We start from the raw sequence: 72,089 nt of genomic DNA, 5'->3' as shown, positions 1-72,089 counted from the left end.
ATGAAAATATTTGACAACATGCAGCCACATGATGCTCAGACGTCAAACCCTTTCTCACCCATTAAATACAGAGTTTTAACAGCTAACATCTTGCATTAATTGATATAAACAGCTCAGAGGTTCCCAGGTTACAAAACATTGTGATTTTCTTGGGGAAAATAAACGAAACACTTTCAATTAGGACCCAGCTGATGTTGGAAGTGAGAGTAGTGTCTCACCCCATGGAGCCCGGAGCAGTGGGGTTCTCTGTGTAAGCAGAGGTCTCATCTCACCAGTCTGAGAAGTGACTTGCCCAGCTCAAGGCAGGAGTTTCTGTTTCAGCAACTGCCCCAAATGGACTGAACTTCCCACTCTGCTGGTGCAGCTCACCTCCAGATTACCTTGGACTTCTTCTGTTCTTGTTGGAACATTAAGTGACTAGGTTACTGTGGGAACCCCAGCCTTGTTTTGGGGCCACATGTGGTGGTGAAATTCCTCCTCCAACCCGTGCTTCCAAAGAAAAACTCCGCAGGCTTAGCTGTTCGGTCTCAAGGCAGTTTATTGCTAGTTATCTAACAGATTATGTTCTTGGACTGCAGCTATTTGATCAGTGGCCTGGGTAGAGGCACACACACACAGACATCCTCTCTGTCTGCTGTCTTCTTCGTCTCCCCCTCCGCCCAGGGTTGCTGCTATCTTTTATAAGATATATTACGTATAACATGTTTACAATTATTCCCCAATACCTACTACCTACGTTGCCAAGTGTTTTTCTACTCTAAACCAATCTGTGAGTGCCAACATCACCAAGAACATGGAGGTAAGGAAGAAGAAGGAAGAAGGATGGGTTCAGCCCACTTTCCTCCATCTTAGAACTTCTGACCCCCATGTACAAAGTAAAAACCCCCCTGTACATGCACTAAAACCCCCCTGTACAATACTAAAAAAATTTCCCCTCTACTTCGTAACTACTTATACTATACTATCTAACCTTTTGTGATTGCTTGTTCCACCTCCAAAGTTGGTAATTCATTCCATGGCTCAAACTCAAAATCACAGTTGTTTTTCAGCTGTCTGCCAGGGTCTAGAATGCTTCTGACCAAGGCCTGGAACCTCTAAAAATGTCTGAGAGACATTTTGAGTTCCCACAGTTACCTCACAGTGTGTTTTCCTCCTAAAGACTAAACCATAGAATTATTTGCAACCAGGTCTTCCATTCCAGTCCAGACTGTGCTCAAACAATGGGGCCATTTTGTGTCTGCTGCCTGATGGATGCAACGTATCAGGGGATTACAGTGTTATTTCCCAGGATAAGAAGAAAATAATTCTCTTCCCTGCTGAACAACCAAAAATTATGTTGGGGGAACCCTAATGTTGGAAGGGTCTTGCTGATTGAAGATGACATTTATAGTTATCTTAAACCTGGGTTGGCATCCCTGGTCTGGCAGCAAACAGCACATGGGTGAAGTTCTCATTTCTCACAGCCCAACGCCCTGATGTGCTGCTCTGTCCTTTTAAGACAACCTTGTGATGAAGGTATTACTGCTGCAGCCATTAGAACCTTGACTTAGAAATATGGGGTCTTGATAAGAGGTTAAAAGAGATCTCCTTATCCTCATTTTGGTTTGTTGCTTTATTTTCAGGATGAATTGCTGTAGTTTTTGGTTGTAAGAAAGTGAATTTTAATGTCACCTTTTTTATGGTAGGGGATGAAAACCAAATAATTAATGCACATTCCTGTTTTCTTGAAAGCATAATTTCTTATCCAATCTTGGGAAAATTATAATAAGAATAAACCCCACAATTATAGAAAAATCATTTTGAATCAAGAATATAACTTGTTCTAGTCCCACTAGAACTAGTCCCAAGCATAATGACTTTTTTTTACTCCTGTACAAATCTGGACTACATATCTGTGCTGTGTAGTCAGTATTTCAGACCTTCCCCAGCATGCTAAAGACAGGAGGCAGTATATATTCACTGCTAGAAAAATTCTTAAAGGAACCTCTGTAATTATTTTAAGCATCTGTAGTTCAGAATTTGTGTCTCTCTAACAAAATTACAAAGGGAAAAGATGCACAGGAAATTAAAAATAACTTACTCCTGTTTCACTGAAGTATATTGGGCTAGATACCATACATTTTTATAGCAAAGGCTTCTTAGATCCAATGAGCAAGAAAGAAGAAATGACATTCTTAATTGCATTTTATGCATATATATTTAGAAAAATTTATACAATTTGTCTACTTTACCATATGGGAATTGGAGATCACTCTGAGGTGCTACTTAATAAAGGATGAAGCTAGGTGTTAAAGTTTCAGCTAGAGGAAAAACACAGTTTGATGCCCCACGGAATATTTGGAGAAAAATGTGGCTCACAGTAAGCACCCTTGAGAGTTGACTGTTTGGTCCTTTGGAGAGTTAAGGGATGCACAGCACAGTCAGTGGTTGTCTTAAATGTGAAATATTCACTCCAGCCTGCTCCAAAGAGCTTTGTCCCCTTGGCCTCAAGCTGGGATTTCTCCTGAACACAGACAAGTGTGCCCACTGTGCCAGAAACCGAGAGGGGATTAAAACCCCCAGATGGCTGAAGGCCTTCACCTGGCCAGCCTTTAGGGTGTTGTCTTGACTCTTTCCTCAGGAAAAGAGAGTCTCAGGTATGTTTTTTTTCCTGTCAAAGACTGGAGTACTGAAATGGCCACTGTCCTGGACACCACTCTCCAGCGTGCCAGGCTGCAGGCACCCAGCTCAGGATCAAGTGCCGAGAGCAGCTGGGTGCCCGCAGAGCGAGGCTGTGCTCGGGAAAGGGTCTCAGGTTTACAGCCCTCTTTATCCTCTAAGTGCTAAGGATGTAGACCTGTCAACTCCCACGAAGAAACCCAAAGCAGCCTCAGTGATGATCTCCAAGGCACTCAGCAAGTCCATAGCAAAATTTGCAGTTAAATGTGAGCGCCTCAGCTCTGCTCTCAGAGTCCCACCCTGCCTTCTCTTACCAGGGACTTACTGCTAATGGAGCACCACAGTCCAGCTTTGAGTCTTGAAATTCAGATAGGACATTCAGAATCGATGGACTTAGAAGTATTTATAAGGGTACAAGGTGAGCAGAAAGATGATAGCTCTCTGTTCAATAGATTAAGCAACACCATCCTCAGCTGGCCTACACTGGCATAACCATTTACACCAGTGGAGGGCTAGCAAGATTTGATTTCTTCTAAGAAAGAAACTGCAGTTAAAGTAAAAATCCAGTTTAAAAAAAGCAAACTTGATAGTGTTTCTGCTTTTAAAGTGGCTTTGGATTTTGGTTGTGAATTTGATGCAACACAGCAGGAAAAATAACAATTATGTCTAACACACACATGCACAGGTTACATACACACAATATACACATATATTAACATAGCTCAATTTTCTTCATTCCTCACAAATTAAAGTGACAAGCTAGATGTTAGTCCTTTCTGAATTAATCCTGTCTGAATAGCATTAGTGTCATCCTCACTATACACCACTAACCGCTAGGCTATAAAATTTATGATATAACATTCAGAATTAATCTGCAAATATATACTAATTCACACTGACCTTTTTTCAAGCTGAGGCCTTTTTAGCACTCACAGTAGGTTTAACATCGCCCTACTGAGTGTTATTGCGAAGCAGTCAATGGTTCTCCATAATTACATCATGCAAATGACATTTGCTTTTTTGTTTGAGCTTATTCCCTCCGATGTTTCCTTCTTTTATCACACTCTTCACACATCTGTGTCCCTGAAATGGCACTGTAAACTCCTCCTCTTTTGGTCCCCAAGTTCCTTTTTCTGTCTTCCCTGACTGTCACGCAGACACCGCCAGCAGTTTGGGCTGGTGCGGCGGTGACACATCCCTGTGACATGGGTTGTGTCGCCAGCTGGCTGGAACAGGTGTACACTGATTTTACCATCAAATGGCAACATGCACTTGGCTTCCTACCAGCGCACAGGCATGAAAAACCTGTTCCCTTAAAATTTCTCCCAAGATTGATGGGCTGTATTTTGACACAGCATCCAGCAGCAATTTCAATTCCCAGATTGTTTCTCACCGTTTGGGCTCGTTCGACAATGGCAGCAATGGAAAGTTGTGGAGAAGTTCTTGTTAGTGGAGACAAAGTACTCAGTCTTTTCCTCTCTTTCTTCAGAAAAAAAAAAAGTACAACTTTGGCTGAAGCAGCCTGAGTACCCAATTGCTTGTGGAATAACACCTAATTGTGCCTTTTAGAAAATAATTGATGCAAAATATGAAGTAGTATTTTGTAAAATTCCCATCAAAAAGGCAAGGGAGGTAACAATAACTCTGAAAATCTAACTGCTTAATCCAACTAAGCTCAATCAAGGCCAGGATATGCATCAATAGCTGGAGCTGGTCCCAGCTGTGTCCTGAGAACCATGTTAGGGAAACCACAGCTCAGCTGAGGATCCGAGGCAGAGACCAAATACAGCAGCTGATCTTCATCTCTCCAGTATCACCTACTGTGACAGTGCACTTAGGATAGTGCAGGACTCAACACAGCTCTAAAGTACATTTTTGAGTCTGAGATCACCTTCTTATTCTGTTCCCAGAGTAATATGTGATGCTCTGATTAATTCTGTGATAGAAAATAATCTAATACTAAAAATATCTCAACTTCCATTAAGTCAGTTCTGCAGTCTTTAAAAATCCAAGGCAATTATACAAGGTTATACCTGACAGTATGTCTTGATTTGTGGATACTTTGGGAAACCCTTGTTCTTCACAGCCGAGAAATTACACTTTCCATTAAAAGCCACTGCTTATATTATCTTGTTAGGGCGTCCCACAGTAAACACTGGATGCCAAAGCAGACTTTTTAATGACAAGTAATCAGAAGGTCAATGGCTGCAAGTCACAACTAAAGTAATCAAGTTAATAAGACAATATTATTTTAGCCTAAAACCAGCTGAAAAGCAGAGGTGCAGGAGGGGAGTAGTGCACAGCTCTGCTGTCTCGGCTCTTCATATTTCTTTTCCTATCAGCATGATTTTCAAATCCCTTTTCTAGAGTGCCTTTTTTAAGTCAAAAATTTTCCTAGGGAAATTCCACACATCATATTCCTAGCAAACTGCTTATCAAATAAAATTACTTCACATTGTATTCATTAAAACTATAAAGGGACTTCCTTAAAAAAGGTTTTCTATTAAAAAAAAAAAAGGTGTTTGTTTGTCTTAAGTATTTAAGCCTCTGTTCTGATACACAGCATTATAGGGCTGGTGCCATGGTAACTACTGTGTGGCTTTTTAATTGAACAGCTGACTTCCAGGAGTGAGAATTTCTACCTGCTTCCCTGCTTTCCACAATTTACCAAGGCTCTATCCCAAAGAAAAACAATGAATTAGGGGCTGTTAGCTCGTGTGGACTTGACAGCTGTTTTCTCCATGCAGGAGCTGTAGTTCATACAGAAAAGGTCTGCAAAAGCTGCCAGAGTGCACACACATCCAGTGACAATAATTTTATTTTAAATCAACTTACAATTGCCTTTTTTAAAATGCTTGGTCTGATATTAAGGACAGGAGGGGTCTGAAAGAACTCATTAAGTCCATATACAGCCTAGTATAGGAAAAGGTCTACGTATTATTACATGTTATGTAAAATTGTACTATAATTGTACTTTTTCCTCCAAGTAGCTAATTGGGATGCTATACTGGTTATTTTAAGCTTTACAAAAGAGTTCTTTGCATAATAGAGTGGCTGTTTCGTGCAGCTCCTATGATAAAATTCTCACCAGTCTTAAAATGACAGATGTAATATTACCTTTAATAAGTGTCTACCGATGCATGCAAATTGAATTAAATAGTGGGAGTACAAATTTGTCCGATAATTAAGATAAAAATTCATGTCAGCTTAAGCCCTGATGTATATTAGTAACCCTGTATACTTCTTTCTCTGCATTCTCTACCGATTACTTTTTGTGTCTAACTCTTGATTACTGTAATATGCAGTCCTTAAAAAATTTATAAATTATCTGTACAAACCATTAAACAAACAAAAGGCTTCTTTTTAAAGCACCTTCAATAAAAAGATATTATAACTTCAGAAGTACAGACTACTAGAAGTTCAATATACCTCACATAGAAATAATTCCTTTTAGAGTGTAACAGAAATGGGAAATAATAGGTATAGATACAGTAAAAAATAGCGTGAGCAGCAAGCAATGTTTCCAACTTGTGAAAATGGTCACTGTTTCAGGAAAGGTCTCTGTAGCATGTCAGGGCAAAATTCTACCACCAGCTCAATTTTTCCACAAGTCAGTTATGAAATTTATCTATTTGGCTTTTGTGTTAGTCTCTCTTTGAAAATATACCTGGAACTGGTATTTCAACATTTTTATAGTTAAGAAATTCACCTAGGACATGAAACAGGCAGCTCAGGTGCTTGAACTTGGGTTTAAACAATTCTTGTAAATGTCCCAAGTCATGAGTTCCTCTTGGATAATACTTTACATGCTTTCATTTTTGACCTTAGATGGTTTCTTTGATGCAATGCACCTTATAAAAATGTTATTTAAATGGATACAACCCCTCATAAGTTGTAATTACTATAACACGTTTTTCAACCAAACCCTATAAAATCTCTAATAAAAAAAAATTCCATATCAGTTGTTGGCATAAATGGATGTACTAAAATTGCCTGGAATATGAATTTACATTTTCTACATTTTGAATCAGGACTTTCTTAACTAAAATATTTCTGTAGCAGAAATGACACATCCTTAAAGAAAACCAGAGTCTGGGGTCATTTGAGGCTTATCATTGCACTGTAGAAGGAAACTTGTGCTTGACATGAACAGTGATCTTCATGATAAAGAATTCAAATTCACTACACTAAAAGCCTGATAAATATTTTGGAAATGAGAAAAATTTGGATTTTTTTCCTGAAACATCTCAATTTTATTTTTTTTTTTGAGGAGCCAAAGCCAAGGTTCTCATATCCCAGTGTTGCTGATGTTCAGGGCTAAACTCTGGAGAAAAAGTCCATAGTTGCTTTGCTGATGCAGTGAGGTGTCCTGCAAGGAGAACCCACCAGTGGTTCCAGACTGTTGTGAAGTCTCCTGAAATTAGCTAGTCTTCCAAGTATTGCAACTTTTGAAGCAAAATATAATAACAAGACTAAATTTGGATCTTGGATTCAAAATGTGTCCACAATTTATGTTAGCACTCCTTGAGCACCAAGGAGTATCATAAAATGTGGCTTTGGATAAACTCCTCACGGGTATAGTCTCTTTTTGTGTAAGACTCAACCTGTGTGTATTCTCCAGTGATGGTTAAACACCTCTAATGATCTTTGCAGACAGGTAATGAAGTTAAATATCTGTCAAAAAAGAAATATCAGCTGGCCTGAAAATTCTGTCTCTTAACTGCTTTGTTATCACTGAGAAAAAAGAAGCCAGCAGTCACGTAGACTTACAGGCTACACAGGTAGAAGAAGCACTTTTAAAAGTGAAAAACCAAACCAGACCAGAAACACTGGAGAGACAGCTCAGAATGACTTAGACCTACCCTCTGAGTGGGAGCTGAAGCCCACCCTTCTGCTCCAGGCCTGCAGCAGAGCTCAAAATAATTTCAGACAGGTGTGCACAGCACTGGAGCACGGAGCAGCAACCTCTGGCCACCATGTCTCACTGAAGACACTTATTTTTCTTACAGGAGCCCGACCTGCTGAAATCTCTGACTGTGCTCCTAGACACATCCTTGTTATTTCTCTGTCCATCTGTAAAATGGAAATAATAGTGCTAGGGATGTAATGAGGATAAATACATTAAAGATAATGAGGTGCTCAGATACAATGGTAATACGAGCCATGTGAGTAAGCTGTGCTTAGCTTTGTGCACCTTAATAACAGTGTTCATTCTGTCTCGGCTGTAACACCATCCTTGGCAACAATTTGAGCATTATAAAGAGTCATACTGTATAATGAGTGAGATTACAGAGCTGAATGGATTTGGAAGCCAAGACTGGCCTAATAGAGCAAATAACACAGACCTGTCATTAACCCTCATCCACCTTTCCTGCCACACCCAGAGGGGTGGGCGCTGCATCCCAGCCTGTGCCCAGCTACCTCTGCTCCCTCCTCACAAGCCTCCACCCTCAACAGCTGCAAGGAGAGAGGCAGGATCCATGCCCAGCAGAAATGGGTGAGAACACAGTTAAAATATTGGTCTGACCTTATTTAAACCAAAATAAAATGTTGTCCACGATATTTCAATATATTGACGGAGGGGTGGTGGTCAGAGGAGGTAGTATCACATCCCATGCCAACAAATCTCCCCTGAAAGAAAGCGCCCTGGAAGGGGACCTCAAAACCATTTCTGAAAATGTTAAACGACTGTATTTTTTGGTCTTTTGACATTAAAGAATATTTTCCATATTCTCACAGTCAGTAGACAGCGACAATGAGAGAAACAAGATAGGGTTTGTGACTGTTTGAAGCTTCAGGAGTGAGCTTGAGTTTTACTTGACTCTTTTCAACCCTGTGAGGAGATCCAGGCTCAGTCACTAGAGTCTATCCAAGGTTAATATGGGTATGACAATCAGTGCTTCAGGCAGGTGCTGCAGTAAGGAGACACAGAATCACTTGCCCTGTACCTGTGCCAATAGTAGTGAAGTGATTGCCTAATTTAATGCAATATCCTGTTGCCTCTTGACATGTGTGCTGATTCAGCCAGACATTTGGTGAATTTATCTGGCTTATCAATTGACTGTTCCAATGGCCTCCACAAAATGATGTGGGGGAGAGACAAAACAAGAATGGCACAAGAGCAGTGCAAGAAGCCAACAAGCCATAGACACCAGTGTGATAAGTGAACACAGCAGGTCTTGTAAATAGGTTCCTCAGCCAGAAGCAGCTCAGCCATCATCTTATCCAAGGGCTGAAGGAACAGACTTTTGGAAATATGGAGTTCTCACTACACTTTATTGGAAAAGGACAGAAAAATACCTCTTCTGGGTCAACACCACAATGCTGGTTCAGCATTTCTATAAGGAGCCATATAGGAGAATATACAAAAGATGTGCTGCCTTCTCTACAAGGCAGCAACATGAGAGGAGAGATTCTTTTAAAAGAGTTGAGTACAGACACTGAATTGCCCCCTCCCTGACTGTGTGAGGAATAAAGCCACTGGAAGGAGCAGCCCTGGGCTGCTCCTGGTGTTATTCTCCCTATTGCCCCTCGTCGACTGCAGCAGAAGCTCTACCTAATTACACCTGAGATTAATTTGTCCTCTCTGCTGTACACATAACAGAGATAAATAAACAGGGTTTATTGCAGATTGCTGTGCAATGGTCTCTTCTCTGGAATCCTCACAACTAGGGCCCATCAAATAGGAATTGATGGCAAGGATCAATCTAAGATTTAACATCCTGGTCGTTGTTGGTCTTTTTGCCTTTTTTTTTAAATGTATTGTAGTTGGTGAGATGATATACACAGCTATTCAGAACTACAAATGACAATTTATCCTGCAGCCAGCTAAAAAGGTTCAAACTATATCACAAATGAGGGCACACCAGGAAAATGGCTAACTGTGGTCTTTAATTTGTAAATAATGATTTTAGACCATGACCCTTAATAGGACACTGTCACTTGTGCTGTGATTTATGTCTAGTGTGATGACATCAGTACCAATACTGCTGATAAAAGAACACTTATATTGAAGCAAACAGGATGATGAATGGAGTACAAGTCTACTTACTCATTTCATTACTGACTCTTCTGTTCACCACAGAGCTAATGTAGCGAGTCATTGTCTGCCTTGGGAGTGTTTTGCAGGTTGAATTTAATGGCACAAGTGTGTGATATGTACTTCAGTCCTAGTGCTTGAAATGGCACAGTCATAGATTAAAAGAGAGATGTGTGTGTGTTCAATAGTTTATGTATGAAACGGAAAATAACTTTGTGTCAACTTCTTAGGTAGCAAACAGCTCGAAAGTCCTTTGCTTATTTTTCTTGCAGAGTTTCCAAGGTTTATGAGAACACTTGATTCTACAACAAGTTAGATTTCTGCATATGTTTTATAGAGTGGACAAAATTAGCAAGTAACATAACCAGCACAGTTAAGTATGACACCCATGCTTTTTAAAGGTGCACAGTATTCATTTTTTTTAATTGCCACTGCAAATGCAGAAGCATTAATGTATAGCCACCTTTAAAATGCTTTCATTAGCACACATTTGATACAGAAGCCTTTGCCTTTGAAGTAAACAATGTAAATGTTAACAATAACCTTAATCAGACCTATTTCCTAAGATATAAATACTATACTAATGAAAGAGTCTGCCAGCATAATCAGGAGGTCAAAGAATTCCCCTAGGACTCTTCAAGCATGTGTATGTCACCAATAATTCTGCTAACCCTTGAGTGCTAGTGACTTTGAATGTAGAGAAGGGGAGGTAAATGCAGTTTTATTAGTGCAGTTTTATTGCTATGGCCAGCTGCACTCTTTTCTCTATAAAAGGTAATTACTTCCAATAGTAACAAGCTAATTGATTGCTAATTAAATCAATTGGCACACTAACCGCTGTCAGAAAGTGACAGATTAGCTGGTCACATGACAGTGTGTTAGTAATGAAAAGTGGACATGGTCTGAGTGTGATTGACACGGCAGATGAAAAGTGATCTGGGATCTCCTAGGTGGTCATGAAGAGGGCATGGAAAACATGATTGATTCAATGGTGACTGTCAGGGAGGAAATGAGAATTGAATGGGATTCAGTGTTGCCCTGGAACCTCACCACATGATGCTCCGAGTTTTTTCACATGTAAATAAGCTAGACAGGGCTTTCTGGCAAATGAAAGGCAGGATGGGGGAGGAAAAACAGGGGGAACAGAAAGTGAAAGTCAAATCAACAGAACTCAGAAACTTCAGTTTGCTTTGTAGAGGGGAAATAAACCCACACATTTTTCAGCAACTAAGAATATGCCCCCATCTCTTAATTTCATTAATTGTGAAGGTTTATGAATTAATTTAGGAAGGCCTTCATAAAAAATAGGAATAATTTTTGAGCATGTTTCTTTAGCTTGCAAGAATTCTATAATACTTTATGTAACAAAGGAGAGGAAAATGGAAAGAGCTTTATGCTATTAATATTGTACCAACACAGACAAGTACACATGCAATTATCCATATCTCCCTCTCTCTGTGCCTCTTTTAGATATTTAAATATTTATATAAATATATAGCAAGTGTCCCAAAACGGAATTGATTTCCTAAAAATTAAAAGCTCATATCTAATATTTAACATGCTTTCATCTCTCAAACTTAGTATTGTAATGTAGTCAGTCTCTCAAAGCCCAACCTTTTAAAATAAAATAGGAAAATGTAAAGGTTTTTTTACTAGAAGACATTCCATGCTTGCTACATTGTTATTACCATCAAACTTGAGTAAATGTTTCTGGAACACCAAAATTTTTATATAGTCTTTGAATAAGAAATAGTTAATTATGAGCATAATAATATGCTAATAAATGAGTTAATACTCAGTGGCTCCTAACAAATGCTGCCATTTAACTGTAACTGTGAGGGTATTATGCAGATACTTATGAAGAGGAGACAATTATTATTGTTTTATTAACACCTAAGATGGTATGAGCCAGGGCTTGTGTGCTTTATTCATCTTTTCTGAAGAAAACTGGCACTGCTAAGGACTTGCTGTTTGGCAATGCACCCAAACCAACTCTCCCTGAGGGAGTTTCCTTCTAGTAGAACCCAGACCCAGTGACATTGCACAAGATGTGGACACAGTCATTAAATGCCTCCTCTTTTTTGAAAGGAAATGGGAGTCTGGCCTCATCTCTTTTCTCATACTGCCCTATTTAACTGCTTTCAGGATGGTCTGGGAAAGAGGTGCCACTAGTTATGAATGATTTTACTTTCTGCAATAAGGAAAATAATTCAAAATAAAGATGCACCTCTTTCATTTGAATGCCACAGCAGCTTGTGAAGACATTGAATGAGGCCATGACTGGGTGGGAAGAGACATTTACACCATCTAGAGCCTTCAGCTTTGGCTAACTGATGCCAAGTGGGATTGGAAGGATGCAGGTGATTTTTTGTGCCTTAGTTTTTGGACAGACCTTTCACTAGTGCACACCAACATCATCTCATTACAATCAGTGGTGGAATCCAGATCAAGAGAGTAAAAGGCAAAGTGCATGTTCATGTTCTGCCTCCCTTAATTCCTGCTGAGTCTCTTATGGCTGACACATTATCATTTTCCGCCTTTAATTTTATTTCCTTCTTTTTTCTGTTTTTGAATGGATGTGTCCTGGCATCTCTTCTGCCATGTAGGTACTACCCAAGAGGAAGGGAAGAAGGACTTTCATTCACAAGAATTACATTCATTTAATCCAAATAAGCCAAGCCCTCTCAGTTAATTTCTTTCTCTGACATGAAAATTAAAGCAAAGGGAAAAATATTGGGAAGAATCCAATCTATACAAATTATCCTATCACTTTAATGTTATGCCTGAATCCATGAGTTTTTACATAAAATTATGCTCCAAATTGTGCTGTAGCCTTAGAGGACCAATAAGCACCACCCTTGGTTAGGTAAAGCACACATTGTACGAATATAACAGTATGTGGCTGGAACATATTATGGGATCATTACTTCCTCTTAGTATTTCTCTTTTAATTCCAGTTTATAGATTATGAAGAATCTTTTCTATCAAAAAACTTTCTACTAGGTTGAGTCTAAATGGTGAAATTATTTCTTGATATTAACTTTTTCAAGGATGTCAAGTCTTGCTCTTACAAATTATCTTTGCACTTTCCTGTGTATATTCTTTAACCACTTACACAAATGAAAGCAAAGTTCATGCACACAAGTTATTAGAGACTAATTTTTCAAATATTCTTATTCATGAAGCATTTATTCATCAAGTTTCAGCCAAATCTCTTAGACCTATAAACAAGAATGGGCATTACATATATATGTTTTTTCATTTATCTCATCTCATGAATCAAAGCCCAGAAGTTATGAAATATATCCATCAAAAAATCATACAAACCTTTTGGCACTGAATTTGAAGCCAGTCTAACTTTTAAGTATGGTAGAAATCAGTAATGAATCATAAAAATCTTCTCTTCAATGGCAAGATATTACAAAAAGCTCTGGAAGTTCCACAGAGAGCATTGGAATATATTTCTCAACTTCATAATGTGCATTTTTGTCTTTTAAGGTGAACAATTAAAGTTTATTTTCTTATAGTGATGGCTTTTCCCCACCTAATCACAATGCAGTTATTGTGGATGAAATTACCAGTCCCACTCTGAATTTGACCTGCTTCATTTGAGCATGGATAAAATCCAAAATAAAAAAACTTCCCATGTTCCTACCTCAAAAAACACAGACTTGTGAGTCAAGCCATGCAGAGCTTGTGTTTTCTATTCAGTTTCCTTACTCTGGAACGTGTGTATCAAGCCCCACATGTGAGTGTGGCTCACAGGACACCCACCCCATGCTCAGGCAAGCTGATGTCCAGGGTGGCAGTGAAGGTCTGGAACCACAAGGGAAACCTCCTCCACTGCAGGTAGACCCTGGGTGTGGGTACCAGCCTTGTGCAGGATGTGCAGATGTTCCTCACTATTCCCATCTTCCCACAGGTTCCATCCAAGTGGGATTATCCAGCAATGTTTGTGGCCCAAATGCCAATCAGAAAATGTGTGCCCAGCTTGACAAACACATCCGAGCCTGTCGTTGTGTGCCTGCAATCAAATTGCATTTTTGGCAGGCTGGCCAGTGTCCTCGACCTTATTCCACCAGCTCTCTTGGAACAACCAGGACACTGATTTACACACCCAAACATGAAATCAGGCTCCCCAGAAAGCACTTGAGCACAAGAACCTTGACCCTACCTATTTACCCAAAATCCCAAATGAAAGTTTGTCCTGTGACTTGAGTGAGAAGTCATGTTTCTTAAAATTTGTTCCATTATTTAGAATCAACTTTCTTCATGGTTAGTTCGGTTGCTGTGCAGGAAGAAAGTGTGACAAGGATCCTGCCTTTCATTGTGTGTTGTAAATATATCCTTTCAATGAACTAACAAGGAGTGGGAGGGAAAAATATTATCCTAGCTTGACATGCTGCCTCACTGATAGAAATAAAATTGTGTTAAACTTGTGTAGATTCCACTAAGCTACCATTTACAAGACAAAACTAACCCACTTGTGGCTGGGTTATTTAAGGTCACAGAGCTCATTCTCTATAACAGCAACAAAAACCAAACAGCAGCAACAACAAAAAACCCATTGAAGAAATGCAAATGCAAAAGATATTTAAATAAACATCTGAAAATTTAAGGGATTTTTATCAGTATGGTACCTGCTTGTCTACTTCCACACATCTAAATATCCTCTTCTGTCATTTATAAGGAATGGCTTGTCTAGTTGAGTACTTGAGAAAGATAAAACAAATCCATTAATGGTGAGAAGTCAATACAACATAAATTAAAGCATGTCAGAACCCCATGTACACTTTCTCAGCTAAAGGGGCTGTAGATCAAATGAAGCCTTCATACCCAGATTAAGCACCTTAGCCTATGCACATTGACATCATAAGTTTTCTTTACTTGATGGATTTTTTGAGCATCCACAAACAGACAAATTGGCTTCAGCTCACGTGCAATAGGGAAAGCAAATCCTATGATTTATATCAGAGACTTCATTGAAGCCCCACAATGATACCTTTGATACTTTTAGTGGCAAAATTCCCATAGATTTCAGTGGAGGCATGTCTTTTACCTCAGCCTATGTGAGTTTATTTTAGCAGAAAGGTGTCTGAGGCACTGTCAGACTTCATTTACTATGTATTGTTCAGCATGAAAAGAAGGAAATAATCTGACCCTGTTTATCTGAGCGCCAGGATTGTCTAACACCAACAGTAGAGAACTATATTCTGAAAGGATTCCCAGCCATCATTTTGGGTCTAGTCTGACTTTTTTTAGTATGAGTTCTTAAAGACACAAGAGTTAGTGCTGCCTGGGCATCATTTAACATACCAAAAACATGTGAAATGCCTGTGTCTGCTGAGTGAAACCCAAAGGATAACATTATGTGTAGGTGGAGCTTCAATGTCTCTCTTACCCACTCTCAACCTGTTTCGAATTCTGACATTTGCTCCCTGTTGTGAAATTCAGTTGTTCTGTTTTTTTTTTTTTCCTTTGGACCTGATCCAAAACTCATTAAAGCCAGTGTGAATTTAAATGACTGGACTTTGCATCATGATTTTAATTAAAGAATTTTACAAGCCCAGCCCTCTGAATGTTTTACCCTTGCTGAAACTCTCTTATCTTTCCTTCTTCTGCCATTAATGACACCAATCCTACCCATCCCAGCACAGTCTGTTCAAAGACGACTTTTTCAATTACCATCAGCTGCCATCTCTATGCTAATAACTCACTGATCTACATCTCTCTAGACCTGTCTCTGTGTGCAAATTAAGGTCTTGGTCTGCCTCTTTAGCATCCTCTGGTATTTATCTATCACCTAAAACTAAGCAGGGTAAAAACATAATTCTAACTTTTCCTTCCAAGCTTTCTCTTTCTCTAAGAGATCCCACCATCCTATCTGCTTCAAACTTGGAGCTAACTTTGACTCATGTCAACCCCCAGGTCTTTGGATGCTGTTTTGCTGGTCCTGGCTGGTCTAACATTTCTGAAATATGGAATCACTCCAAGTTACTTGAGTTCTCAGCATCTTGCTGCTCAATTAATGCCACATTATTTTCTCAGGTCCAAAAGGGTACCAACTTATTCCACTTATATCCAGGAAGAATGCTGCCAAAAATAACATTTTTTTTCCTAACCTGTTGCTTTAGACTATGCCTTTTCCTTCTTGAATAACATATGAACTGCACTTTACTTTCCAAGCCCTTCACACACTCCTGTCAGTACATCTACATGAGCTCACATCTCAATTCCTTTATAAACCCTTCATTAAGGTTTTTTTGTTCTTTTGCTTTTGCATAATTGGAACATGCTCGTCACAGACATGCACAGAGGTGTCTCATTGTTCAAATAGGACTTATTTTTCCTGGGAGAAAAAAAAAGCAATAGAGTGGTCAGATTGCTTATAATTCCAATAAGAAGTGTTTCCTTGCTTTCTCCTCCCTGTTTGACAGTATCTTCTTGCATGGCTGTATCATATCATATCATCATACATATAAATAATATCATATCATAATATCATATCATATCAATCATATCATATCATATCATATCATATCATATCATATCATCATATCTATCATATCATATCATATCATATCATATCATATCATATATCATCATATTTTTGGACAGTCTCTGCTTTCTACTTTTCATTCTTGCAACCTCAGGTTGTTCTGTATTTTTCTGTATTCCTATTGATCTATAGGAATATATGTTAAGATTTTGAAAAGGTCCAAAAACACATGGTGTTTTGGTGGTTTAAATCATTGTCCCAGTGAGTGAATGTGACTAATATTTAAAAGTAAAACAAATAAAGGTATGTTTTTGTAGCATGCAGTTGGTGAGTACCTGGTCCTTCAGGTACCCAGGTACAGTTAAAAAACAGAATAATCTCACCACTGAAAAGCACAAGTTTTTAATGCTAGTCTTTTATGGCAAAGGACATGAGACTGAACAAAATGTTTGCTTAATGTAACTTCTGTAGGAAAATTATTTCACTTTGCAGTCTGCATTTATGTAAGACTTTGCTTGGTGCCTCACAGACCAGGCTTTAGGCTTTTTTTGTGGCACAAAATGACCAGTTTTATGTGCCAATTCACACTCTGGTCCACACTGAAGGAGGAACACATACTAATTTTAGGGATATCACTGCCATCACCTTTTCCTGCCCCACATTATTGTCTTTTTCTCCAGGCCCTGCACTTGTGGGAACCCCAGGCTTGCTCTGGGGTCCCATGTGGTGGTGAAATTTCTCCTCCAACCCGTGATCCCAAAGAAAAACTGTGCAGGCTCTTGCTGTTTGGTCTCAAGGCAGTTTATTGTTAGTTATCTAAAAGATTTTCTTCGTGGGCTGTGGCTGCGTGGTCAGCGGCCTGGGTAGAGGCACACACACACCCTGACATCCTCTCTGTCTGCTGTCTTCTTCTTCTGTCCCCCTGCCCAGGGCTGCTGCTATCTTTTATATAATATATTACGTATTACATGTTTATAGTTTTCCCCCAATACCTACTACCTATATTACAAAGTGCTTTTCTACTCTAAACCAATCTGTGAGTGCCAACATCACCAAGAACATGGAGGCAAGGAAGAAGAAGGAGGAAGAACAGGATCAGCCCACTTTCCTCCATCTTAGAACTTCTGACCCCCATGTACAAAGTAAAAACCCCCCTGTACAATACTAAAAAAAATTCCCCTCTGTTTTGTAACTACTTTTACTATGCTATCTAACCCTTTGTGACTGCTTGTTCCACCTCCAAAGTTGGTAACTCATTCCATGGCTCAAACTCAAAATCACAGCTGTTTCCATCTGCCTGTCAGGGTCTAAAATGCTTCTGACCAAGGCCTGGAACCTCTAAAAATGTCTGAGAGACATTTTGAGTTCCAACATGCACTGCTGTGGTTCTGCCTGGTCTGCAGTCACAGGCTGTACCTCCTTCCTGATCTCGGGGTGCTCCTCTAGCAAAGAGGGTAGAACTCTGTCTTAATCTGCCCTTTCTCTGTGTTGTCACTGTGGCTGCACAGAAACACAATCTGCAGCAGAGATCAGAGGTCACAGGGCAGCAGCTGTCCCTGGGCTTCCCTTCCCTCCAAGCCTTTGGAGCCAGCATAGGAGAGGTGCCAGAGCAGTAGAGTCACGTCTATGCAATGCTCTTGTCTCTTAGGGAAATAACGTGGTGAGGAGGAGTGGAATTGGCATTTCTAATGACAGAAAATGAAACCATCACCTCTGTTCAATCCTTATCAATATCTAATTTCCTTATAGTAAGTACTTGGGGTGATTTTTCAATTAGGTGCACAGTAGGGAAATGTGCTGTGGTGAGGATAGCATATTGGCTTGTAAATACATTTTACCATTAAGTACTTATACCAAAACTGCTTTGACAACTTACTTAGCAGGTGGTAAATGCGGACTAGAAGAGGATTTATTTAAAAATAATTCCACTCTACAATGAATTGGAAAGTGCAGATACAGCTTGTAAAAACATCTACATTCACTTTATATCCTCTCCAACATCCCAGCCAGAAGTTCCCTGGTCTATGTAAAATATTCCTTATCTTCTCAGTTCCTTATCTTTCTTCACTGATATGTTGCAGTTTCTTCTTTGTGGTCTCTCAGATACAGCATTCAGCCTTCAAGACATGGGAGCACAGATCTACACAAGAGTATGAAGATGTTTTTCCTTTTGTTCTCTCTTCTCTCTCTAATAACTTTTCACATTCTACTTTCTCTTTTAATGTGAGAAAACTATATTAGTGGTTCCTTTTTATGTGCTGCAGATGATACTGAGGGAAGAGAAAGAAATGGTGTGAAGGACATTGCTGCAGGCAGGTCAGTCCAGCCTTGGAATTGTTGGGATATATGAGCAGGGACTGAGAGCTCAGACATTGTAATGACAGGCACAGGGTGAAGTCCAGACTGGAACAGAACAGATATAAAAGCAAAACATAATAAAGGAAGGATTATAGTGGAAAGGGACAATTAAATTTTTGTACTTTCAAGTGAAGACAGAGAAAATAGCATGGAGTGATACAACTGATGCCTGGAGTCCATGCAGCAGCTCTGCCAGCCCTGCTCTGCTCTATTCCTCCCTCTGCCACCACTGGGCACCCCTGGGCATCCTCTGCACTAGTGCCAGATACCCTTGTGGGCTTATGACACAGACAAAAAAGCCTGCCAGGAATCTAATGCTTGAAGAGGGTCCCAGGACAGTTTTTAAAATTAGATTTCTGACAATAAAAAGATGAGGGTGTAAATCTACAGGAAGTTGTTACTGTAGACTTTTAATGAAAGTACAACACATCAAGTTCACTGGAGTTAACTAGGTTCAGTGCTTGGGCTAGAAAGCCATCATTCATCCAAGGAAGCACACTGCAGACAAATCTATTCATTCTCAGAATCGAAACATCCAGAAGACAGTTTGGTGAAAGCTGTGTTTGAAAGGGGTTTTGGACTGCTTTGGGCTGAGGGGAATTGGAGGAATTCTGTTATTTAGACTACTAATGGCAAGTTCCATTTGGGAGAGGTCATCTGTTTTTTGTTTTGAACCCAGAATTCTTTGCCCTAATAGCTGCAATACATCCTAATTGCTATAGAGCAATTTGAACAGATTGAGATAGTCTAAAAGTCAGGATGAGTCAATCTTGACTGCAAACATTTGACTTCCACGTATATGTCCTAAAGTCCTAACCTGCATAGATATGGATTTACAGATCACTGACAGAACTCCAGTGACTGGAGTCAGATGGTTGACTCTTTTTTTTAGTTTTCTTCATTTAAGCTAAGCACTTTAATTTAATTTACCTTCTATAGCTGAGTAAGTGCTGGACTTCTGAAAAGCATCAGAAATTTTTAAAGACATTAGTGCAAACAGATCCCATCTCTACAGCTGCAGGGAGGAGGGTGAGAAATTTGGAAGTAAAGTTAAGACCAGGAAGAAGGAAGGAGAGGAGGAAAAGTTTTTTAAAGTTTGGATTCCTTTTTGGTTATCCTACACTATTTGATCAGTAATAGACTGAACTGGTTTCCCCAGGCTGAGCCTGTTTTGCCCATGGTGGCCATTCTGCTGGCAATTGATGAGTGATCTCTCCCAGCCTGTATTTTGATCCAGGAACCTTTTGTTATATTCTCTACCCCTTGCCCAGCTGAGAATGGAGGTGATAGAGCAGTTTTGGTGGGCAAATTGTATCCAGCCAGAATCAACCCGTCACAATCAGCCTCCATCTACATGGGACTTCATATCAAAGAGATAAATTCTGCTTGCACAGAGAGGGATTAGCCCTAAACAATAAGGTTTGTAAAAGGAGAGAGCACAGATTTTTGGAAAGCATCCAGGGGATGCCTTTGTCTAAAAAGTGAGATATGAAAGAGGAAATTCTCTGCTCTGCTTGACAGGATTCAAACCAATATTCCTGTCCAGCCTCTACCTTTTAACTTAAACCACCAGAAAAACTTTTCAAAAACAAGAATGGGATCATTTTGACCAGGGACAGAGCATGCAGTTGTGAATAGACAGATAACTATTCTCAGTCTATTATGAGAAAGTAAATGCTCTTATTTGGAGCAAGCCACCAAGTCATTTGTCCAGTAATAGAACAAATTCTCTTCTGCAATCTTACACTAACTTTTCTTATACCTGTTTTCATTTTGCTACTCCTTATTCTTGCTATTTCTTTAATTTCCACTAAATTTTTTCTTTAAAGAAATTTGTCTTCTCTAAGTCTTTACTGCAGTTCCTTTAACATTAAGATTTAAATGTTTCTTTAACATTTAAGATTTTTACAGTTAGCCTGTATTGATGCAGATCATCCAAGGCAGAGTCATCTTTTGGTGACAGGGAAGTTGTAATGATCAAGAAGAGACTACAGCTGGCATTAGCAAAGGGGTCAAAGATTAGAAACTCATTAAGAGGTGGTTATGAAGCTTCTCTTGAATGTGACATTCAGGCCCCAAATAGTGATATTTATTATCCTTATTTGATGTTGGAGAACAATCAATAACATTTGCTTATTGGCTATCCACCAAGATTGAGAAGTTTCCATTCATAAGGGAAAATGAATCACACACTGAAGAAGTTCCTCTCTCCTGCGAGTATAATTAAATATTGCATTAGCTGATCAATAACAACTAGATTTAGAGGGGGTGTGGGATACTATGCCATTAGCCTGATGACAGGAGCAGCTCAGTTTTCTAAAATTTGTCATTGAGAAAAGATAGAAAGATGGTCAAGATTTTCCAAAATATAAATCTGCATACTTTTCTTAAAGACCTTTTTTTAAACAGGGAATTGAGTCATTCCTCAGCATCCAACTGGCTGAAATAATCACTTTTTAACAAGAACTAAATGGCAACTCTTATTTTGAAATCCTTGCTTTATTTGAACATAAATTAGGAAAAGAAAGGAAAAGCTGACATAGTCAGTAAAAACAAAAATTAAATTTAATTTTGTGCCCCCAGGAGAGTCCTCTTCAGTACAGAGGGGACTTGCACCTGCTACGAGCACTGCCAGTAGCACCACTGCTCTGTACACCCCAGAAAGGAAACCTCAGCCAGGGGCGTTTTTGTGCCCACAGGGATGCAAATGGGGGCTTACCTTCCCTGGTGGAAATTGCCCTCATGGACCCATTCTGTTCCTTGGTCTTTGGAATTATGAATAGCTTTGCTTTCCAGTGTCGACTGGGTCATTAGCTTTTCTTCATGACCAAATCAATTAGCAAGTCACCACCATTATATGAGGAAAACACCAGCCACTGCTGAAGTGGTTTTAAAAGTAAGCTTGGAAGTTTATTGATTTAACTTCCCATGTTAAGGTTTTTTCTCTTTTTTGAATTGCTGGTGTCCATTTTCACCCTCTTTGTGCCCACAGCACAGCGCTTTGTAACTTCCTTTCCCAGACAAACCCAAAAATCACTTCCTGCAAACTTCCTCAGGCTGTTGCTGAGGATATAGCTGAGAAAGATGACCCAAAAATTTTCTTAACTGAGGACTGTACATTGCTCAATGAAGTAAACAGGAGATTAATTTGGCTAGCAGGGAATAGAAAGATCCTGGAGGCAGTTATAAATCTTAATTTTTTTTTAACTCCATATTTGATTTAGAGCCTTATAAAAGTCTTTTGCTTTTAGAAATACAAGTATGCTCCTATACTGAAAACAGAAAAGCCATTTAGTGCACTGCCTTGCTCAGCTACAAATATTCATCAAAAGTATCATTCTCTCTTCTTGCTTCTCATAGTCTACTGATAGACAAATGGTTTGTCCCTCCCCTCATGTCTTATCTGCTGCTTCTGTGCACTACAGTCAAAAGATAAGATTTAGTATCACAGTTGCATAGTAATTTAATAAGCAGACCTTGGAGAACAAATTAGAAAAAAAAGAAGCAAGAGAAATTCTAAAGTATTGCTCAGAAAGAGAAACTGATGGAACTGATCACCAAAAATAATAATAATAAAAAAAACCCTAAAAAAACCCAAAAAAACAACAACAACAACAAAAAAAACCAACCCAAAAAAATCAGTCTGGGAGCCCTGACGAATGATATAGACTGAAGACAATGAGACAATGGAGCCTCTGAATGTTAACACAGCAGACTCTCCAACAGCTCAGCGTCCCCCACTTTAGGGGTCCTTAAATGTTCCCAGTTAAGAGAAGTATTTTTGCAACCTGGGGACTCCTCAGCCTCTACCACTCTCCTCAAAGTGGGCATTGCCACTGACAGCTCACCCAGTGGTGTAAAGACAATCCTTGGATAATGACTCCCTAGAATGATTTGATGTCACACCAAAGAACTCAGCATTGCCACTGGAACTCACAGGAGTTGGATTGGAAATTATATATATGGAAAGAAAGGTTTCTGTCCTCATCTCCACTGTGCATGGGTTTTTGATCAAGAACAAGTCCACTAAGATGTTAGCCTTCTAAGATATCTAAACCAGCGTCCCCTCTCCAGTCCCAGAAGCAGGTCTGTGTGCTGCTGACCTGCCTCTGCAGCGGAGCATTTGCAATGCATTTTTGTACTTACAGTACCCTGAAAAAGTGCACTTGTTGGTCTTGGTGAGGATCATTAGTGTAATTTACAGCAGGCAGAATTTATCAGACTGTTGCATCTCCAAGCTACAAACCAAAGGAAAACAAGACTTTCCAAGCACCAGACCCTCTCCTCATCTCAATCCCTTTTTTGCCTGAAATATGCTCCCCCATGACTTTCTTTGCTCATACAGCCTCCCTTCTTCCCAAGACATCCTCGGGACTGCATTGGAGCTGATTTGAGAGGAATCACATGAAAACAAGTCATAAAATGTTGATCACCTCTGCTTTGAGATACCAATGCACCACAAGAGCTGTTTTCTCTCCCCAGGATCTGGGCTGGCTGCTGGAGGACAGGACAGCACTGCTCAGTTCTTTTGCCTCTGTTTCCCTTCAGCCACGACCTCAAGCACTGCTGCCTTTTCCTGCCTTTTGTGGCTTCTTCTTGATTAAGGAGTAGAAACCCAAAACCTCATGTTCAACCCTGAACTTCATTTGTGCTTTATATTTCACACTCTCAGGGTCCAGTCTGACTTTTTCTACCTTTGGTCCCCAAATACTGCAGAAGAAAAAAAAAAAATTATGTTCAAACACAGAGTTTTACTTAATCCAATGTTGTCATCCTGAGCAATACTCTGTGAAACTCACTATAATTAATCACCAGTATTAGCCAAAGATAAGAATAAACTGCAGAATATGAGACTGAAATAAGCTGAGAACCAAGGGCTTTAGGTGTCTGATTACAATTCAGCTTTTTTTTAGAAAACTTAAAAGAACTAATAAAAATCTCATTTTGGGCATCAAAAGCACAGGGTGTGCCTGCTCACAGCTCCAGGGTTTCAGAGATGATGCTCGTGCAGATGACTGTCTTCTACATAATATGATAATATTTTTTTCACCCAGAGGTAGAAAAAAAAAGTCAATTTAAAAATAAACATAACTTCTTGTTATTTAAAAGTAAGATATATATATAAATACTCATCATAAAATGGGGCCTATAAGCAGTTGAAAACTTTAAGAATATCCTTCCCATACATAAGTAGGTGGATTTAAGTAATTAAAATCTACAAATACAACAACAAGGCATAGATTTTTTTTTTCTCTCATTCAGAGCACAGTTTATTTTGACACACAAATTCATTCCTTACAAGATGCAAGTGGTATTTTATTTAGAAAATGTTAAAGCCAGAATTAATCAGTAACCAATCCAACATAGATGGAATTAAAATTCAGTGTGTATAAATTTAATGTAATACTTTGAGAGTCCTCTTTGCATATAACCTTTAATTTTTGATTTACTGGTACTAGAGGATCAGATCATAAATTTTATATTTTCATTATGGTTTTCTTTCAAGATTATTATGGTTCCTTTTGCTATTTCCTTGCTTTCAGAACATCTTCAATACAACTGGGTGGGGAAAACAAAGGAATGAGCCTTATCAGTTATTTAAGCTGATATCTTGCACTACCACTGAAGAGATATTTTGATGATACAGCTTTCATTACTAAAATGCTATAGCATAATAAATTAATTCTATGTTGAGCACTTATCTATTAGACACATTACTACCGAAAAATAAAAATGTTAATTATTCATTATCATCTCTCTGATTATTTGTTGTGACTGATAATTACATTGAATGTATTTTATATCAGTAATAACCTTCTGTCTACATTTACAACATATCATATCTGGGGGGCTTGTCAAGCTTTTTCCCAAAGCCTTTTCTTTATTAAGACACAGACCTCATGAGTACATAACCTTTATGTTGAAGGCTGATTTTCCTCTTTCATATAAAGAACAAATATTATAGATTAATTAATCCAATGTGATTATAATTTAATCACCCTTCTTCTGCAGTCACAAGGGACTTGGTTATTATTCAGTGGCTCATTCATATTGTTATGGAGAATAAATGCAGTCATAAAAATATTTGTGTGTCACTTAATTCATACAAATAAGCAGAACTCAAAATTAATAAACAAACCCCACCATTTTTCTTTCTTCTAAAACACAGAAGCTTTGTGGTCTCACAGGCTCTTTCCACCTCTCAGCCATTTGCATCTAGAGCCTCCATTTCCAAGCAGAGCAGTACACAATGTTCCCTTTACAAACAATAATTAACTTCATTTTTTAAGAATGAAGAGCCTCCATTTCCAAGCAGAGCAATACACAATGTTCCCTTTACAAACAATAATTAACTTCATTTTTTAAGAGACTGACTCAAAGTTGAAGTGTGGATCCTGTGCACACCTGACCAAATGCTGCCTGTCCCAGCACATTTTTAAAGCTATGACTTATGCATTCCACTCATGTCTGGCCTATTCCACTTGATTTTATTGTCAGAGAAATGATTACTTATTAATCTAGCTTTTCTAACATTTGCTTTTATGCCATTTCCTTAAAGTGTAGCCTGGATCATATTCCTACCACCATGGAAATCCTCTTGGATTATTTCTATATCAAATTCTATGAGCTCTTTGAAGGCTGAATCCTCTCAACATTTATTTTAGAAGGACAGGGGAAAAAAAAGAAGAAATTTCTTTTCATGAGACCTTTGAACAAAGTGCAATTTGAAAGTGTGAATGAAATTACTGTTTAATAAAAAATTAATATTTGAGCTACTTGACCTTGGGACAATGTTGTTTCATTAAATTAATCAATTTTAAGTTTTTACTGGACTTCAAGAAGCTAAGGTAATAATTCACACATGCATTAGATGGAAGCAAATTAGCAATACAAATCTTTCTCTTCTCTTGCGCCTAAGAAATCTAGAAAGAATCAAGTGCTAAATAAATATTACCAATCAAAATGAACTGATCAATAAAATGCAGTCATATCAGAATGGAGCTTAAATGCACAAGAAGCACACAAACAACAAAATTAATTGTATGAATATGACATGGAGAAAGACTTGGATCTGTGCAACAAATAGGCAGTAGCCTTATGGCTGGGTAATGATCAGAATCAGGTATTTTTAAAGGAAATAGTAAATTTCCATTTTACTGGACATTTCAAATCTATCCTTCTGTAATTTCAAAACTCTACTTGCATGACCATGATTTTATCTTGCACTACTATGAAAATCCAGGAGACTCTTAAAATGTGAGAAATGCCTATTTTTAAAATGTGCTTATACTAATTTTTTCAGAAAAAGCTTTTGTAGGGAAGCCTTGGTATGGTTGGGGTTGTTAAGTTCAGCAACCCAGCAGGGATGAGGCTGTAGCAGCTCCATGCTCAGGCTTGTTCTTCCCCAAACTATCTTGATCCTGGATGCTGCCTCATGAACAAAACTTCATTTTTCCTTTTCTTAACAGACTGAAATTTTTTAAGACTGTGAAAATAACTTACAGGCGTAGAAACAACAGTCGAAAATTCCATATGGTGGAGTTCCCTTCGTACAAACTGATTTTTCCTCTGGTTTTCTTCTGTGCCAGTGGGATACAAATGTGAGCTCTCAAGGAGCTGGGACAAGATCTGATCATTTAACAAGTAAAGAATACTGAAATTGGAGAATCTTTGGGCTGGGACTTTCCAAACCTTTCATTGCCTCAGTATAAAAATTACATGGGTGGTCCTCCTTCTGCTGTATCCCAAGCTTTGGAATCAGCCAAGAAGCATTTCTCCTGTTGCACCTGAGGTTTCAGACATATTAACAGATTAGATGAGTAGTTTTTGCACAACCAGTTACACAGGTATCCTAAATACCAAACAATAACTTCAAATAAACTCAGCTGATCTCAGATCTTGTATGATATGCAAAAATTATGTTTACAAGAACTTTCCAGACATGATCAGAAGTGAATTATAAACCTAAACCTAGATGGGCAAGAAGCCAAGTTGGAAAGATCAGAAGACAGAATCAGTGGAAATGTAAGATTACTGTGTTTGAGTGCTGTATAGACAAGACTCTCTTTACCTGAATATATTGCTGAAGACAGTGGCTCACATCCACTCTGAGATTAAAATGCTACATTTCTTTATGGTGTTTTGCAACTGATTTTGGAACACTGTTTATAAACACAGAATGCAATTGCATGTCCTTGAGCTCTTACTTAACTGGTGCACAGAGAATTGCAGGAAGCACCATCTCTGTCCTGTCCTTTTGCACATCTTTTAGTGCCTGTTTTTAATGTGATCAGTATTCTCCATTTGCAACCTACAGATCCCAAACCTGCTCCAATTTCTCATTATGTTCACCAGCTACTTTTAAACATTGTAAAGGACAAGCCTGTGATTGTGTATGAACTCCAAAATGAACCTGAAATCTCAACAGGTTTGGGAATTCAGCAGCTCAACACAGCCTATTTTCTTTTTTCTGTTATTATTCTTAGCACATTCTGGCACACTGGACAGAAAACATGGTTATCTATGTAGCACTTACAATACAACAACAATAATTTCATATTGAACTTGTAATTGACCTACAAATCAAACAGTCCTGCAAACCAAGTAAGATTTCGCCACCTCAGAGACTTCAAGAACTAGACATGACATTCTGGTTGTAAACCGTAGTTAATTGTCTCTCAATCTCTTTTCCTTAATGTCTAATCTGTAATATGAGTACACAATTTCTATACCAAAAATCAGACAAATCCAGAGTGTCAAACTCTAGTGCATAATTCTAAGTGCCTGTGCAAGTTATTTTCATTAAATATTCCCTCTCAAACAGGAATGCATATGATGATTGCAAACTACTCTGGTCCAGGTTGCAGGAGAAAAGGATCTATCTGTGAAACTGGGAGCTGTGAACATGCAAGCTAAGCAAAGTAGCTTATGTGTGGGAAAATGAAAACCACATCTGACACAAATGCAACATAATTTTATCATCATCCTTCATACCTCTCTCCTTCCTCCTGTTGCTCAGCCACATCCAGTGACACACCCATGCTCAGGACACAGACTCTACAGTCTTTGGGGTAGATTTGTTTGCCTTCAATGAAGCTACATCAGGTGCTATGGTGGCATCTAAATCAGTAATTGTGCAAAGAATGAAGATATTGAAGATATTGTTTACAGAGAGTGAGAACAGCTTTTTGCTCTAATTCATGCCATAGCAGTGCATGAGAACAGTCCATGGGCTCCCAGTGCTCTGAGAGGGCACCACAGTGGAGGAATTTAGATTCAGATGTTTTATTTTTCTCAGTCATTAGCATCATAGCCAGCTGGCCCAACCCAGTCTCAATTTTTGTCTGCAGCCTGACAAGATCACAGCTTGGGGTGACATGGCTGTAAGGAAAGTTGTGCTGCTTGTCAAACACAGTTTCTTTTAAACCACCAGCCTGAGAAATGTTTGCTGGTGAACATGTTTACACAGCTCTTCCCCTTTCAACATAAAAGCTATTGCGATGGTACAAAAAGCAGTGGTAAACTGAGGTCCCCATGAAGTGGTGGCCATTGCAATAAGAGTGTTTTGCAGCTACAGAGCCTTTCATCTAAGGATTTCAAATTCCTTGCAAAGATTGATTAATTAAGGCTCACAGTGAGAGTTCTGTGAATCATCAAACCACAAGCATTTCACACCTCACTGACTTGCAACTCAGAGAAGCTCTTGATGAACATGAGCTAAGATCCATGAGACTTGAGGGAACCTAGATCAACTCCAGTGGGTTAGCGCTGAAGTCATTTTTCAGATGTGTAAATTTAAAGGGAAGCCAGGTGAGCAATCCAGAGCGCTTCGCTGAGAAGCGCAGTGAGTGAACCTTGGGAAAAGCCTCCTCCAAATACTGAAACTGCTGCAGTCTGCAAGCTGGGAAGGTGCTAGCAAAATCAGTAGTGATCTCCCACAGAGAATGGAGAAGAAACCTTTACTTCTATTTAAAAAGCTTGGTCTCATTTAGCTGGTACTGATTTACCACAATGCAAAGTTGAATGCCACTTCCCCTTCTTTTTGCAGCACTTGTAGCCATTGTCCTTGACCAGACCAAGGAGGACAACAGTAGTGGGGCAGTCTCTCTCCTGCATGCACAGCACCTGAGGCCTCCTGGTAGCTCTCCCATCAGCCCATTCCTTCCCACTGGCACCATTGCATCACCTCTCTGGCTGGGCACCTCTCTGGAAGCTATTCATTTCATTCTCAAGAACATTTACAGGACTGTAACTGCAGACTTTTAAAATTCTGATTAGTATTTTCTCTCTCTTAAGTGCTGTTATAAAATATTCCCTGGTCATGCACAGCTTATAAAGAATGTTTTATACACAAGAATGTAGGCGCCTATTTTTTTAGTTAAAAGTAATGATTTGGTTAGTCATATTTTACAGTTGCTAATTACTCTACAAATGCCATAACCTGTCTGAATTGTAACTGCTCAGTAAAGAGTTTTGTTTAAGAGGTGCTAAGTAATGCAATGTAATACTACATGTGTCAGGCCAATATATTATACAATTTAAATTATATATATATATCCACACACATATACACACTTCTGTCTTTCTGTTATTTTTGGCTGAGAAGATCAATTCTATTTGAAAATAAACCATTTCTTGATTATCTCCAATCTCTGAGCTTTCTCTGTTTGTTTGGATGTAAACTGAGCGTAACTGTGGAAATTGTGGTGTGAGAAGACCATTGGGGCAGTTGCTGATTTTAATGACAATACAGTGACCTCTTGGCATACCAAAAGAATGGTAACTACAGGAAATCTGTGTGACTCCTTTGATTAAGATCTTTCCTGGCATGTATCTGGCACAGTCATGTTGCATACACACACTGGGAGTATGTTTAGCTCCACATTATTCTACTGCAGTGTTGCAGGGAAATGCACTCTTATGTTTTCAGCCATTGCTTCATCTTCCTTTCATTTACAAATGGTTGATGCTGGTAGCACGGAGCAGATCACAGCTCGGGCACTCTGATTTTGTAGCAGCAGCTCCATCCCAGATGAACTCAGCCTACCTGGCCTCAAGTTAACTTTGTTAAGCCCAGGAGCAAGGCCTGATCCCTCCATCCTCAGTCCCTTCCCCATTTGCAGCCCAGATCAAGTTCAGGAGATGGCCACAGCCATGGCTGAATCTACCCCTGGGGTTCTTCCCCATTCTCTTCTGCTTTCTTTACTTTCAGTGTCCCCTTTGGAGAATCCTTGGTCCCCAGACCTTTTCTTGGTTTTCTTCTGCAGGCAACCCCAAAGAATTGTAGGGGCTTTAGCAGCAGTTCAGCAGCTGAACAGAGGAATTAGGTTCAAGTACCATGAGTGAATGGAAGCAATGTGTCTTCATGGACAGAGAACTGCACTAAGGGGTCAGTGTCTCACCCCTATCCACCAACTTCAGGCAGATCACCTCACCTCTAGTGGTTCAGCTTCCCCCCATCGAAACAGGAATTGCTTCAGCTTCTTGTACAATTTACTAAAAATGATGATGAAAAGCTCTAGATATTATTAATTATAGCAGAAACCTAAGAGGTAGGGAACTTTTACTTTCATAAAAAGCTTTAGCAAATAATTCATTACTGATACAGCTGTGAGCTCACCTATATTATTCCAGAATCCAGAAAAAAACCCTTGTTTTTAAATCATTTTTATTCAGGAGAGATGAGCAAGCAGAGATAATAATGAAACATACCAAAGTCATAAATTATTCTGTGAGTCTCATAGAAGCTGCTTTCAAGACATTAAGAAGGACAATAGAAATAGTATAAGAAAAGAAAGTTGTAGTAACATCACAATGAAGAAAAAACCACCAAACACCTCACCAGTTCAACACTCTAAATACATTCTCCTTTTCTGTTATGTATTTCCTTCACTTGAAGGCACTCCAGAATGTATGGCAGCAGCCCAAGTCAAACAAAGCTTGTGGATATCCTGAATGAAAACTTTCTGAAATCACACTAAGGACTTGGAAAGGAAGCCTCAACTCTCTCTCTAGAAGAGTAGAGAAAATTCATTTCTTTTTTTATATAGGACCAGAAGACCAAATCAGCAGTCATGCTGAAACCTATCATCAATGATTACAGAGTGGTGTGAAGTTGTTCTTTTCCTGGTAGAATGCAGACCACAGCTGAGTTACATGCTGTCAGACAATTTTAAGAAAAGGCATTAGGTGATTTTAGGGGAGGAAGGAAGTGTTCAGACTTTTGATAAAGCTGTAGTGGCTTCTGTTCCAGCTAAGTGGATCAGTACTATCTTGTCAGAATTTCCAAGGTTCTTCTCCTGGGAGGGAATTTTGATTTAAAAACAAAATGAAAATATCAAAGAGCAAAATATTCTATTCTCACCAACATGGCCACAGGCAGTGACCACCACCATAACCAGTGCTGGCTCAGACAAGCAGGGTCTGGCAGAAATGCCTTTATGGGTAGAAGAAAGGTCCCAAAACCACCCTGCCAGTGCTGCAGAGTCAGTTCAGACTGACATGAGCACAGTGAAATGTAAGCCTCTCCTCTGCCCTGTACACCGGATTTGCCAGCTCCCAGTAGCTGAGCCTGATGTCCCTGACTCCAGGAGAACCTGATGTCCCTGACTGCAGGAGAGCCTATTGTCCCTGACTGCAGGAGAACCTGATGTCCCTGACTGCAGGAGAGCCTATTGTCCCTGACTGCAGGAGAACCCGATGTCCCTGACTGCAGGAGAACCTGATGTCCCTGACTCCAGGAGAGCCTGATGTCCCTGACTACAGGAGAGCCTGATGTCCCTGACTCCAGGGGAACCTAATGTCCCTGACTGCAGGAGAACCTGATGTCCCTGACTACAGGAGAGCCTATTGTCCCTGACTGCAGGAGAACCCGATGTCCCTGACTCCAGGAGAGCCCATTTCAGCCCATTTCAGCCCATTTCAGCCCCTCTTGCTCAGTTCCATCTGATCTCTGCATGTAGGATCCCTCACTAAAGGCTGGTGGTGAAGAAAGGTGGATGAGCTCTTACAGACCAAGCGCCTCTGCCCTGTGGAAACACAAACCCCTGCTTTCAGCAGACACACCAGATTCTTTGCTGGTTCAGCACTTATGGATCTCATGGAGTTGTGCCAAGGGCTGATTTGCTCTTGCCCAGTTTCATCAAATTCTGCTTTGTGAGGAAGAATGTTGTCCACGCTGCTTGGGTCTTCAGCATCTGTGGGAGATTATTTCAAAGGGTAGGTTGTGCTCTTTTTAAGATGTTCAGCTGAAACATTGCTAGTGTCCATTCCAATCCTGTGGTGGGTGGAAAACCTGTAGAACAAAAGCATTTTCTCCTGTCCACCTTTTTTTCCCAAATTTCAACGAAAAGCAGAAAACAAATTTCCTTTGTTTATCATTTTCTCCTTTGTCCTGTTTCTTGCTTACACACAGTGACACAGTTCCTATTACCTTTAACAGGAATTTTATCTCAAAATAAACTGGAGGAAAAGGTCCAACATTATGTCTGTTGAGACAGCAGGTCATTCTGGGAACCATAAACTCTCAAAAGCAGTACAGTAAACTCAGTAATTTTCCAAGGAGGTTGCAAATAATCTTTGCCCCATGAATTCAGACAATTTTTGAATTCCAGCTATCATTCCCTTATCCCCAGCAGACACCAGAAAAGTTGGCATTTAGTTGGAATTACATCTTGACATTATTCAGAGGCTTTAAAACATCAGAATTGATTTTGACAAAAGCTCCTCTCCAGTTTAGGTAGCAGGTCCCTCAAAATTGTCAGGGAGCAGTTGCACTTGAATCCTTTGCAGCGCTGTCAGCAATATCAGCAAACATTGAGGAAACAGGATATTTTGCATTATTAAGGCAGAAGACAAAGGTATTGTTGATCATAGTACAAAAATCATGCATATATAAATTATTACTTTGTCTATATTTCCTCTCAGGCAATAGCTGATGCAGAGACAATCAGATATTTGCAAGATACAAGGCAGATATTCAATTTAATTAAAATAAATATTCCCCAAAATATATCAAAACCCAAGCAAGGTCCCTATACAGGCAGATAACTGTATTCCTTTGTTACTAAGGTCCTTTGATTTAGGGTCTCAGAAGAGGGAATTAACTTCTTATCATAGGATAATTTTTCTTTACTTACTGCTATCAACTATGAGACATAAAAACAGAAACTCTCTAAGGTGACAGAACTCTGAATTTTTGAAATAAGGTATTTTGGGTGTTTGCTGAAAACAAACCTTATTTAAAATCCTTGATGGACAGTGGTTGTAATGATTGAAAGAAAGCTTTTCCAACACTTTTTCTGGATACCATTATCCCCGGGTTTCACCCTTGGAGCTGTCATGCAGACAGGCTCCAGCTGGTCCCACCACATCCTAGGCTGGGAGCATTGCATTGAAGTTACTTATATAGGTAAGTGTATATAAATAAACAATAAGTTATTTATATAAATAAATGACACCATTTGCTGCTGTGACATGGACAGAAACATTGTGGCAGAGAGTAGTGAAAACTTTGTACCATTAAATACAGCCATGAATGAATATTTCATCAGCCTAGATACATTTTCCTAAAGAGAAAACACAGAAAAAAATAATTCTGTGGGGTCAAATCCATGGTTGGTGTAAGTCAAGATATTCCCTGGGCTGCAAATGGAGTTTACACACAATTTACACCAGATGGGAGCCTGACTTTACAAGGCAGTGGCTGGAGGCTGAATGATATTCTTGGAAGTTGCAAAGCCTTGGATTATGAAATCTCTCTCAATATATTTCCATTGCAACTCCTTCCAGTATAATTTGCTCACAGCAGTCTGAATGCAGAAGAAACATCTATTTCATTATCTCAAATAGTTTAAAAATGCTTTTTAAAAATTCCATTATTTGCACAGTGTACGGACCCCAATGCACCCTAACAACTGTTTGACCTGATTATATTAAAAATATTGTAATGTTTTGCTACATATCCCAAGGTAAAAAAAAAAAAAAAAAAAAAAAAAAAAAAAAAAATCAGGGTTCAGCTTATTAGTTTTCTCTTCACTGCTTCTTATAAAGGTTTATTTGACAGAGCATAAGATAGTGGTAAAATCCTAAGGTAAAGGTTAAACTCTGTTTTATTATGTTTACAGGATTTAAAGGGTAAATCAGGAAGTGCTTATTTAACATCAAGTGAAAGTGGTGGATTAGTAACCAGACCGAGACTTAAAAGCATCCTTAATCCTTAAAATCTCTGAGGGTGAAAGGTCACTCTTTAACACCAGGTTGTGTAAAGAATGAAGCAGACAGAAGCTTCTGTTTCATCATTGCCCAGTTAATCCACTGAGGAAATGAGCAGCATTGGTTTTTTGCTAGGTAAACTCCTCCTAAAACCAAGGAAACAGTGGAAAGCCTGAACAGGAAATAATTAAAGTAGGTTTATTTCATGAATACAGTAGAGCCACGTAGGAGATATTTTAAACTGTTTTAAAAATGACACTTCTGTGACCATTAATTGTCTACCTTGATTACATTTTAATCGCTCCTTATTTTCATTATTCTTTTAATGATTAAATTAATACTCAGGATTTTATGTGGAGAGAGAAGCAGGACAAGACAAACATTTTCAGAGGCACAATGGGTCAATTCCAATGGCCAGCAGTTTATGTTTTGTATTTTTTGGTATCTTATGGATTAGAGAGCACAAATGGGGCTCATAAACACCCTATCTTCTAAACTGAAAAAATAATTAAATGCAGGTCGTTCATTGTGTTACCACAGTGATGTGTGTCAAAGAAATAGGTGCAGGGAAATATAGTTTGTAACATTTCTCCTCTTTAATCTCTACTAAGAGGTAGGAGGCAAGTGCTCACCAGTTATTTCAGCTGAGATTAAAATGGGGTTTGAAGTTCCCAGTAGCTGGAATGGAACATAACTCAAAGCTTTTCTCTACCAATTCAATATAAAATACAGTATGTTAGGGAAACTGTTTAGAACCCACAAGTTAGTAAATATACCCACTTCTTGTATAGACAAGCCTTAACTTTTTTTTTTCTTTTTGAACAATCAATATGAAAAGACAAAGCTCTCACATATTTCAGCTACTAGGGAAAGAGTATTTTCAATACTAGCAGCCTTTCAATATTTATATTGAGCTTGCCTTTATTAAATCACTGGTGAAAAATAAGAGGATTCACCCAAGCTGTGGTTTCATCATATAAAACAGCACAGACATTTATCTTATAAAATTGCAGAAGTGTAGCTCCATGTAGACTGATGGAACTGAGCTGCATCTGGCATTAGGATCTCATTTTCTTGCCTAAGGTGTTTATGACGCATATGGTTGCTAATAGCTTATGCAGTTCATTTTTTACAGAATCTGTGGTTTAAGCAAGGTGCTTAGTACTGCTGAAATATTACTTTTCTTTTTTAAAAATTGCAGGATGTTTAATATAAATTATGAAGAGTGCTTAGTTGCAGATATTTGAGACCTGCCTCATATTTTTCACAGTGTTCATCCCTACCTTTGCAGTTCCATTTTATCAAAACATTTTTGCAACTAAGAAAAAAAATATTTTTTTTTTTTTAAATCATATTTTGTAAACCAAAACTAATGTTTGGGCTCTTTGGGGCTACTTTCCAACAGATATTCATACTCGGAACAGAAGGACAGAGCTGAAATAGCTATTCCATAATCAGAGGGAACAAATGTAGAAGAAAACACTCTTTAATACAAATAAAAGGATTGAAAACCTCATATATAATTTCTTCCTGGATATTTTTAGCTTTATTTCCCAAAGAAGTGATGTTTCTGTGACTGAATCCCCTACCTGTTTTTACTGATTCTTGTAGTTTTCAACCCAATGACCACTTCTAAATGTATTTGACAAATTCACAGCAATCCCAAACTTCCTAATCGAGTTAGTTCCTAGAATTTTGTTAGAGGATGTTATTCATAGAGGGCAGAGATCCTTGAGTTTCTTAACTCATGGAAAAACTGAATCAAGTGCTTTTGAGAGTTCATAGAGAGGAGAAACCTCTGTAATGCCTGAGCTGTGAGGAAAAATTCAAAACAGAGCTGGCAGAAAAATTCAAAACAGAGCTGAAAATTCATAGCAAAGCAGGGTTTGTTAGTTGTGGATCTCATAAAAGTGTCTGTTTTGTTTGCTGAGATTCCACGACTTCCCAGCCCAGCAACACAAAAACAGCAGCAGCAGTACCCAGCACAGAGCTCAAACCCAGCTGAAGCACCCTGAGCACAGAGATCAAGAAACATAAGTTATTTCTGGGTGAATGTTAGCTCCCAGGTGAGGCAGGACTTATGGTTTCAAAGTGGAATTAGAAGGAAACTGTTTATATACTGTGAAGTATGAAATAAAAAAAAAAAAATTGGAAGAGAGAAGGAATAAAAATATTTTTTGGGCAGGTTGTTTGGGTTTTTTTTTTGTTGGGTTTTTTTTTTTTGCTTTTTTTTTTTTTTTTTTTTTTTTACAATTAGCACCATTTAGCATGTATGTGCTACCTGACATGCTGAAAAGGCTTTGCAAATGCTTATAGTAAATTCCAGTACTCCTGAAGGCTGAAGTCTCCAAACCACTGCTATTGTAAGAGTTAGAAAAGGAGGAGCAAACTAACAAAAAGGGCTTAAAGCCCCAACTTCTATGGCCTGAATTCTCACACAGATCACAGGGCAATAATGCCTCTCCATTACAGAGTTTAAATCACAAAACCAACCTCCTGCCTGATCCTCCCTACCTCAGCACATTTACAATAAGAATGGGAAATTATTTTCAGAAATATTTAGTTTGTAGTCAGTAAGCTTTGAGGCAAAAAGCTTGAACCCTTTTGACCCAATTCATCTTTATAAAAAATAAATTCAAACTGCACAATGAACTACATCAGAGCCCAGCAGACAAGGAAGCAAGTAACTCTGCAGAACCTCTGTGCTTTAACTAGCTGAGAATCAAGAATTTCCCAGCACTACCTCCATACTAGAACCAGGCATGTAAAATATTACTTGTCTTATGTTTATAAATATTCCAAAACAAATTGTGAGAAAAAAACTTTACAAGCATTCATCAAAGGAACTGGGCTTTGGCTGTGTCTTTTTTGTTTTTCTTTAATTTACCCTAATACTAATCCAAGACTATAATGGCATTTGTTGGTAGCATAATTTAGCAAAAGCAGACAACACCACGTTTCCCAAATATCAGACTTCCAGATATGTTTAATAACAAAGTGGATTTCAGCACCAATTCATGCTTACCATTGTTCACAGTTTATATGTTTCAGAAGAAAATCAGTTTAAATTTGCAATAAAAATAATTGTATATGATTTTCTACTAACAAATACATTGTCATTCATAAGTAAGGGTTCAGAATACAATCAAAACATATATACTGTTATTTTTATGTGATTTGTTGCACTGTTTATGCAACTCAAACAATGGGTCACCAATGTGTTTTATAAGTTAATGAATCAAGTAACCAATATACTGTTTTAATTTACTTCAATTAGTAGTGGAGAAAATTCCCAAAGACCACACCCAAAGATATTTCTGCATAGAAATCCAAAACTATCACTGTCCAAAACAAACAGTTCTGAAACAAAATCAGTAGAACTTTGGGATTCTGAAAGACAACAAATATCTAAGAAAAATTACAGATGAGATAAGTGTTATTCACTTTAACAATACTTATATCAGTATATTGTCTGAGTTCTGCACTACCATTTACACAAGCAAGAGCTAATTTAGGGAACCAGGAATTGAAGGGATGAGAATATATTTCTCACACCAAATAAATTGTGAAAAAACATAAATGCAGTCCCCAGCAAAAATGTTCTTGTCACACTTCAAAGAAGCCCAAACAAAATTAAAAATAATTGGAAGCCAAATACAAATGACCAGCATCTGGGTTATCTAACTAACCAAGAAAAATGTGCTGCTCTCATCCTGTGTTTTTGAAGATGCAAAGTGAGAAACAAAACCACAGTATTACAACAGAATTAATTTATTCCCAAGTACTTTTCCCAAATGTAATGACACTGTTCAAAGCACCCTGGAACCACAGATGCAGACATGCACTCACTGCACCCAGTGGGGCATTTTCAAGCACCCAAATTCTGGTCAGAGTGAGGGTCACCCATCCATGCCAACCCCCCACTTCTGCTCTAAACCCACATGGAGCCCTAATAAAATTTATGGAGCTCCACATGGGTGTACATGTCTGCCCAGGTAAATCACTGGCAAGCTTAGGACTGTAATTATCATTATTAGGAGTGTCTAGTACATTTTATATGCTAGCAAAATCCACCAAGTCTGCTGACAGCAAAGGCAGGGCTTTGCAGTGCCATATGTGGTTTGTCTGATGGGCTCTTCAGAGTCGGCTCCTTCCTTTCTGCCCCAGTCAACACTCCCCCTGAATTTGCCAGTGTCTCTGAAGCTCAGGTAGCACTGATATAACACTAGATGCAAATAATGAAAACTGATATTTTTTCCATAATTGCTTCCAGCCAAATAGGAGTGGAAGGATAAAAAATAGTAATTTGCTCATACAGGAAAATAGAGGGGAAAATCTCACCCTGTTATTAATTTGAATAGAATTACTGGAAAAAAGAAATCTTTATGACCTTTATATAAAAAAAAAAATCTCCCTTGCTATTCAAAGTCTCTAATTTTGGTTGTCTTAATGTATTTCTCATGTAAGTCATAAAGTATGATTTTTATGTTTATTATGGTTTACACACAAAATTATATCCAAAAAGCTTTATAGGTACTAAAGTATGACATCCTTTACTCCACCACACCCTAATAGTGAGAACAATAATTCACTCATAAAGATTGATAGCTGGCATTTGTCTTCAAGTTGTCCAATGAGTGCATGAGAATTAAAATAAAATTATCTTCTCACCAAAGGAGTTAGTTATCCCTGCAGGCCAGGGCTGAGGTGGAGTTATGATGAATCACGCATTGGGAGGATCTCTAGCTTTCAATGAAATTAGTAACTTCCTTGCAAATTAATTTAATTACACCTAACAAAAATCTTTGTTCACAAAACACGCATCTTTGGAGGTCTAAAAATAGAATAGACTATTCCTGTCATTAGAAATTTCTGTGTTTTTCTCTCTTTCCCAAACATACTTGCACACTGCCTCGGATGGAGGGAAGAGGAAACAGTTGTTCTAGAAGAGCCAAAATAGAAGTTTTTCCATGGCTGCTCATCTGCAAGCTGGTTTCTTGGCATGCATGAATTCATAGAGTGCCTTCAGCTTGAGTAGAGCTGCACTGAGTCATCCTGATGTGGGGCCTGACCAAAAGTCTAGGCTTCTCCTAATAAAAAAAGTGAATTAGAAATTTTGAAACAATTTGGCTCCAAGCAATGTTTCTTACAGGTACAATTTATGAGAACAATAACAAGCACTGGAAATTTTAATTCAAAAATTCATTAGCAGTAATCATGGTCTTCTTTTTCCACAGACAACATGAAAGCCAAGTCTGCTTGAATGAAAAAAAAAAAATCTTCCCCATTTCTGAACTCTGCATCTGCAGCAAGCTTTGGCATCATCTACAGAAGAGGTCTTTGAGATAAAAAACTTCAGTGGCTGCTTCTGGTTTAATGTGAATATTGGACTTGTAGTATAATATTCCCTTTGTTCAAATCCTCCAAGACCACAGATTTTGTCCTGTTTCACTGCATCCAGGTCACAGCTGCTGTGGCAGTGCCAGCAGGTCTGGCACCTCTCACTTCGGGCAGGGAGGATGCTGCCTTGCTTCCAACAGTTATGGTGCAACCTTCATTAGCCATGCAAATGTCTTAATGGGGACATTCTCTGCTTGTCACAGGCAGGTTTGCTCTGAACTTCAGCCAAGTCTCACCTGGCCAGCACCTTTCATTATGTTATGGCAAAGGACTAAGTTCAGTGCCAAATCATGAGTTACAAAATACTCCATCTGAAGAGATAGTTCATTTATCTCCCCACATCTGATTCAGGTTAAAAGACTTAATGAATGCTGGTGAGTATTCTTGTCTGGACAGACAAACTTACAAATAGGTAAACAACAGAAATATATGCAAGAATATACACATTGCTGAGAATATTGTGCTTATAAAAATGCATATTTTCTGAAAAAAGGCACTGTTCCTGTGCTGTAATGCACTTATTATTATCTGCAAAGAATTCAGGAGTCCCTGCTCTAAAAAGTATGGTTTATCTATAATTTAAACTGCAGGAGACTTTCCTTTAGGCAACACAGACTTCGTGACACATGAATGAGCAGCTCTGGCTGTGTCTAATAGTTCACCACCACTACTGGAGCCTTTGCAGCCTTTCCACCTCCCTTAAATTAGAGAACGTTTTCATTTACAATACTCGGAGGAAAACAATATTATTTTTGCAAAGGTAGCCTGGAATTTTTGTGCTAGTCACTGGCAGATAAGCTCTGCTTCCTTCTTCCCTAGATGGGATGCCACTGTCTGCAGAGACGAGGAAGGAGAGGCTCAGCATGGAGCCACTCTGCAAGCACAGGGCTGAATCACAAGATACAGCTGCAAAACCTCAGGAAATCCTTGTCTTGCTCCAGGGACAGCCTCACCTCAGAAGTAAAACATACCCCTCACTTTTCTACAGAGCACTCAAGACACAAAGCACTGGCAGCACTCAGAGGTGGCACCGAGGTAATTTGACAACGTCATCAAACCATGAGAGTTAGAATTTGATTTATAATGATGACTAACCCAATAAAATGGTAAAGCAAGTCAATACGCAGGCTCAGAGACTTCTCCAATTTTTTTACCCCCCAGTACTTTGATGATGCAGTCATCATAAAGCATTCCAGACATGTCATGCTTGGTGAAAACTATGGAACAACAAAGCCTCACGTGTATCCTTGCAGAGATCAGGTCATTCTTCATTACAGCTGTATAAACCTATTCACAAGATGAGCTTTTTTGTGGTAACAATGAAAGGAGGGGGGTAAAACCCCCAACCTCTTGATCACAGCATGTGATTAGTCCTTAGTAAGGAGGATATTTTTACGTGGAAGTGGTAAATTTTCAGGTGGAACAAAAAAAATCCCAAAGCCCAAGAGTTCAAATCCCTGTAAATTGACATTGCTATGCTGATTTATGCCCGTTGTGAGTTGTCCCGTCATAATTTGTTCCAGGTTGGAATTTTACTATGGAGAAATAGGAACATTCTTGTAAAGTCAAGGAAAAATACACCCAACTAAATGGGTAGTTTCCACGTAGTTCTATATTTGATCACTTTAGATATTTTAGGCTATGCCTTACAATCATCCTATTTATGGGATCAAAAAGAAGTAACCCAGATATGGGAATAAAGTTAGTAAAGTCATTGGTCCAGACAGGACTCGGGCTTCTAAGTACATGATGATTGATATTGGACACATTTCTTTCTTGGCAGGGAGTTTTGGCTTTTAGCTGCACTGTGCTGACATCAAGCACATTAAAAGTGAACCCAAATATCTGCTGAAATTCATGGAGATGTTGAAACACTTTCAACTCTGAAGCCAAGGATGTGTCAGCTAAGAAATCTGAAGTCTACCTTCAACTTTTTCATTCTAATTTGGGGAAGAAATGCTCAGCAAACTTGTCAAGTCTAAGCAAGCTCTTTTACAGCCCACTTCTCTATTTACTTGTGGCAGTAGTCCACCAGCAACAATCTTCATAAAAGCAGTAGAAAGGTCAACTGTTGCACGTGTTTGACAGCCCTGGATACAGTCCCAATGCACAAAAGTGGGTTCAGAACCCTAATCTGTATTTCACTTTCTATATCAGGCAAAGAAGACAAGTTTTAGGCTCCCTTATGCTGAGGCAGGTGATTTCCAGAGAGAATCGTCTCGCTCAAGAAATGTATTATAGAATAGAAGCATACTTATTATCTTCAGACGATCTCTCCTCTCTTTCAGGGCTCTGTAACTTCCTATTCTCACATCTTTTAATGCAGTTTCTGCTTTCCCATCCCCTCTCAGTGCTGCTGGATTAAATGCTGATCAGGCCCCCTCAATCTGCCACTGCCCCATGAGCTGTATCAGAAGTTCCCATAGAGAAATCTTGGGGAATACCTGGAAGGTTGCAGATCAAAAAAACACAAATCATGATGTGTTGGTGCTGCTTAACCAAAACCTGCATTCAGGTTGTAACTGGTTGCTCAGTTTGGCATCTGCGGTAACACAGATTGCTCAGTTTAATTATTTTTCTCTTTGGTGTGCAGGTTGCATGTGGAGTTTTTTTGTCTCCCATTACTTCAAAGGCTGTCAGGATTTCAATAACTTTTTAAAATGAATCCACACGGATTTTTAAGGCACTATTTTTCAAAGACCCAACAAAGTAATTCCTCCTTAGTGGACAGTTTCATATGCACTGGAACTGTGATAAAGCCAAGTGCTTTTCCCAGAAAATGTCTCTCTGGAGTGGCCTAGCATTAGAATGGCTTTTGTGTAGGCATTTTGTGTTTTTACTATTGATTTTTCTTAACTTAATTAATCAGTTATACTTTGGTTTCACCTGAGTGTCCCACATTTTAATCTTGCAATGAATAGTTCATTCAATAATTTGTTGTTTTTCTTTTTGACCACACCATGGTTTATATTTTAAATTGTCATTAAAACAGGTTGAAAAAACAGTTACAGAACAAGTTTGAAATTATGAGCATACTGATTCAATTACATTTTCACATTAAAAAAAATATTTTGGAGGAGAACCACATTAACAGTTTTTTCCCCCTCGGTATGGATGGGATTTCAGACATTCTTTCAAAGCTGACAGTCAGACACAGACACTAATAGGACATTGCAGCCAGGTCTGTGGTAAATCCCACTGAATATCCATTGAGCTGCCTCAGGGACGAGAGCCAGGCCTGCAGCAAGAGCTCACCAATGTGCTCTCACCACTTGTTTTCTGGGGTGCTTGAGGTTGCACTGAGCCTCCAATTCCAAGCTGACAGGTCCATGCAGGATTGTCTCCTTTGGAAACACAGTTCCAGATAACATTTCTATTTTAGATGCATAAATATAATATTTATATTATAAATAAAATAAATATATTCTTAAATATATATATTTATAAATATATATATTTAGATACATAAATATAATTTCAAAAATAATACTTGCTTTTAACTATTTAAACATTTGACTGTTTGTACTTCCATTAGGATTTGAAATGAAAGAGTATTGAAGCAATAGTAGTTTTGGGGGATTTTTTTAACCATGTCTATCAGAGAGGAAATAAAATGAATTGCCTATGTGAAGAAAATTAACAAATAAATTTTGAGACTAGAGTATGATTTAAAGGCATTTTATGTTAACCTTTCACACAAAATATTTTATGCTGTAAAAAGAGCAGAAATAGCCTAAGCACACTAAGGAGGGATGCTAGCCCTCATTTAGAAGGCATTCAAACAGCAAAGTAAAATTATTTGAAAAAGCAATTTAAAGAATCTCATCCATCTTACTGATAAGAGACAATATCCATGTAGTACATATGCAAGATAAGAGACAATTTTGTTTATGCTCTGAGACAGGAGAACCTGAAAAAAAGAAGTATTTTCTGTAGCAAAAACTTGAGAATAGCATTACTGTTCATACACTTTTTTCTTTTTCTTTTTTATTTAAAATCAACAAAAGGCTTTATTGCTTTTCTGAAGACCAACCAATTTATACCAGGAAAGAAACACATATTGACCTTATTGTCAGAAAATGGACAGAATCAAGGATGTTTCAGCTGACTAACTAATGGAAATGTTTCCAGGCACATAAAGAATACAGCACATGTGAATTAAGATGTGTACTAAGAACAATGGAAATAGGCACTGAAAGATAAGACATTGTTTAATGGGTTGTGTAATCTGAGAGTTGACATCATGTGATCTAGAAGCTGGATTTTGCAAGGTGAAGATATCAGTATAAGAAAGCAGGATGAAATTATTATTATAAATAATCTCTAATGATGATGCCTACAATGAATAGCTAAAGGTAACTTTCAAGAAAGGAGCTCTCAGGAGTTCATATTTAATGCTGGGTCTGAGCTTAACCCCCCAGGGAAATCTTTTACAGGATTTTTGAGTTATACATATGCACTCTGTGCAGAAAAAGACAGAAAGAACAGGGAGCTGGAAACTCAGAAGTCCATTTTGCTGAAGTAAAGAGTTTCCCCAAAGCAAACCAGAATCTCTGAACACTTACCTGGTAGGATATGCAGGCACAGTTAGGTCTTACCTGAACCAATTGGCTACCAATTATTTTGTAGTGGGAATGAGGATGATATAAATATCTTTTGAACTAAATATTCCTTTTGTGACCTTAGAAATTCTCTGCAGAATAGTTTCACTCCAAATCACCAGTATTTTCCAGCAAAAAACACCTGACCCCCAGCTCAATCATTTGTCATCAATGTCAATCATTTGACATAGAAGTGTTACCAACAGAAGATCCCGTCTCAGTCTCAGTTCTTGGTCAAGTCATACTTGGATAGAAGATGATTTCCTAGATATTGGAACATTTCTGAAGCTTTGTGATTCATCCTGCACATCTGGCAGTCCCAAACACAGAATTAACTAACACAAGGGGGCTTTAGGAGTTGATTTCATCCTGTTATTATTTTTCCTTGTTACATTTCATCCTTTACCCCTTCTTTTTCATGATCATCATTTATGTTACCCTTCAGAACAGAAAATGGAGGTCTTTTATACAAATACAGAAGTATTTGTATAAATACTTGTATGTATTTGTAAAAGTACTTGTATAAATACAGCTTTATCTTTGCTGTCATTCTGTATAGCAAAAAAATTGAAGCTGTAATAGTGAGCTGAGTTAGAGTTGACCATTATCTACTTAACAGTTACATGGCTATTAGTTCTGATCTAGAACTAGGTTGTCTCTTAAAATGAAACAAGACTAACAGAAAAAGAAAACCATAATTAGCTGAAGCCTAACAAACTCCAAGGTACAAAGCCAACAACTGAACCTCATCAGCCTTCCTCATCATCTGTCCTTATTGTCTCTAAGAAAAGAGTTGTTTTCTGGTGAGAACCAAATTTTTTTGCAAGATCTAAAGACACCTGCTCCAGTATCTGGAGCATTTGGTAGTCACCAGGTGGGAAACAGCTCAGCCTTGCAGATCTCACACAGTCTGGATGCCCACAAGTGGCCAGGACACAGGTCCCACTCACATTTTGCTCTGCTCTGTCATTTTGTGGGAAAAGAACAGAGACCAAATAACAATGACCCATTCAGTGGTCTGCAGTGCTCCTGTGACCTCTGTGCTTCCTTCACTGATCCCCATCAGGGAACTCCATCCACAGTGGAATATCTCAGCACAGTGTTTAATTTGACTATGATCTTGACTGGAAATATGAAATTTCATATCACAAGAGAGACCAGGCACGTGGGGGTTGTCTACAATAAAAATAGGATATGGAACGAACCTACATTTTGACAAAATAAATTAATAATAATTAAAAAACCCGATAACAAGTTGAATCTATCAGTAAACCTTCATCCACTATAAACTGATATGTGCATATGCTGAAACTAATTTTCTGTTCCTTTAACCTCATCTCTTCCTTTCAATACAGATATTGCTGCTTTGTGACTCAGTCTGAATCACAAGTTTCAGCTTGAGGATGACTCTGTACAAATAATTGAAGAAATTAATGCACCTCCAAGCACAAGATGCTGTTTAGCTGTGCAGACCATATCTGGTGGTAAAAAATGTCAACTGTCCATGCTGGCTACACTGCATGGCACCACAAAGGACATGTGAGATCACAGCTGAAGTCATGGCACTGACAGGCTGCTCCTGCCTGCACCAGGGGAAAAAAAAGGGGTTTAAAGGGCAGAGTATGATTTGGGTGGGGCACAGAGGGAAAGAGAATCAGCCATGAGCTCCTGCCAGCCCTTGGAGTCAGAGCTCCAGGAGAGCAGGGGAATAAATCCTGCAGCAGTCCTTGCTGCAGCCCTCCCCTCCTCCGTCCCTCCTGGCATCCCTGGGCTCCCAAGAGATGTAAAAGGAAGAAAATCCATCTCACTGCTTTCTCTCCTCACAGCTCCTCCAGCTGTCTGCTCCCCCAAACATCTGCCCATTTGTAGATATCCAGAACTGGTCTTCAGAAGAGCTGATACAGTCAAATAGAAAAGCAGGCTAAAACAAAGATAGCATTTATATTTAAGCAAGATACACTTTCAGGTAGTCTATGTGTCTGTATCAGGTCACAGTTGGTTCTCACACTATTCTCATACCTACTAATTGATCAAGGATTAGATTAATTGGTTATGTGGGTTAAAAAAAAATTAGGATTGATTGAAAATACATACCTGAGCATAAAATGTCTCTATGTGAAATTAATGGTGTACCAGCATAATTAGGCATTATTTCAACAATAATGAAAATTTTTATGTCTACAACTTGCCAGGCAACTTATTTTTCATATATTTCTTCTTAGTTTCTTTAGTCTAACAGTATATTCACAGGAAAGAGAAGCAGCAGAAGAATCAGAATAGCAAGACACAATAAACAAAAAAAGAAATTAAACTAGGGAAAAAACCTTTCATCTTCCCAGCCACTTATCTCCCTGAGATCCTGAAAACCTGACTACTGTAGTGATGGCTTTATGGCAGAAGAGCCATAGAACTGCATAAACTGAAACAAAGTAACTTGCATTATATATATATATATATATATTTTTTTTTTTTTTTTTTTTTTTTTTTTTTTTGCCACTATGGTCTTATAACCCCTATTGCCACAACTTTCACTTACTCACCCAAATTAGGATTTACAGGGGTAGGAAATATCTTGTCTTTGTTCTCTGGTTTCTGCTGAACCATTTCACATTTCCCTCCTGTTCTCTTTCCTGCCATTCCCAGAGGACAACCCTGGACCAGATGTGAAAGAAGCAAGTCACAAACATGACCATAAATACTTCACCATGCAAATGCAATTTCTTCTGTCACATATAACAAAACGCTGCACATGTCAGGCTGCTTATTCACACTCCAGCTTGCAACTAATCAGCACTAATCAGAGCAATCAGAGTCACACTTCACTGAGCTTTCCCAGATTTATGCAGCAGAGGACTTGGATTTCATCACTCGGGAAGGGAGCACATGGAGGCTGATACTCAGGGAGCAGCCCTGTGCTCTTAGGAGAAAGAGAGTCTGAGGCAAACTTCAGAACAAGACCAAATTGATTCCTGATGCCATCTTTTCCTCTTAAACCAGTGAAGGATCCAGAAAATAAAGAAGCAACACTCTTCGTCACTTTCACGTGATGAGTGGAGAAACAGCATAACACTACCTGAAGTTACCATATACTCTCTATTAAAATTATTAGGTTTTGATAAATCTTTTGTAAGACTTTGATCTCTGGGTCTCATGAGTCATATTACAGAGGAGCTTACTGTACTTAATTTAGAAATCATTTGAAAAGGTCTGTGACATTCATTTCTCTCTGCACCCCTATGAAGGGAGATCTCTAAATGAAAGAAACTAAACCCAGCAAAAGGTTTATGATCTAAATCATAAGATTATTTGTTTAACAATGAAAAAAGTATTGAAGTAAAAAGAAACCATTTAAATTTCCTTGCTTTAAGCAGCCATCAAGTAGAAAAGATTCATAATTAGAGCTTTTACAGGTTTTGAGAGGAGCATTGATAAAGAAAGTTGTTGGGAATGATGAATGGCCCAGAGGCTTGGAGACTTCTGTAACCTTCACATATGGTTTACTCTGCTTTAGAAATCAACTGGAAGACTCAGTATGAGATCAACCACTCTCACCTCTATGATAATTAATTATTCATTTCAACTACCTGTAAGAACTGAAAATTTGGGCATTTTATCTATATACCCTTTGTAGGTAACAAAACAAACAAACAAAAAAAAAAAATCCCCCCACAAAAAAACTGTTCAAATGTAACTGATAACCACTTCTGGGGGAGCTGAGTTAAAAAACCCGACTCAGACAGGGTGTGAAAAATGCCCTCTCCAAGTTTATTTGTTTCCAAGTAATGAACAGAAATGCTAAAAGAACATTTGCCTTCAATTTCAGTCTCTCTTTAGAAAAATGTTATAAACAGAATTTCATAATTTTTTGGCATTTTATTCGATTAAGTCACCTATTTTTGCCAGGGAAAGGGGACCACACTGAAAATCATTCATCTTTCTTTGAAATACAAGCAAAAAATCCACATACTCTAGAAATGAGAATCATTCTGATGCCTAACTAAAAATATCCCAGACCTGTTTATGGATTAATATATCTTGCAACTATAATTTCTTTAGATAAAATATATTAACTTACACAATCTTCCCCATATTCCTAGGGTGGTTCTTACATCTTTATTGAGCCATGATAATTTTAAAATTGCCAACCTTCCTTCAGAAAGTTCAGGATATATTGCTCAATGTACAGACTTGTTACTGCACTAGTGTAGATCTCCATGAGAAGTATTAAGAGGGATCTTAGCTGTACTTAAGTAGAGGCAAATCTATCAAACATTTACCATCAGGAGCACAAGTTCTGACATCAAAATTGTTCAACACCACCACTGACCATTTACATTCTTCTACAAGTTGCTACAAAGGACCATGATATAGAAAGTTTTTCATTTTGAGGATGTGAATTTGATATTTCTTCTTCGACGTGAGAGGAAAAACCCAAAACAAAGAAAACCAGAATAAATGTCAAGTTTCAAAAGTAAATGACATCACATGCACATAGTTCTTTTCAGTTAAGCAGAGTTTTCTATTACACCATTCCTCTTAGTAGGGATCAAATACCAAAGTGAAATCAGCCATTTTAGTACAGTTTTAGTACAGGGAGAATTTCTGTAGCAAAAGATTTGTCTGTAGCAAAATGCTCACTTTCAGTATTCTTTTTTAAAATTTTGATCCCGAAGACACAGACAAATTTAACCTTCAGCAAATTAGCAACTTCCAATGGGAAAACAGCCTGTCTGGAACACAGATGCTTTTCAGAGCTGACCAAAGTGCTCATCATTGCCATGGACACAAGCTGCTGATTTCCTAAGGAAAGCTTTCAGTGACTTAATGCTGAGGATTTAGAGGAGTGGGGCACCACGAGATGTGATTAGAACAGGACTCATCTCATCCATACACTCCCAATCCCCACGGGGAGCTGGGAACAGACAGTCCCAGGTGAAAGCAAAAGAAATCAGGTGAATAACTTCAAGGTTGCCAGGAGACTACACAGATACACAGGCCATTTGGTAGTTCATTAACAAATGGAGGTTAATTAGGAAAAGCAGGAGTGTCTTCCACATTGAAGCCACCTGGGCTGACCCAAACCCAAGGGAACATTTGCCCTTCAATAGAGATATAATCCAGATCATCCTAAAAACATTTCCTGTACCCCATAGCCTCTGCAGAGATCCTGTCATCTTGATGAGCTACCTCTCCAAAAGAGGATCAGCTCTGCTGTCCTTAGCAGCATCTCCTGCAGCATCCCCTCTCTGATCGGGGCTGCTGAATCCCTTTGAGGCTCACTGAGGCAAGGGGCCACAGCAGTGGTAGCAGCCATGGACCATGGGAGAAGAAAGAATTGTTATTCCCACCCAAAGAAATCCTCACCTCTTAGACAAGTCAGTATGGTGCTGGGCCCATCCATCCACTGGTCAGAGCAATGGGTGCCTTACTATTCTCAAACTGGTCACAATTATAATTATGCTCTGAAGTTATGTGAGTAAAGGGTGAGGAGGCCTCTTTCATTTACCCAGGTCTTTCATCATCAGAGGTACCTGGGCTCCCTCCTGGATCACCACAACTTGGCTCTGACAGCCCCTGGCAGGGACTCAGCCTCCCTGGAATTAATCACTAATAAAGCATCATCTGCTCTCACACCTCCACAGGGCAGAAGTGGCTCCAGCTCCCCTTATATCGACTAACCCTGCTAATGACCCCCTGCTAATGATCTTTGCCAATGACCCTTGGAGATATGAGCTAATGATATCTCCCAAAGAGCTGTAATTGAATTGCACCTTCTGCTCATTAAAGGCCAAAGCCCACTGACTTTCCAGCCCTTAGGTGGAGCCTCGGTCTCTCCTCCTTCCCTGGGATTATCAGGACAGCTTGTGAAACAGAGCACTTCACATAAGGAGGTGGCAGAAGTGGCAGCTACAGGGTAAACAGAGGGTTACCTTTTTCCACCTGTGGTGCTTTCAAGAGCTTTGTTCTCTCATGAGGAAGTGATGATCTCAGTAAGCAGGGCAGCACAGGCCAGAGCTGGGTATGTGCTGTATCACAAATGCCATGCAGAGCACTCTGAGATGCCCCTCTTTTCATCCGTTTAGATTCTCCAGCTGAGGATTACATCCTGTGAAAAAGCATGTTACTTTCTCAACAGGGGATGCAACCAGTAAAGAATTTCTGAGCCAAAATATATAAAGAAGTAAACTGAATGTGTAAGATAAGTTTTGGTGGAGCAGATATTTTTTGGTATTTCATTTGCTAAAAAAAAAACCCTTACAAGCTACAATGACTGAGGTTTTTAATCATTAGGAAGAGATTGACAGTGAGAGAAAATTTGGGGAAGAGCCAACATATTACAATCAAATAGTAGAACTATCCAAAGGCTCATTGAGAATGCCACAATAAAGAGCATTTCTTCCCAATCCAGGTGACTTTCAGCGTACCTCTTGATAAATATTCTGCTTTTGGCTCTCTGGTGGATTTATCCTGTGCTTGTTGGTGCTCTTGGAGCAGGGCAAGGTGCCTGGGAGGGTGCTACCTCTGGAGCCATCACAGTTAAATTCAGAGTCCATCAGGCAGAGCCCTGGGCTGCTGCAGTCTGCCTGTGACCATCACAGTGCCCAAAGCCAGCGACAATCTGTTCCCACCTGGGGAGGTGCTGGCCACCACCACTCCCTCTGCCTGCTTGCAGCAGCAGCACCCAGGGGTGCTGGGAACGAGGGGACACTTCTGCCTTGGAGCAGGACTTAAAACAATAACAAGAGAATAAGTTTGATCCCCCTGCACAAGGAACTCCTACTTGTGTTTTGCTGATGATCAGGTGTGTGAGGAAAAGTCTTATTTCCACATGCTATTTAATGGAGTGAAGTACACAGCATCTAAAACACTCAGAGGGTGTTTTTGCACACATCTTTTTAGTCCAAGTTCTGGCATTTTCACTCAGTGTTCTGTGCACTTTTCTGATCCTGATAACTCAGGTGACCGGGACTTTTCCATAGCTTAGCAGTATAAATGAGAAAATGAGAACAGAGGAGGTCCTACTCTTCGAAGACAGACATAGCTGGCCAACCACTCATAGAGGATATTAATATAGAGAAAGCAACAATGTTTACTTCAAAATGTATAAGGAAGCTGGAGCAGGGAGTAGGGAAAGGAACCCAGAAAGCACAGAAAACAGATATTTATTGTGCTTCCCGGCCATAAACATTCCAGCAGCTATGCCCTGGGATCCTAGCACCATTATATAGCTAATATTGCTTGATTACCCATGCACCACCACAGCTTGAGCCTCCCAAGAACTGAAATCGAGTTTTCTATTCTTAGCTCATGGTAATTTAAGCTCATTATGGAGGTGCTTGTATTCCATGAGCACAAGAGATAAAGGAAGCAATATAACTTTAATGAACAGCTGAAATAGCAACCACAGCAGGCTCAGTAGGCAAAAAAAAAAAAAAATTTCTCTGATGTTGTCTTGATTTCTGTCCCACAGGTCTTAGCAGTTAGTGCTCTATGTATGTTTTATGAAGATATTCACACACACATATGCCTAACGGAAACAAATATGACATCCTATTTAATGATACCAGGTACATACCAGCCTGAAAAGTAGAACCACTCAAATCATGGCAAAAGGAAGAAAGGAAAAGTGTTAACCTAGATTCAGTACAAATAATAATAATAATAATAATAATAATAATAATAATAATAATAGTAATAATACCTTTAAAATAACACTCAGCTTAAGTTAAGTAATCATAGATGTTTCCTTCTTACATAAGTAAATGTCTTTCATGCCTAATGATTCTCTCTTAGACTGAAGGAAATGGAGGGATGCAGATGTAACTGTCAGCAGCAGTAAGTGGAGGAACAAATGTAAAGCATCCTGGGTTCTCTTTGATAAATGTTTGTGCACCCCAGATGATTGACTGGGTGCTGCTTTTCTTTCAGTGCTATTTGTTAAGACTCTCATCAAGCCCTATGGTCACATCCGTGCAGGCAGCTGTTGTGTCTGCAGAGTGAAGAGTTCAGAGGGAACCTGGGCTGGGCAAACACCCCAGGCTTGGAGTTAGGATCCATGGAAACCATCATCTTTCAGCAAGGGTGGCAGCTAAAGGACCACTTCACAAAAACAGCCCATGGGTGAGTATCTGCCTGCATCTAGGGCTCCTCCTCACTCTGTGCCTGCCATGCTGTGCAAAAAGACATGTACCTCCAGAAGTGCAAGACAAGACCTGGAGGAAGCTGTGGAAGAGATCTGCCTTCTTCTCTGCATTAAAATTTGTACTTCTAACTATTTTGAATTCCTATCTTATAAAATAATCACACAAGAATGTTCAAGAAGCTAGCAGAACTGGTATAACAGAATCTGGTATACTTTAAAATCAATTTGGAAATTAAATTTGGTCCAGTAGTTTCAAAACAGAGCCATTCTTCATTAACTTATTTTTCCCTAACAAAATAATTTTTCTGTGTTTTTCACATGGTTTTCAATTTTCTTTTGGCACACACTCATCATTCCTTCCAATGAGGAAGGAAGAGTGAGGACAGAAAACATCTGCTTAGAATAAAGGAGAAAAAAAACACCCAACACTTTGACTATTAAGACTTCATGTTTTCAAAGTAAAGGGAATAAAAGCTATGTGTGAAAATCTTCTGACATTGGTACATTTATAAAATGTTTGATCATAGTTATTGCCAGAACCTTCTCACAATAACTACCTGTACAAACCTCTGAAAATCCCTGTGCTGAGTCGAGGTGAAATTTATCTCACGAGCTGCTTTCCCCCTGGTGTTTGTAAGGAGGACTCCTACATGATTGTATATGGACACTCAACTTCTGTAGCACCTGGTAATTATCACAGCAGTAATTTGGAGTGTATTTATTATCAACCTTCTGCAACATTTAAGTTCACATCTTCAAAGGAAACTGGAATTATATTTTTAAAGAAACCCCACAAAACCAAATCCAATCCCAGTATATTTGTGGATGAAAATATGCTAAAGGCAGTAATGTTTCAGCATTTCTCTGAAAAGGTTTTGTTCTTCCATTTAAAAGAGAAAAGAAGGAACATTTGAGGCAAGTATTCTTCACAACAACAGCAACAAAGTTGGTTTTGAAATATCCTGCTCTGTGTAGGAAAAGTTATGATGCAGGGTTTACTGCCAGCTTTTCTGTTCACCCATATTCCCCATCTGTGCAGGGAATTTAATTGGTGTCAGTAGAAATGCAGGCTTGAGCCTAGCAACACCCAGATTAACACCTGAAGATGACACCTGGAGCCTTTTCTAAGAAGTGTAGTTGCTTTTCTAGAAATTTGAGGGTTTTTTTCTGCCTAAATTGACACTGAAGGTTTAGTTGGGATGGGGAAGGCAAAAAATTGGAAGCAGCAGTAAAATAACAGTAAGGATCCACTTTAGCCCTTAGGATCCACTGTGCCAAGCACACTTTAAAAGTTTTATTTCTGCCACTCTGTGAATGGAGACAATGAGATGAATCCAGAAAAACAAATGTGTGGACAAACCTTTTCTTTACATGTCTTCCACTTAGTGGTCTGACATCTGAGAGACATAGGGAATTATTTCCATATAATAGAGAAGAAGTGCACAGCGCTCCCTGGCACATGACCTGAAAGTTTCTCTGTCACTGGGTAGAGTTTTCCAGGGAGCAGCTGTTGCACCACAGAACTGGATCATAAAATATTCCTCCTGCCCCAATTATCTTCTCTCTGGAGAAAAGTTGGAGGATGCCACCAAGAACCAGAGCGACCATCAAATTACAGGACTTGGGTTTTTTAACATCCCAGGAGGACTTTTGTCAAACCTACAGCAGAATTATCATCTTGAATAATCTTTATATTGTTCAGCAGCTGAAGGCAGCAGTGGTTACAGGCCAGGAATCCAGGGATCAGAGGCAGCTCTACAAACCTACCATGATTCCCAAATATGTGTCCAAAAGAGAATTAAGCTGCTGACTCCTTCTCTTTTGGAGGTTTTCTGACAAAAGGGATTTACAGCAATCTCGGGTACAGTAAAAGAACCACTAAACATGATTGTATCCTTGTTTTTAGTCTTCAGTGACAATGTCTCAAGGGTTGTTCCATGCTCCTGAGCCACAGTCAGCCCCTGATGAGACAGTCAGTTCAGTCAAAACTCATAATTTTCTTCTCTGAATAGGAATGAAAGATGAAACAGTTGTTTGATTTCTCTCTCTGTGGCTTGGACACCTCATGTTGAGATGACAACATTGGTAAGAGCTTGCACACAGACCACTCTAAGAAGTGACACACCCCAGTCACTGCTTTTCTTTGCGTTCCCAAATTCCCTCACCTCCCTCAAGTGGTGGATTGCTCCCCAACCTGGTCCCTTTCTTATCTCATTCCATGTTTGCTCCTGTGAATGAAATCCAGATGCAGGTGAGAGCTGAATCCAAGCCCCTTTCATGACCCAAATCACACTCGTGCTCCCAAGCAAGTTCACTGCTTTATTCTGCTCCAAATTTCAAGCCTTCCCCATAAAGTACCTTCACTTAGGGTAATCAGAATGCATTTGCAAGCCATTAGAAAGGTCAGTGACACGTATTAAAAAAGCTATTTTTGAATGTCTGGCCCCACACTTTATCTCTTGAAATTCCCTTCATGGCTTTCTATGGCTCAAATCAAACTTCCATTGATTTCCTCAAGAATTGGATCAGGCCTTCTATGGTGCTTGCCAAAACAAAAAAGCAGAATGCAGTAAATGTATGCATCAGGAGAGCTCAAATAAAACCTGGTTAGATGAAAATATGGTTCTACTCTGAAGACTGTCTCTGTCAGTGTGGTTGTGCCTTTCCTTAGCTGACTCTTAATCATTTCCTTATCATCAGCGCCAAGTTTAATATTTTAAAATTTGGACTTTTTTCATGTGCTATAACCCTGCAAAATCAGCCTGGGATTAGAAGAGGAAGCAGGGTCTTGTGGTTAAGACAATGGACTATCATTCATTCTCATTTCTGCCACAAACACCCACCACTGACCTTCAGCAAGCTGCTAAGGGAGTGATTTTCAAAAGCACTCATCTTTGGCCTGACTCTGCTTCCTCAGAGCTAAGTGGAAACAGAAATTTACATTAATGAGAAGAGAGGTTAGACCTAAGTGTCACAGAATAAACTGTTTTCCTTCCTCATTTCCTTCCATTTTAGTAGAATTAATCCTTCTTACACATCAAATCCTTTAAAAGTGGAAACTTCAGCATGAAAAGGCACTCTTACACAGGGATTGTGCCATTGAGCTTATAAAAGCTCAGTCTTGATAGAGTCCTCAAACTGACACCAGAGCAAGTGTCCACCTTGACTGTAATTTTGCTTCTGGTTCTCTCTGGACAATGAAGTTCAGACACAAACATAATAATGGACCATGTTAAGAGAGGTCCTTCCCCAAAAGTTTTATCAATATGCTAGTTAAGAAATTGTGTAATCATCATAATGAAAGTCAACAAATAATTTAGCATAATACCAAAAATGTCCTCTAGTTTACGTGTTCCTGTCTACATTAGGAGGAAAAAAAAATAATTTTTTCTTATATGGCTAAACACACATGTGCTAAATAAGTTATAATTTTCCAGCCATATATGAACTTTAGTAAAATATTGAGGAGTTAATATACTCCAACTATATCCTGCAGTCACAGTAGTTTATCTGTGGGCAAATTACTTCTTTTCTCAGCAAAAACATTTTCTTCTTTCTTTTTTTTCCCAATTTCATCTAGATAGCTGTAAGGGCTTTGGGGTGGTGACTGGCTTTCTGTCATTGTTCCTGCAAGGCTCCCCAGTGTGGTCTCTGATCCTGAAAGACATTTCCAGATGCAATTGCAGTGCAAACAAAGGGATAGTTACTCTGAATATATTCCACCTAAAGCAATGATAAAAAACCTTCTATCTAGGAGAGAGCACCATGGGCACTAGAAAAAGTGGATATGCTTCTGTTAAACCAACTTGGAGGAAATCCATTTAAAAAAATTAGATGTCTTTTTCTGTTTTAAGTTTACCAAGAATTGGAACTAAACACATGCCATCTGAAGAAATCCCTTTCTCCCTCCAGCCATCACACTGAACTGAAATAAAACAGATGTGCTAAAATAAAAAAAATCTGTGCTTACTTGTTAGTTTTTTTTCCTTGCCCTTATTACCAACACATATGACTTGCACCAACACAGGTAAAAGCAAGAAATATTCTTCAGAAGTTTCCCATTGCTGTATTCTGCCAGTACCTGCTGTGATTCCATTCCTACAAATAATGGGTTTCTTCTGTTATATCGTCAGATCCCAGCTGCACAAAAGCCAAACGCTAAACTCAGACATTCTTACAGATTTGAAAAAACACCCCTAAAAAACAAGCCCCTAAATCTGAAACAAACACATACAAATTCAAACAGAGATTAATATTTTCAAGATTTATGGTCAGTTAATGATTATTGTATGAAGACAAGAAATCAGTCCTTTAAAAATTATCAGTTTTGATATAGGCAAATAAAATATAGTTTAAAACTTCATTCAAATATTCTTTCAGAAATAAGTTCTCAGGATGGGGTTTCATAGTTTCACCATTACATTACGAAAAATAAGTTGTTTGTAGGACACTGTGCAGTTCATAAGTTACCAGTTATAAACTAATCCTCGATATCCAGTCCAAATCCTAAGGGAAGCTTCAAGGCAGCCACTTCTTTTTGGCAATACAGCGATGAAAGATATATTGTTGAAAACCATAAAGCCTCGAGAAAAATTTAGCAAACTATCTACATAGGAATGAAATGTTGAGAGTTTGGATCATCAGCTAGGGCTTTCTGGAGAAGGAGGGGCTGCAAATATTTTTGTACAGGTTAGCTAAAGAGTCTTGAAAACAGGGGCTGCACGTGAGTGATTAGAAAGATTTTCTTGTATATCAGAGGTTTGTTTCCCAGGGATCTGCAGGTGAAAATTAGGTGTTAAATGACTATAAACTGTCCTTTTGTAAGTCTTTCAGAGACATTATCACCCCAAATGAAGGTTGCATTCAGAAAACGTACCTATGGGTATACATTTCCGAATTCCAGAGAACTCCTATTCACGAGGGCCCTTCACTTTCACACTTGGTTGTACACAAACGGCTGTAGGTGACACTGCACAAGGACTCACTGTCCCTTCCTGCACCAGTCTGGGTGAGCACAGAGGAATATTGCTTTTCCAGAACACAGAGAATTAGCAGAGGATTGCACCAGAAACAGCTGTCTCTACTCTCATTCCTTATCCAAGCAGAACTCTGGCCAGAATAAAGCCTGCAGGATTTAGTGGAGCAAGGTAGATGTGTCCTTCTGCATCAGCTGTAGAAAAGCCAAGGCATTTTAATGAGAGCATTTCAGTGGACACACAGGGCATTTTACAAACCACTGAAAGCTTCCCAAACATAAAGAACGGTAGTAAAATAAAACTTTTGTCCTAGATGAAAAGTCTTAATTGCCCTCTCTGATTCTAGGAAATAACTGTGGAAAACCTATGACGCCCTTCATGCAGCCAAGGCCATGGAGTCACCAGGCCCTTAGCCAAACTGAGCCAAAGCTTAGCCAAACCTTTCTGCCAAAGCTTTGTACATCCACCCACTCAGCCCATCAGCCTGTGGGGCTGCTGCCATGCTCTGTCCTTTGGGGGAGCAGAAATGGTGTCCCCAGTGCTGCTGAGAGCAGCCAGGCACCCCTTACAGCCTGGCTCTGGAGAGCTCCCGGGCTCCTCTCCCTGCCTGGGCTCATTGCACAAACACAGCCCTCCCTCCCTGCTGGGCAATCCCAGCAGCAGATGCACCATGGACAGGCTGGTTGAGCTCTGGGGACTTTATTTTCCAGCAGAGAAATATGGCCTTGGTGAGGATGTTCTCCCACCAAGAGAGAGAAAGGATGTTCTCTCACCAATGTGGCTGGAGGCTTCTGGGTGCTGTTCTAATGTCAATGGTCAGGTCAACTGAGACTGACTTTGCATAGGAATAATGGAAGTGACATGAAAATTTTGTCATGTTAACACCTCAGCTAGGCATCAGAGGGAAAGAAACCAAAGTCCTGGAGCTGAGCAGTCCCAGAAGCTGGAAAACCTGGAGTCAGATCTGAAGTTTATGGCAGTGTGGGTTCTGTGCACAACTTACTTACAAAATGAATTATTTTTAATTGCAGACTAATTAATGGAAAGACTTCAGAAAGCATTTGATATTTTTGGCAAAATCCTGGTTCCACTAAAGCCAATGACAAATTGTCCATGAGCCTTCTGTGGGACCATTCTTTAAGGCTTTGTTCCTCCCATCTTAAAAAAACAACCCTTTTGCCAACTTTGGGTTATTATTGAAAAGAGACATTATTAACAGAAGTATCTTCTGTTCATCAAATAATTGCACTGACTAAAGTTTGATAGAGTTCAGTGTCCACATCCTTCTGAACATGTACTCAGTGGCAGTTTGAAACACATGTTTTTTATAAATTTCTCATTCAGAAACAAAGACTGACAGTAAACCCCAAAAGCTTTGATATTTATATAAATTGCTAAATGGTTACACTGGAAAGTACATTTCAATTAATGTGTCACAGAGCATCACAGTTGTTTTAAAGTTTGCCGACCCAACAGCTTCTATAGCTCTGTGCAAGTAGCTTGGGTTTTCTCTAAATCTGTGATATGGAAAACAGTTTCCTTCCACAAGTGCTCTCCAACAAGTGATTTTTTTTTAGGTCAGCTTATTTCCCTGAGATCCAGAACATGCAATAACATTAGTATTATTTTCACCCTATTACCTATTTCAAAGATATGCTTATAGTCCCTCTTGGGTTTTATGTGAGCCCTTTATTCCAGTAAAACCCTTTAGTGAGACTTTATAGAGATTAACTACAAACCAAACACAACTTTGCCCATTTGTGTGTCAGTTTTTTAGTTTCTTATGTACTCTGCTGCCGCCTCTAGGGCAACATTGTAAAACTAGGTTTTGTTCTACAACAAGCAAAGATTAAAGTTACTTCCATACATCAAATAATGCTACAGGAGAAAAATGAGACACTGCTAACTGGATTTTTTGCTAATTTGGGAAATTAAAATGTAAAAGTGATAACAAATATCAAGTTCAGTTGTAAAACAGGTCTTCCCAGCAAAGACACAATTGTCCTATTTTAGTTCACTGCCTTTCCTAGATTTAGTGAATCTGCTCAGCTCTTGGTTCTGTGAGCAAATAAAAATCTCTTTAAAATTGACCTAACTTTCAGTTTTTCCACAGATTCAAGAGTCAAGTAGATTAGCAGGTATAAAATGCCCCTTAAATGTCAGAAACTGTCTGCGGGCTGGGAACCAGACAATGCACTTTGGTTTCAAACCTTTTGCTCTTCAAGGAATACATCAAAGTGCATTGACCAGCTCACATCCCAACGGGTGCTTGTGTTCATGGAGAGATTACAGCTTATTTCGTGATATTGATTGCACTGGGCTGGGGGTTGGTAATCTCAGAAAGGAAGAATGGTTGTCCTTGAGCAGGAGCAAAACAGTTTGTGTCACCCAGTGCTCCTGTCTCCAGCCTGCACAGGTGACCTGGAGCAGATCTTGATGGGCAGGGATCAGTGGTTAATATGTGCCTCTGCCAGTGTATCTTTGCTGGCAGATGTCAGTCATGCTGGTACTCGGGAGACCCAAGACAAAGAGAATTGGATAAACAATAAGGCAAAGCTATAGAAAGGTCAATCTGGACTTGGAATCTGCTAGCAGAGAGCTCATGTTACACATGCAATTCTCATTTCTCTGCAGTATTTAAGTAAAATAACTACCACTCCTTAGAAAATCCACTTTCTGCTTGAGATTGTCATCTCCTTGGCCCCCCTTGGATGCCGAAGGGCTTCTCTCGCCTGTTTGGCTGCTCTTGGCTAGTGGGACACATCCAAAGCAGTGTGACCTTTTTCCCTGACTTCAGAAACAAGATGGATTTTACCTTCATATTATTACACATAATTAGCCAAATGATATACAAAATGGACTAAAGGGGAAAAAAACCCTGCTGCTTACTGTTTTTTGAAGCTTCTTATTCAAAGATGTAAATCTGATAAATTCACACTCATGAGTGAATTGACATTTCTGTCTCCCTTCCCCCGAAGTCTCAGCCAGCTACAGCTCCTGCAGAACACCATTACCATATTAATACACCTTATATTGACTCCTCATCAGAGAACAACCACTAATTAGTAAAATTGACTGAAATGGAAACACAGTTGCTTTCACCTACTCCTGCTTCACTCATCAGTCCTTTTGCCCTTCAGATGCTGATATTTTCCCCACTCAAGCTCCCCTTGTCTCCATCAGTGCTCCTTGCAGCCGCTGTGATCCCCTGCATGGGCTTCCAAATCTGCCTAAGGCTCCCAGGTGTTCTTCTTATCCCATGTACCTGCCACTGCCACTTCTGTTCACTAGGTGCTGACATGTATTTTCTTTCTTTTGAAAAAATTGTTGATCCTGCATGTTAGCTGATCTCAAATTAGTCTGGCCAAAGCCTGCTGAAGGAATAGCATGGACTGTGGGGTTTGGATCACTCTCTTGCAGACTCACAAGGGCAGGCTGCAAGTTAAAATATTGACCATCCCAACTAAAATGGAAGTCCCAGAGAAAACAGTGGGTGTTTTGCTTTTGAATTTGTTTAGGTCAAAATCCCATTCTCCTCAGCTTCCCACAGGCAAAAAGTGCATTTATTGTACAGAAAGCAGGATTACTGAGTTGCTGCTGTAACTAGGATTTCCCCATGGAAAACAAATAATCTATTGAATCCAACTTCCCTCAACATTAAAAACAGAAACATGTATAAATCATGTTAGCTGGAAATGTGTGGAACACCTTCAGGTGTTTTTCCTTATTATCAAAAAATATTTCCTATGTACTTTGGTCTTAGTTCATAAATGTTCATGCCCTTAATTTAAAACTGAATAAATAAATTGCAGCCATCAGAAAATGGTTATGGAAAGTTATTCCAGAACTTGGTGTCTTTATTGTGTCTCCACAATAAACCATTGCTTATGGTGCTATGTTTTATTTCCTTTTTAAATATTATTTTATAGCAGGAAATTATTTCTGAAGTCATATGGGAAAAGTTTGATTAAAAAGTATACAAATTAGTATATTCCCAAATAATGATCCCTTCTGAATAGCGGCATGTCTATTTTTTTTATTATTATTACTCCATTTTTATACATAGGTTTTAAAGAAATTTAATATTATAAATAAACTTAATATATATAGAAATAGAAAAGCACAGTGAAAGAAAAGTAATCTCTATCACTATTCCCAAATCTATCACAGGAAAGAGCAACCCAATGGCCTCTTTCAACATGTGAAGAGGGAAAGATGTAGAGGAGACAGAGGAGGAAAAAAGGAGCCAGGATTCTTTGGTCAGATTTTGTTCATTCACTTTTGAAATGGGAATAGAAACAACTTGCATCCCCTGGGTATTGCTAAAGACTTAATTATGTTTTTTTTTTAATGATGTTTCAATTATACTTGCATGAAATGATAACTGCATATTGCCACACACACACAATTATTCATTTGTAGTCCAGTAACACATTTCCAGTGCAGTCTTATCCTCTGAGAAATTATAGACCCCACCCTACAGAGATTACAAAAATAATAATAATTCATTATTGTTTAAAAGTAAGATAATCATATCTACCAGATGGGCAATTTGTAGGGAGCTATTTCTTGCTTTTGGAGCAGGACTAGTTGGATTTGTCAGTACACACATCCAGTTTGTGCCAAGGGCCAGTAGATGGAGCTCAAGAATACAGGCGCCTTCGCAGGTTTGGAGGGTCAATGGAAGAGAGAAAGTTCCCTTCTGCTTTGCAACTTGTACCAGGATACAAGCAGAGATCAGATAACATTGAACCTGGATTAGCAATCTCGCCTAATTCCACTGCCAAGTTTACTCCCAGTTCCCAGGTGCACGGGAGCACCAGCACTGCCAGGAAAACTTTGGTCACTCACACCCTGCAAGGCTCCATGAATCTTCATCTTTCTCTTGACTGCCATAGTAAAAAATCCCAGTGGAGAAAACTTTGGGGTTTTACATACTGCTTCAAAACTTTATTTGAAAATTTAGTTGTTTCCAGTAAATTTTGTCAAGAGATTCCTAAACTCTAATTTGGTTACCACTGAGCAATAACGAGTTCACCTAATGTTGCATCTTTCCTTAGTGGTGACCAGAAATATTACATAAATACATACATAAATATTCTGTGAAGCTTTTATATCAGTGGACCTCAATAAATCAAGAAAACTGATATCAAATAGATGAATTCTAGACCTGTGCAGGGCAGTGCTCTCCCTCCCTTTCTGCTTACCCTCCATCAGGGGCTGATATTTTTTTGTTCCTGTAACATCCACATTGGACAAAAAGCTATGGGACCTTTCTCAAAGGGGAAACCTGAACTGAAGCCCTTGTCATTCAAATGAAATCTTTTTTGTGTAGTTGAGGTTTCTCCTTTTCTTTCAATTTTTTAATTGAAATAATATTCATAAAGAGGGAACACTTCTAGAAGAGAGCAAGGTGTGGCTGCTGAATTAAGATATTGTTTACTCAGTAAATCTTTACAAACAGAAGTGCATTCAAAATTATTTTAGAAGCAATTTGGTGAAACCTTGTCTTTCACAGCTCTCAAGATCTGGCTCAACACACATCTTCCAACAGAAGCTGTTACTTGAGGTTGAGGTGTATCAGCAACTTGCCCCACTGTGATCAGTGCCACGCTTCACATTTTAAAAGGATAGCTATTGTTGTTCATCTTGTTGATCTTAGCTCCCCCTTGACACAATAAGGGAAATTTATCAGGGTAAAGAAGGCAAAACTTCTCCACATCCCAGAGCACTGCTGGTGCTGGGAATGGAATTAGAGGCTGAATTGGAGCCACAGGGGCACTGCAGAGCTTGGGGGCCTGGAGAGCTGCCTCAGTGCAGCTGGGAGCAGGCTGGAACCAGGTCTCAGTTGCCTGAGGTTGTTAAAATAAAACCAATGCTAATTTTCATTTTTGCTTGGGGTGATTTCCTTTACCTTTACTCATCCTCTCGGATGAGTGCATAAATAAATAAATGCCTGCAAACTTCTTGGGCTTGTCCCCACGGAGAAGGTTTCTGCCCCTGGAGTCAGACTGCGGCCATGCACAAATTAATGTGACATCCAGCACAAGTGAAAGGAAGGAAGTCAACATCTGCAGAGTGGCAATCTGAGGATGTGGTGGTTGGAGAGGGGCATCCATCAGACCCACAAATGGTTCTGATAGATGTGAAAAGAGCTTCCCAGCCATGGGCAGTTCTCCCCTTCTCATCATCCTTTTTGCCTACCCTGAGTGTCTGCCTGCTCAGCTACACAAATTAGTTTTGTCTCACCTGGCAGCTGAATAAAGGCATGAAGCTTAAGTGGAGCAATTTTAACAGGCATTTTTAGACAGATTGCTGCAGGACTTTGGGGGTAAACTCCCCTGGCATTAGAGGCATGAAAATTTCTCTTGCTGGTCCACATGCTGCTATTTGCTGATCCAGCTGATTACTCTTCATAGGTTACATAAACTAAGAGTTTATTTATAGCTACATAAATAAATATAAACTTCAGTGAGTTTACCATCAGTAACTGCTAAAGGAGGCAATGGCAACTTTTTCCAGAGGCAAATCCTAGGCCATGTAGCTCTTTAAAGGCCAAAACCCAGTGTGAGAAAACTGCTGGACATCAGGACAGAGATTTTGGAGCAACAGGTGCTAAAAGATGAAGGCACAGTACAGTGCCCTGAAAGTGGTGTAATTTTGTAACTTGTTTGCCAATTAGGATTGAAAGCCAGTATTCCCACATTTTACAATGGGTACGAAAAATTAAGAGAATGAAAAAAAGAAAGTTGGGTCAACAATCTCTTTTCTTTCAAGACGATGTTCCTTTCATCCCTCTCTCTGGGAATGTATATTAAGAAATACTTTTCTTCTTGCCATAGTAAAGCCTCAAAGAGATAAGTAAGTGACATCCTGGTAACTGCTTATGACTCGAGAGGAAGATTTTGAATGCTGGCACATGGTGCACACTTTACTGTGGCAATAGTGCAAGCTCAGATTTATTGGGACAGTTCCTCATATCAGTCCGAAGACTGTCACATCCCGTTTTCACTAGTGTCATGTAATTAATCTTCCCTTGACTTAGAGTCAGACCTCATCATTCTAAATACCATAATAGATTTTTAAATGAGAACATTAATAACAAGGTCTCTCTATTATTTACCTTGGCTGGAGTAATGAAAACCAAAAAGGAGATGGCTACTCCCAAGGGCAGGGGAGGAGAGGCGTAAGAAGGAAATGAAGGTTGTTGACCTTCCTGCAGAAGAGCCCAGGGAAAGGGTATGATTTGCAGAGCTTCAGCTCATCACTGAAAAAGAGGTTGTTGTTGTAATTTCTATTAAGGACTTTGGAAGCACTTCCATACAATGGTGATGAGTGCCATAGGCATACTTAGATAGCTCTATTAAACAATAAAGCATAAAGGTATAATATGTCAGCCTTTTTTAAAATAAAGAGAGCTATGTTGAACTGGAATTTCTTCTGCCAGTAATCAGACTTAATAGTTTATTTAAATTTGACAATATAAGAATGCTGAGCAGGATTTTTGCAAATCAGCTCCCGGTTTTGGGTTGTATTACAAAAGTTTAAGTAAAAAGCCAGAGGCAACAATTCCATCTGAACAGACTTTGGTAAGCTGTGAGAGTATAAGATATTTTTCATTCCACGCCTGTATCCTTACTCTTTTTGAAATGTATGCAAAATGCAGATATTTCTATAGATATGGGAACACAGTACACAAGGCAATGAAATTGTGACACCTCATTCACATACCAAATAAGAACAGAAGCAGCCCAATATCAACCCAGTTTCATGACAAGAACTATGAAGAGGGCAAAATGGTAGAAAAAACCACAACCTTGTATAAAGGACAGGGTTAAAACTAGACTCTCATGCTACCTTTCTGCCTCTGCACTCCATTAAAATGAAAGGGCAAATAAGAAATGCATTTCAGAGTTCAGTCACAATTATCCAAACCCTACTGAGAACATGGAGCGAATGCAGATTACCACAATTTCAAGAAATCAATGGATTTTTCAGGGAAATGTAGGAATGGTTCCACAACCAGAGGCTAGATGCTGTGACTGATGGAGAAAGTTATTCTCCAGCTGTTCTCTGAAAGTCAAACCCATTCCAGAGCATGGAATGGCAAGTGGAGGGGATCAGGCATCTTCTACCAAAAATTTATACTCTTTGGTACTTCAGTGCCCTTTACTAGCCAAAGTGATATTATCCAGCTGGAAACACAGGACCTGAGCCAGGTTTGTTTGTACACTAGCAGGGGCTGGAATACCCTCCCTGGGAGTGGTGGCCAAACACTGGGGATGAAATCCTAGTGGAGAAGAGCATTCTAGAAGAAGTGGCATCACATCAGGGTGAATATCCACCACTGCAGGTTGAAATGATCAGAAACAGCAGAAGTGCTATTCGAGGGTCAAGATCCATCAAGGGAAGGTGCCTGAAACACATTGGAAAGCATTCCTTGCTCCTGCTGAACAACTCAAAGGAAAAGGTCCCTGAAAGCCTATAGAGATAAGTAACAGAAATTGGCCACAAGGAGCTTACAGTTCAAACGCTGGAGTGGAGCAAGAATTTTGGTAAGCAGAGTTAAGCCCAGCTGACAAGTTCTGACTAGAGCCATCAGCAAGGAAAGCCTGGGAATACAGGCATTGCAGTCAGATTCTGAGATACCTGGAGTCTCCAAATAGCATGAGAGATTTAGAAAATGTTTTCAGGACAGTGTGCTGGTCTTGATTATTATTTACAGGTGAATTCTTCAGAGAAGGTAGAAAATACCCTAGTGTTTTAGTGTTGTATACATTTTCCAACCTCTCTATTTTTGTTTTGTGCCATCTCTTTTAATAACAATGACAGCAGTACCTCAGCTGGAAGAATCAGAAAAGGGGACATGAAATATGGTCAGTCAGAGTGACACACTTTACTTTTATTATTTCAAATGAAAAATTTGATTTGAGAGCTTTTGGGGGGTACTATTCTTAATTTATAACAGAAGATGTTGAAACTGATGAATGCCATAGATCATTGTATTCCAGAATGGCACCTTGAAATGTTAAAAGCATTAATCTAAAATGATATACTATATCCAGAAACTGAAATGGGTTAGTATGACTTTTCTTCCTTCCAAAAATTCATTGAATGAAATCTACCACAGGACAATACAGCTTTCTAAAAGTTTCTTGTCTCAAATTTCATGTAATTTCAAACTTATTTCCCAATTGTTCTGTAACTTGCAAACAGCAATTAACAGAAACAGATCTTTATAATCATATAATCATCATTATAATATCCTTTTCTATGGCATATTTACTCAATTCCTAGAACACTTTATAAATCACAAAGTGGTCTAGTCAAGCATGCTGCCAATTCATGACAGCAGCAAAAGGAAAGGGACTTGCTGAAAATGGCTATTTAGTTTTGTGTCTGCTGACCTGAAAGAACAATCCATGAAACAGAGTAAAGGAAATGAACACAAAACAGTCAGGACAGGACTGTCTAGAATCACTTGATTACCCCAGACTCTGTAGGGGTGGGAGATGCTGATAGAAAGAGAGATATTTACTATAATATTCTTTTAAAAGCACCCAGACATCCTTGTTAATCACATGGATAAATGTATGAGATACCCGTAACTCAAGGGCCACAAGCTGTCCTAAGGAATTTCCAGTTTAAATAGACATGACAGCCAGAGAGTAGGAGAGGAGGAATATTATCATATCCAGTCATACATAAGGTTTTGAAGCACCTACAGATTATGTGCAATCAGGCTCATCCCTATCACTGGAAGGAGATTAGGGGTATTTTATCTCCCTTGTGTGCCACATGCCACGTGCTACTGTGGCAATACCTGTCTCTGTCCATTATGCAGAGGGAGTCTGGGGCAGACCTGAGAAAATAACCCATCTTCAATGCCCAAAGCACTGACTGGAATCAGACAAAGCAAAAAAAATTCCCCTGCTTCTGTGATCCAGATCCTCCTGTAACAAACATCCACTCTGCCTTTGGCTGCTACAGAAGAACAGACACACAGCTCAGAGAGCAGCTCTGGAGAAAAATACATCACCTGTGAGGGCAGTAACTTTACTGGCACTCTTAGAGTTCCCCTGAACTCTCTAAGCGTTGTGGGTCTTCCTGTGCAGCCTTTTTTTCTGCTCAAAGTCCCAGTAAAGTCAATAGCAAATGCTGTCAGGATGCAGAACTAGGACCATGTGCTTTGTATGGTTCCCAAACAGAATTGTCCTCAGTAGAAATAACTATTTATTACTTTTCACTATAAAAAAACGGGTTTAAAGCATCTTGAAAGCTTTCTGTACATACATATATGATACCCAAGGCTCTGTTCTCCAAGACTTACATGCCCATAAAGTATATATCAAATAGTCTTGAAGACACTCCAATGTCCAATCTTTTGTTCTTGCTGCCTCTTTCTTGCTACTCTTCACAAAAGTTTTGCACCCTGATCTTCAGGCTTCTTTAGCAGAAAAAGTGGGTGGCAAAGCCTAGAGCAAGAAGCAAAAGGAGTGGGCCTATAATAGTGACTTAATGAATGCCAAAAGTGATCTCTTGCCTATGTGAGCTAATTTATCATACCAACAAGACCAGGAGTGGCTGCAGCAGTGGTACAGCTCTGAGGCTGCAAAACCAATCTTTTTGCCAAATTCCCCAAAGGAAAAAGAGAAAAGAGCAGCTCTGTTTAACGGATCATGATAAGTCACAATTGTCATTACTACATTTCAGGGCAACATGCTTTATTTAGCTCTTTAACCTTGGCCTATTTGTTATCAGCACAGTCGAGAATAGTTTGTATTCATAAGGAGACTTGTTTATTTTGTAACATAATCCTTTTCTTTGTTAACATGAAAGCACAGTTCATCCAGGTCTGCAATGTTGTTCCATGAAAAATGTCTCTTGATAAATGATTGCCAGGATTAGATTTTATTTTATTTTATTTCAGTCTTGTTCCCATATGATTCTTACATAATGGGAAACATGCAAAACATTCTTAAAAGTGCAATTCCTGGTCATTCAGTAAACACTCCTTTCTCTCATATTTCTAGGCAGTGTAAGAGATGTTTACATATTTTGTGAATTTATGAAGCTTGGAAGAATTTGTTTTGAGCACGTCAACTTTTTCCTGTAATTTAGACACAGATTTTTACCTTCATTCCCTAAGGATAATTGAACAAAAAAATAAAAAAGCCAAACCAAAAAGTATACATTTTTGCTCCTCTCTCATTTTGCTCACACACAACTTCAGGAAAAACTTCAGCACACAGATGAGAGAGAAAATTACACTAGAACAGGTGGCTGCTGTTTTATGGCACCAGTCTTGCATTTCCATAAGCAGCTTGCGACTCCCTCTTCTGTCCTCAGGCTTTCAGGTTACTAACACAAATAAAAATACAATTGTCACAAATTTTATTTTCCCTTCTCAAAATTCCAGCTTCTCTGAGCTTCAAGGTAGGCTAGAAGAAGTGGAAGTACAAGGGAAACAAGGTTTCTAGTCGTCTTGCAAATGTATATTTAGATTACTTCTTCAGTCTGCCCTTGAGCAGACACATTTATCAAGTGGAAAATATCTCTTCAGATAAACTAGATGTACTACCAATAGGAAACATCAGAATGTCTGTCAGGAGCATTGTACTGGCTGTTGCTCGGGGCCATGTTAGCAAAGGAATTTTAACTCTTGGAATATGGGATCCTGGGGATTTAATGCAGCTTCAAACACAGAGAACCTAATTTCATTGTTAAGCACTCAAATTTCTTCTAAAACTGTCGTTCCTCTCTATTTGCAGTTGAGAAACTGATGGGTTTCTTCCCTGTCATTTTCTTGCTGTGGCTCTTTATAGTTAGCAGAAGCAGGTCAGGAGTGGCCACTCTGCACCTTGGGGAGGTTTTTTCAGTGTGTCCTGAGTTTTTGCCCTCCTTCCTTTCTGCTTACCTGTGCAGACGTGGTGTTACATTTATATTTCAACATCTTTCTCAAGTATGGAATTACAGACATTTGTCCTCTGAGCAGAAGTAAGGACAGACCAAGAAACATCTAGCACAGGCTGCTGAGCACATTTTATATTAAATAAGAAAGAGGTATCTCTTTGAGTGTGAAAGAAAAAAAAATCTGCCATGTTCATATTAAAGTTGAAATTCTGAACATGAAGGCTCGTGGGTAGGAATATCTTGTTCACCTATTATTCTCCAGGAATGTTTTCCATAAAGCTTTATGATGGAACACATAGTAAACAGAAACAACCTTCATCATTCACAATCATTTAATCATGCTCACAGCACACACTTCATCCCAGCTGCACTCTGGATTTTGGGTTTCTCTCCCTCCCATCCACTAGGCAGAGATAAATTTAGGTAGGCTTTGATGTGTTTGAACTTCTGCTTCTGAAAGAGGAAAGGGAAAAATACCCAAAACAAAGCAATTTCTGTTTCAACAACAAAAATACCACATGTGGTCAGGCTACTTAGTCTTTTTCAAGAGAGGAAAAGTAGGATTACACTTTCAGGTTTAAGATGGTTTATTATATGGATGAAACAATAATCTTGGTACTGCAAGATGACCAGGTGAATTTCCTAAAAGCTGGTTGGATTAACCTGAGTATAGAGCCAGCAGCTCACTGCACAACTGATTGTTTTCAGGACAGGCAGTGAGGGTCTATGTGAGACCAAAAGCTCATTTCAACCATTCTTCTATATTAAAAGGTCTTGATTCCAGCAGGATTTGGATTCCACAAGAGGAGCCTTCTGGGGCTATAACCACACTTAAGGATCTCTGGAAATGCCTCTTGGGTATCCTTTGTGCTTCTGGAAACCCAATGCCGTTGGGAGACGTCCTGAAGTTTTGTTCTCTCAAGGAGAGCATAGCTGTGGTCGGAGGAGGGCTGGCAGCCCAGGGCTGGGGGAGCACAGTGGCTGCTCTGGCCTGTGGCACACGAGGGGCTGTTTGGTGTCCCCTTGTGTTGCTGGCTCCTGACACTGGGCAGACCCTGACACGGAGGCTGGAGCACATCTCTGGGACACCACGACAGGCTTGAACCATCCTGCCCCAGGAGCCAGAGATGTTTTCCACAGAGCATCCTACACCCACCTCTGGGACAAAAGGACACATGGTCCTCAAGAAGAGTGATTTATGTGCTTGCCCATGAAGAGCTATAGTAAAAACCTGGCTTCCTGCTAGGATGGCACCCACTTCTGAATTAATCCAAGACCAGCATTGTTTCCATCACAGAAACCTCTGGATTTGGCATCATTTAACAGAGAACAACTTCAGAATGAAACTTAACTTTGCGTTGGAAATTGGCCTGTGCACTGTTATGCCTAGGAGCCAGCCCCCCTTTCTCCATATGTATTTTTAAAAAAGTTGATTTGTTTTCAAGCAATAGGGATCTAAATAGGTCAGTGTTTTTTTCTGAATCTGAGATCTGCCTTTCTGTCTCTTGTGTTAAAACCATGTTTGTCCCAGGGTCACAGTTTTTTTCTGAGTGCCCACAAATTAGCAGCTATCCTTAATTCCACCACTTCCTAAGGGCTCAAGCTTTTGCTGTTTTTCCATTTGGTTGGGGTTTTTCTTGTTTTGTTTGGATTTTTGGGGGTTTATTTGGTTTGTTTGTTTGAACTAAAATGCACCTGAATATCACAGTGGCATCGCTAAAATACTTTATTTTTTTTTAAAAAGGCTGTGTAACATATTTGAAAGAATAAGATACTGTTAGTGTTTTGATATTCTGTTGATTTTTGGATAAAAGATAAAAAAGAATTTAAAAGTCTCCTTTTCTAAATGACTTTTTGTGCCATGAAGCATGCCTGGCAATCATTAAATACTGATGAGAGAATTATTTAAGCCAGTAAGCTTGGAAAAACCTATAGAACCTTATTTCTGTTATCATTCTGCCTATATTTAGCATTATATACCACAGCATGTTTAAAACATTTTTCCTTATTTCTCTCCATATTTGGAAATGTGTCCAGTATCTCCTCATGTCAGAGAAGAGCTACGAACTCTCCAGCATCCCTATTTTGTACATCTGGTAGCACAAGGATGATTAGGCAGTTTAGGCAGAGTAAAAGCAGTATTTAGGAAAGGATCAGGCCATCTGACTATACACAAAGCAAACAGGCAGCACCAGCAAAGCCAAGGGTTTCCATGAGGTTTCAGGTTTACTGTGGATAGGTGTAGCAATGTAGGAAGGAAGTGTGGTCTTCCCAGAAAGAACTGGCTCTGTACCACCAAGCCACTGCTTACAGCATCACAGCCCTTGGATCCAGTTCCATGTGGGAGAGAGGTTTTGTGAAAAAAGCCCCAACTATCCAAACAAAAAATCCCTGCCTGGTCACTAGATAACATAAGCACAGGACTGCCTAGCTTCTCATAAGAACACTAAAAAATGCCAGACAAATACATAAAGTTATTACTGGAATTGAACTACTGGCTCATTTAAGGGCATTCTTCCTTCTAAGACAGTTCAAGCAACATACAAGTTCAAGGAAGGACGTAATGAGATCAGGGAGTGATAATGCACATCAGATTAAGTGTGTGGTTAAGGGAAAATGCAGCAACCAAAAAGAAAATCAAACAGAATTCTGGGCTGCGTGACAAAGGCAACAGCTCCTTTTCTTATATGTACACAAAGCTGCTTTTATGATATTGTGTATGACTTGAGGCCTGGATGATATGGAGAGGATGATCAGACACTTCTTTCTGTTAAACCTCAAGAATTAGTTCCCTGAAGGTCTTGAGACTGAGAAAAATAAGTCCAAGTGTTTGAAATTTAAGAAAGTTTGGTCAGATATTACCTCTTTTGTTACTGCTCCTCTGCCCTTCTCTTGGGACTCAGTAACATCTTGCAATAGGCACTTCTGATGTAGTGATCACAGAGATCACATACAGTGAGAGCATTTAAGATGCAGGGTTTAGATATCCCCTATATTTCTACTCCCAAAGCCCTCAAAAATGAAAAGAGGCATTAACAACCAATAGCACTGAAATGTAGACTGAGTTCAACTCGGGAATTTGCACCACCATCTCTATATTCAGCCAGTGTTATGGAGACATGAAGCCTACCTCCAGCACAAAAAAAAAAAAAAGAGAGCGAGAATTTTAGCTCTGAAAAACCTGGAATATTTAATTATTGGAGCAAGGAGAAGAAAGAAAAAGAAATTAGTTGGAGGCTGATTTTGTAACAAGTGATGGCAGTATGTGCCAAGCAAGAGCTGCCCATCA

General features: G+C 39.1%; 1 long non-coding RNA gene across 1 annotated transcript; it reads right to left on the bottom strand.

The window, feature by feature from the left end:
• Nucleotides 1-31,326: 31,326 nt before the first annotated feature.
• LOC146766882 (uncharacterized) lies at nt 31,327-50,628 on the bottom strand. The gene is made up of 3 exons (XR_014956697.1): nt 49,133-50,628; nt 46,309-46,420; nt 31,327-42,511 (listed from the first exon to the last, which is right to left on the bottom strand). It is a non-coding gene; the product is annotated as an uncharacterized LOC146766882 (long non-coding RNA).
• Nucleotides 50,629-72,089: the final 21,461 nt, after the last annotated feature.

Source organism: Lonchura striata, chromosome 7, assembly GCF_050655825.1.
Source record: "Lonchura striata isolate lonStrDom1 chromosome 7, ASM5065582v1, whole genome shotgun sequence".
NCBI lineage: Eukaryota > Metazoa > Chordata > Aves > Passeriformes > Estrildidae > Lonchura > Lonchura striata.
Note: the sequence above shows the minus strand (reverse complement) of the source record. Positions and strands in the feature narration are given on the sequence as shown.